At 34.4% G+C, this 72,089-nt stretch overlaps 2 protein-coding genes across 3 annotated transcripts; one reads left to right on the forward strand and one right to left on the reverse strand.

Moving 5' to 3' along the window:
- Positions 1 to 21,259: 21,259 nt before the first annotated feature.
- On the forward strand, positions 21,260 to 58,935 carry LOC141657067 (anaphase-promoting complex subunit 10-like). Of its 2 annotated transcripts, none has more exons than XM_074464181.1 (7): positions 21,260 to 21,392; positions 56,167 to 56,364; positions 56,484 to 56,544; positions 56,649 to 56,741; positions 57,486 to 57,556; positions 57,835 to 57,939; positions 58,472 to 58,935. In XM_074464181.1, exons 2-7 carry the CDS (start codon positions 56,189 to 56,191, stop codon positions 58,539 to 58,541), a joined length of 576 nt encoding a protein of 191 aa, XP_074320282.1. In that variant the 5' UTR covers positions 21,260 to 21,392; positions 56,167 to 56,188; the 3' UTR covers positions 58,542 to 58,935. The 2 variants fall into 2 exon arrangements, with proteins under 2 accessions (XP_074320282.1, XP_074320281.1); XM_074464180.1 differs by lacking the exon at positions 21,260 to 21,392 and adding an exon at positions 55,313 to 55,441.
- A 1,361-nt stretch (positions 58,936 to 60,296) lies between these two features.
- LOC141657068 (early nodulin-like protein 9) lies at positions 60,297 to 61,554 on the reverse strand. Its single transcript, XM_074464182.1, has 2 exons — positions 61,259 to 61,554; positions 60,297 to 60,876 (listed from the first exon to the last, which is right to left on the reverse strand). Exons 1-2 carry the CDS (start codon positions 61,434 to 61,436, stop codon positions 60,470 to 60,472), a joined length of 585 nt encoding a protein of 194 aa, XP_074320283.1. The 5' UTR covers positions 61,437 to 61,554; the 3' UTR covers positions 60,297 to 60,469.
- Between the last annotated feature and the right edge of the window lie 10,535 nt (positions 61,555 to 72,089).

A 72,089-nucleotide genomic window follows, 5' to 3' on the forward strand; every position in this document is an offset into this window, starting at 1 on the left:
TGATCGAGTAGATGATTCATCCGATCCATGAAGATCCGAAGCCAGGACTCACGGTCCAATGTGACACTTGGCATTGGGTCGTCCTCACGGCCAGCCATTATGTTATTAGCAGTTTAAATGTTCGTGTTCTACACTGAAAAAGGAAGAAAAACAAGACGAAATAAGCAACTCATCGAGGTGATTTAAGTCTATTTTAAAATTCATTTTAAACATGTAGACTCTCGCACTTGCATAATTGATCTCCCTCAAGAATGATACAAGTGATCCCAAGACTCAATTTACGTAAATTGATAAGCCAACTGTTTAGCTAATTCTTCCGTAAGAACTCTTGGTCGATAGATTTCCGTAAATCCTATCTATAGTCCACCACAGTCACAGGATCGTACGAGTGACCATAGTGTTGAGATAAAATAGGTCAATCGGTTCCAACTTACCCGACGTAGAAGGGGTCATATTATGCCTACCGACGAAGAAGGGACTCATTGGAGTTTGACCTATAAAGACCGTTCTCAATTTTTGTTTATACGAGGAAGATCCCATCAACTAAATTATAATTCATATTAAGTGAACGAATAACTAGCGTCTGCGTGAATGAATTAATTTGGGTGATGGCTTAAAAAACGTGTGACATACGAATGTCAAAGAAAACTAACTCGTGACCTCTATATGTGTCAGTTTTCATGCAATTATTAGGTGGTTTGGTTTTTAGGCGGAATATGATGCATACTATCGTTACGATAAAATAAATAATTGAATGCAATACGTAAATAAAATTTCCTAGTGTGGCCTATCCTAATAAAAAGAACAAAATACAACTTTGGAATCCACCGTTGGACCCAAGAAGCTTGTCTTGTTGTTCCATCTTGATCCAGTTAGCGGGAGTGAGCATCTGGTCTCCGTCTTTGGTCTTCTCAAAAATTACAATTAAAATTACAAAATATAAACCTAATTACATTCTAATAAAAACTGTAATTACGATTGAAAAATCCAAAACGGAGATACGAGATCTCAAAATACAACCAAGACCGTGTTCCATCATTACGGTAACACGTTCTACTAAGGCCACACTAAGTTACAACCGTTTGCAAAATAAATAAATACGTAATAAAAGGCATTCAAGGCATTCAACAAAACGATAAATAAATGCATCAACTAAAAACAAATTCATTCGTGACATAATTCCGTAATTATGTTAAATTTATCCAAACCACCTTTTAATGATTAAATTCATGTGATAAAACTGCTTCTATCAATTTAATTTTAATCTAATACAGTCCGTTACTTTAAATACGCTTTAAAATAACTTAATGGTACGTGTGTGAACCGTTTCACAATCATAGCGAGTGTACAATATCCTTAAAAAGTACATTTTAAGGCCAAAAGAAAATTTAAAGCAAAAGAATAAATTTTCAAAGTCACAAAACAAAATCCCTCGATCCAGGGACATAAGTGCTCGATCGAGGAACAAAAGGGCTCGATCGAATGAGGTTGCCATTCGATCGAGGGGTTTGCTGTCGGAGGTGCTCGATCGACTAAACATAAGGTCGATCGAGGACCTATATCAGCAAGACTGTTCGATCGAGTACGAGGGGGTCTCGATCGAGTAGTCGATTTAAAAATTGGTCGATCGAGTACAAAAGGACTCGATCGAGTCAAAACATGATTGAAAAAAACACTCGATCGATTGAAAAACTTGTTCGATCGAGAACAAAAGTTTCTGGAAAACTTAAAACCCTCGTGAAACATTTTGTCGAGACAAATTCAATTGCAATTTCGATCAAAAACGCATCAAAACAAATTTGACAATTGACAAAACATGACATATTGTTATAATCTCTGTATAAAACAACAATATGCATAAAAACATCTCGAAAACAAGATGATAAAACCGTGTAAAACATGTCACGGTTTAAACAAGAACAAAAACCGAATCAGCCGTGTATACATGGCACGGAATTCGAGACAAAACAACCGTTTCAAAATCGTTTTATGAAAAACACATAGAAAAATTTACGTGGCCTGGCTCTGATACCACTTGTAGGGTATTATCCGTATAAGACCCTCTAAATTTAGGACTATAACGTAAATTTAACATGCGATTATCGTCATAAAACATAAATACAATAGAGAAACGATAAGGAACAAGAATTAACCTCGGGTCCTTTATAGTGCGGCGTAAAAAACAGAAATCAACAGAGATTTCCTCCTAATTGTTGCACCCAAGATTTGTCCGAGATATGCCCTTGTGCTAGAAGTTGTTCTCTGATTGCCTTGCAATATTGAGAGAACTTGTTGTGAGGTTTTCGAGATGTGAGATCTAGGTTTCAGAGAGAAAATGTCTCCAAAACCCTAGTTTTCTGTAAAATGAAATTCGCTCTCTCAAAAGGAGAGGGAGTCTCTCCTTTTGTTCAGTTCGGCTGGACCGAGGGTTAGCATGGGGAAGTGGGCTTCCACTTCCTCTTAATTTTACCTCATGGACTGGCTCGAAAATAGCTAAATGTATATGACGCGGTTTTTATAAATCGTCATCGGTTATCGGCTATTAAAACATCAACTAATAAGACGGATTAGTTGAATTATTAATACATGTCCGACAAAGACAATATTGTATAATTATATTCAATATACATTAATTAAATATAAATCGCTTATATTTAATTTTACGAATTAACTGGTTAATTCGCCTTAGCCCATGATATTTAATCCGTATTAAATATAATATCTCAACATCACATTTTTGACTAATTACTAGTCAAATAACTCGGACTAACTGGTTAGTCAAATTTGGCATCTACATGACTGTATTTTCATACTGTCACATCTCTCGAACGTATCCTATAAGTGTGACTTTTAGGGACCAGTTGATCACCGCCATCTGTATGACAATAACGTCAAACTTATCTAACAAGCCAACCGTTATTGATAAACGTGGATCAACTGATAATAATACCAAAAGTATGCCCTTTGATCCTTTTAGAGGTTTATAAGTCCTTGCACTAACTGTTAAGGACACCAACCCCAACACAAGGTTCATGATGTCTTCCATGTATCTCAGTTGAGGAAGTACATTAGTGATCCGAGCCATGTTATTCAAGAAGAAATCCCAGAGTTGGAACCTAACTTGGCTTTGGAAGAAAGGCCGATCCGAATCCTCAAAAGGGCAAACAAGCAACTTAGAAACAAAGTGGTGCCCCTACTTCGTATCCTTTGGCGTTGTGGAAATGTCGAAGAAGAAACTTGGGAGCCTGAATCTTCTATGTTAGCTAAATATCCCGAACTTTTCTCGTGAGGTAATTCTCTTCCCTTTATCTAATTCTTGTGAGTTTTAGCTATCCTTTCGAGTGTTCCTCTCCTTCTCTTAAATACTCTCCGCGTTAGTAGTCCTTGCTTAGTTGTTTAAAAGTCGTAGTTAGAGTTTGGTCATAGCTAGTGGAGTTATTATCCTTATTATAGAGTTTCGAACTAAAGATTTTTGAAAATGTTTAATGTTTTCCACTGGTTTTAACGTCAATGAGTGGTAAAGCTCGTTATTGGAGACGTCCGATAATTGGTTTTCTCATTTGTTGGTGTAAAAATATATATTTTTATGTCTTTGATTTGGAATGTTGATGTTCTTGAACAGTAGGCGAGGATTTTCCGTTCCATTGAAAAGACACTTATACTTCATACGTCCATATTTTGAAGATTTTGTTTACTTGATTTTAAGGAGATAGACCTACATATATACAATGTTCCTTCTTCTAAGTTTCGGGGACGAAACTTCTTAAAAGGAGGGATGATTGTAACACCCCGTAAATTTGAAGACCTTTATTATATTTTAAAAGTAATATTTTAATCTATTTTAATTTAATATTAATTTATTTGAAATAAAATTTATGTGATAAAGTATAATCTTATTTTATTTTGAAGAAATGTAATTATTTTTGATAGTTTAGAAATGTTTAAAAGTGATTTAAACTATATTTAAACCTTTTCCTTTAATAAAATAGATTTCGGATAAAAGTCGTAAAATTGGGATTTTCCCATTTCTTACGGTCGTTGGGTAAACGAGTTTGGATATTGGGCATATGAGTACTTAATCTTTTAGTAAAATCGTGTTTAAGAACTTTAATTTTCTCGGAAATCGCGTTCGACGAATATTTCTAATTTCCGTCGAAACCAACAAAAACGTAAACAATTGAAACTCACCCAAACACCCTAACCCAAACCATGCACCCTCCATCCTCCATGGGTCTCCTCTTCATCATTCATTTCCTCAATTCTCATCCTCTCTCTTCCTTTCACCAAACACCAATTTCATCTCACAAACCCTCCTTACAATCCCTAAATCCACCATAAATCCTTCATTTCTCCACCAAATCCCATAAAAATTATATATTTGGAATCCTCTCTTCGATCCCCATCTACTAGTAAGTTTTATTTTCATTTCCCCCAATTTTGTTTTAAGACACAACTTTTAGGGTTTTCGAAATTAAGCATAATAATTGTGTTTTTATTGTTCTTATAGGTGAAGAATATGAAGATGAGTTAGGAGACTCATATATTGTTGAAGATGAAGAGTAATTTTGGGTTTTAGAAGCTTTCTCAAGTTATTACTTGTCTCTTTGCTAGCTTAAGGTAACTATTCTGAGTTACTCGACGATTTAATGTCACATTAGTGTTGTTTATGATGTGTTGGATGCTTATGTGATTAATAACATGTTAACTTTAATTTTCACATGAATGGTTGTTGTTAAAGTTTGTTAAATATGTTGTTTTTCACATGTTTAAGTGTTGAAACGGAATGAATATTGTTGAATGTTGCTTGAATATGTAAACTATTGATTTCCTCCCAAGTATACATGTGGAATTTCTTGTTAATTACATGTTCTTGTTCAATCGGATTGTAATTATAAGATAAGATTGACTTGAGGGTGAAGATTTAGTCCGTATGTGTCGTGGTAATCAGGCCGTTGACGCAGGCTCCGGTCACCACCGCAGGCTCCGGCCGACACCGCAGGCTCCGGCCACTATCGCAGGCTGCGGTTTAGGCCTGACCAGTTTTCGTAAAATGGCCATAACTTCTTCGTTACTTGTTTGTTTGAGGCTTATGACCTACCGTTAGAACCGTAAGAGGATAAGCTATCACCTCCAATTGGTTTCACCTTATTTAGATATTTAGAACTCAAGTTATGACCGTTTGAAGTTGACCCTTGTTATAGTCGAGTACTAAACTTGTTGTTATAGATTGGGTTTTGAGTTTCTTGTTGGGTATGCACCTTAACCTTGGTTCTAACACTTGTGTATGGTGTGTTGAGACTCTTTTATCATGGGAGTACTAATTTACCGTGATGTGGGCCAAAGTAGGCCAAGACTCTGAGCTGGGCCAGATTGACCGAACGGGTTTGGTCAAACTAGGTTTAAACCGGTCAGCCTCGATTTGACCGATGACCCGTCGCGGGACTCGGGTCGAGGGTTTGTCTTTGAGGTGAGATTGGTTGTTATTGGATGTTTTATGTTATGCCTTTATATTTGTAATTATCATTTCACATGTTGGTTGTTGGATGCTTTGGATGCCTTATGCTTGAGTCTTGTTGCCTATTTGCCATTTTAGCTTGTTCTCATGGATTATGGTACTATTGGTTACCTGGAATTTGGATTATTATTGATATTGGAGACATTGTTGGATTAACAGCTGAATATGCTCTTGCGTAGCCTTTCATATGCTAGGGTGTGTATGATCTTTTGTGTGTGCAAGTTTGGACTCTTTGCCCCTCTTATGGTTAATTGGGTGTCCTACTTGTCTGGTGTGGTGTGGGCTAAAGTATTCAAGCTGGGACTAGGTCCTAGGTGAGTATTTCGGCCTTCATCATAGATAGGCCATTATAGTCTTTGACGAGTGTATGTTCACAGCTTAATAGCCTTTGTGTCTTAGCTTGGTGGGTTTATATCCAAGTTAGGGCATGACCTCCCGACGTACTCGTAGAAGTATGTGGTCAGCTTAAGTACTAGCCAACCCTTTGGTGGACTCCTTAGGGGTACTCATGTGTGTGATCATGGGTCTTGGATGCGGTATTTTCCGCATGTCGCTAGGTCTGCGCAGGTTTAGGACTAGGGTGTTTACCTTACCTCGTGGTATAGACTCGAGTTACAGAGTGACTATTGACTGTCCTAAGAACTTATGCCTGTCTCTAGATATATTGTCCTTTCTTGTTTGATGATTCTATGAATCATAGAAGGTGAGATGCAAGCCGGCTATGGTTGATAGAGTTTGGATTCCCGGATGTTATGTGATTCACATGATAGTGTAGTATGAGTCGGTCTAGTATTCACATGCTAGGACTATGTGTTGTTATATTGTTGTTCACATGATAAGCACGATTGTTTAGCATCTATATGCTAAGGCTATGTGTTATTCATATTCATATTCTTATGTTTACATGTTATATTAACTATGACATTTCGTGGTTGGGAGAACTCGGAGTTACTCCCCACTGACTGTGGCTTTCGTATTTGTATAAAATGCGATTGACATGTAGGTGATGCATATATGGGGTACATGGACGAGCTAGCGAGCAAAGTAACCTTGGGACCTAGATTGGCTTTATCTTATTGTGACCCTTAAACACTTTTTATGACATGTACTTTTGAGGGACATATGTCTCCCTTTTTCATATTTGGGTTGTATAACTTTGTTTCGCGACTTTAGTGATGTTTTATTTATGAGATTTATTTTAAGACCTTGTATGTTTGACACCTTCCCGTTTGGATATTTTTATAACAGGTTCAGGTTTTCAAATTTACCGGTTTTTACCCAAATGAACCTATTACAAACATATCCATGCAATTTTTACCTAGAATTATGCGTTTACTTTTCCGCAATAAATGAGGGTGTCACAATATGGAAGTGACTTAATGACCCAAAAAAGTTGAACATAGTTATCAAAAGTATTCGGTTATTATAAGATGTAAGACCGCCTCACACACAAATATGCACAATTTTATCACACGTATTCGTATTAAGATAAAAACAAGTCAAATAACGCACCATTTATAGATAAGACAAGGTTTTAACAAATTTTGACTTTTGTCTCACCTATTTTATCTGACCTATTTTAACTTAAGACGGGTATGTTAAAAATCTACAATTAAGCAAATGCAATTTGGAATGGGACGTGCTAAATCTCACACAACTAATTACTCAATCCTGCGCACTTTTTCCGATATTTCCAAATTTACCCCCACATTTGTTACACACATTCACACAAATACAACCGTAAAGGAAAAATAAGGAAATTTTACCCTTCTCATCTCTAAACCACCAGCTGACCCTCTAGCCACCCTACCATCCGACCGGTGACAGAGAGCACGGAAGGTAGACGGCGGTGGAGAAAGGGAAAAGCGAATGGTCGTAACGGAGAAGGCAGGGAGAAGGAAATCGTCTGCGACAAAGAAGGGGAGGGGGGGGGAGGTCGACGACGTTAATGGCTGGGGAGATAAGGTGTTAGGTCGACGACGGCCTTAGGGGGTTTGTCAGCGGTGCCACAGTGGGCAGTGGATTATCGGGGCTGGTTATTGTGGGGGTGTTTGGTATTAATTAATTAATTATCATTTTTATTATTATTATTATTATAAACCGGTATTTTTATTAATAATTATCAAAATCAAAATTATTACTATTATTATTAAATGAATAAATTTTATGAAAATAATTGTGAGAAAATGAATTAAAAATCCAAAAAATTAAAAATTAGTTATTAAGTAATACTCCGTATTAGCAAAAAGAATCATGCCATTATTTACTTTTCAAAAGTTTCATCTATAGTGTACGGGTACTAATGAACTAACCTTATATTATCACTCCAAAATCTATATATGTAAGATTTACTTAGATTAATACTCTACGTTGCCACCCGTGCAGTGCACGGGTTCAAAAACTAGTTGAACTAAAAACGAGTACATGAACTCCCAATATGAATTTGTTTGTTGTAGCATAATATTCACCCGAAAAAAGAGGCAAAAAGCAAGGCAATCACTGATTTTTTAATTTAGAGTAAATTAAAAATTATTCCCTTTTAAAATTTTGTTTTCTAAAATTACTCCCTTATATATTATAACATTTTCCTAAAATTACACTCTTATGATGCACTTTTATCAAAAATTGATAAAGCACTTCAATTTAGATGACTTATTACGTCTGATTTTGAACTTATTCTCTATTGTTATACGTTTGAAAGTAAAAATTGGCTAAGACACAAACGAAATAAGTTCATAAAATGACGGAATAAGTAACTTAAGTTGGTGTTTTGAAGCATTTTTTGATAAAACTGCATTTTAACTTTTAAGGGACTAATTATAGGGAAAAAAATTATATAAGAGAGTGATTTTAAAAAACTGAATTTTAAAAGGGAGTAATTTTTAATTTACTCTTTAATTTACTACTCATTTTTGTTACAACTATCGACTTTAACTTCCTAAATTACCCTTTTTTAGTAATTAGTTTGAAATTCAAAACTTATGGGAGGAAAATAAAAATAACTATGTAATTTACAACAATAACCCTGATGACGCCCAATTTGAGTATAACACGATGGCGCCATCTCATTTTCCTTTGAATGAATGTGCACGTAGTTTACACTAGCTTAGGTATTTAATTTTCCGACATCTTCATTACAAGACTCAAGTTTCAACTCATCGATTATACTTAAATCAATGGAGGATCTGGGGGTAGGCCAAGGTAGGCACTTGCCTACCCCTGGAGAAAACAAACAGTCAAATATTTTTCATGTCTAATATGCTCACATAAGTGATGGTAGAGCAGTGGTAAATACAATGTTTTATGGACCATTGCATAACAACCTAGGTTCAAATTTAACACTCAATGACACTGGTTTTGTTTTACTGTCACTTAATTTGTTTCTTTATCTTTTGAATTTTAAAAGATTACATTTTCTATCCAAATTATTGCCTCAAAATCTCAAATGACTAAAATTAGCATACATAATAAAAAATAACTTTTAAATAGTATACTTTTAGCCAAATAGAAGTAATCTATATAAGTAAAAAAAGAACGACCAAAATGTTGCATGTTGTAGACGATAAGAAGTGGTAGCAAGGTCGTATTAATGAAGAAAAACTATACACGAAAAAAGATGTGCCTACCCTAACTGAAAATCCTGCGTCCGCCTCTGCCTTTTGGGTACTATTTTTTAGCTGAAGTATCTATGGCCCTAAAACAGGAAGAATCAAAGCGACGACATCTTTAGATGCTTTTTTTAAGTATATTCATGCTCACAATAGCAACCAATAAAGCATTCGACATTAGAAACACGCAAGTCTTTCATACATAACAATATATTTGCTAAATGCTTAGCTATTTACAAAGAAGTTAATTAACATCAAGGATAATTAACTTAGACAAAAGTTTGATAAGAAATATTAAGAAACAACAACAACAACAACAACAACAACAACAACAAATAACGGAAACCAAACTAGAAAGGCGGTTAATCGACTTGGCTGTTAGGGTTAACCAAACTAGAAAGGCGATGCATGAGTATTATCGTCTAGGGGCAACAAAAAAGGGGTCCTAATCAATGAGGGACAACAAGAAATAGGAGTCACATAATCTTGATTAGACGATTTTAATATAATACGGAGTATTTTTGTATCAATATGTAAGAATCAAAACGACAACATCTTTAGACGATTTTAACAAGAAGAAATATTAATTAACATTATCTTACATAAATATTGTTGCCTCATGATGTAATAGCTTTATTTAACATCCACCAATAACGGAAACCAAACTAGAAATGCAGTAAAGGCGGGAGCGAACTGATATCAAGATTAGGATCCCCAGTTAAACGCGTCAAGCTCGATTGCATTGTTGTTGAAGTCGCATTCTAATGTTAATGAATCTTCGGTTGGCAGCCAGTAGGCTTGTTCGGCGTCTAGTAAGAATTGATCAAGATCCTCGATGTGAAAATTATTAGCATCACCTTCTTGTGCTCCGTTATTTGACAGAGATAGCCCATGCTCGGCTTGTTCTAATAATGGCTCCATATCGTAAACTTGATGATCAACTAGGTCCGTTAATTGGAGTATACCATTATCAACTTCATAAGCTTGATTATCAGCGTTATCGACATTATCCTTGTCGTCAACATCAAGCATCCTTTCTAGCTCGTCTTCAGAATAGAGTATTATCCCTTCTTTCTCCTTTGTCGATGCTTCGTTACTTGGTTCCACTTGATAACCCTCGTCCACAGCTCGACTCACATAATCTTGATTATTAGGGTTAATGATGATGCCAGAATTATTGAACCCTGACGGTTGTTCATATTCAACACGACCTCGTTTACTCGACCTGTCTTCGTAATCTATTGGCATATTAGCAGCATAAGTCTGATCCTTCGTAGAATTCGGTTTCTTGGTGATATGGCATAACACAACCATCTGATTATCCTCCTTCTCATCCTTCTCATCATCGTTCCTTAGACGATAATATTCATGCATCATCCACTCATCATCATTATTATTATTACTCTTTCCATCCGGCTTAAACTTCAAGTACTTCTCGAAACCCACAACCCTATTGCCATTGCACACATCGGTTGTCTTGGACTTCTCCGACCATGTTCCGATACCTTTAATGCATCGACTAATCCTCTTTCCGTTGGGAGTTAACTTATTAAGTTGACAGAAAAAGAACCCTTCATTGACGTCATTGACGCCTCTCCTTTCTTTAGTGGAATCCAAGATTTTAAAGGGATGATTAGAGTAAACATCAAAGTCAAGAAACTGAGGGTAACATTCCGGCAACTCTTGGCCGCTATGCTTAACACGAAGAAAGTAGTCGACCAGTTGTAATTTTGTAGGGTGGAAACGAACACCGAGAGGTACACTAAAAACAGCCATGATTTATATTATTATTAGTGAATTGAATGGTATAACGAAAGAAGCTTACGAGCGAAAGAAAGTTGATGAAGTATTTATTGTATGAGGTTAAAGGGTGTATATATATAGGGAGTAGAATAAATATGAAGTTAAATGGTTAAAACTTAAAATATATGGAAATATATTTCCTAAATGGTTATATGTAAATATGTATGAATTAAGTTAAATAAATGGTTAAAATATTTGGAATTCAAATCATGCTAGGAGAGGTTAACGTCGTAAAATAATATTGGCCATATACTACTAGATAATACGGACTAAGTACTAACGGAGTACCTGTTAAGTTCGTTATTACCTAGTAGGGTATTAAATTGTTGCTTGTAGCTCAAGCTAATGGTTTATTTTAGGTTTTTTATATTAGTTGGTTTAAGTCCTAATAGGAAAATAATATAGGTTTAATGTTCTTGAATTTAGCACATGCATGATTGATGATCCATGCAAGAGCGAGAACCTAATTACGAAGCTTAGACATCTTTTGTTGTTGTCCGTTAAATTTAAAGAAGCTCATCAAGATAATGTTCGCTCGTTAATGGTACTCCGTATTAAATTTAAGGCAATCAACGACACCTAAATCGGGCCATGTTAAAGTTTTTAAAGAATTACGACAAGCATAACGCAAATTAATATCGAGCATATTCCTAATAATTCATTTTGTATTTATGTTTAATATACTTTATACATATATGAAATGACTCTTGCAAGAATTACAAAACTTTACCCCATCTAATATAAAATTTAGAATATTTATATAATTTAATTTACCAATTACTCTTAAAAAAAATCACTATAAGTACTTCAACAAAAATTTACCGATTTTAAAATAAACCATGCATGTATAACAAATTTCTGGATGTATAAAATTATACACCTTTTGTAAAGTTGTAATTGGTATTTTAGTGTGTCTAACAACCCGTATATAGAAAGACATGTCAAACATGATGGGTTCAGATGAAAATATGGATGGAGTTAATTATACACATCAGGTTCCGAATACAATTATATTTACAATTTTTAAGTTAAAATTTGTTCATGTTTTATTGATTCCGTTAGTGAGGGGTCGATATTTTCTTTGCACAAAAATGATTCAATGGCCATAAATTTGCAAAACTCCTTGAAAGCGAATAATATGTAATATTAAATCAATACATATATATAAAGTAGAATCAATCAATCAATCAATACATATATATAAAGCATAAACTTTTCGAGCGATATTAGAGAGTCCAACTTTTTTAGAAATCCTAACAAGAGCAGATTTCGAAAAAAAAAATGATAAATAAAATAAAAAAATTCAATAAATTGAAATCTTAACAATAGTAGATTTCGAAAAAAAATTAATAAATAAAATTATCCTAAGAAAAGTAGATTTCTTAATATTGAAAACAGATTTATTAAAACTATCCTAATATAAGTAGATCAAATATATCTTAATAAAATTATCCTAACATAAGTAGATTAAAATGATCAAATAAATATTCGTAATAGTTCAAGTTATCATTTTTTTTTTGCCCCACTTATGGTATCATACATTTGTAGTTGGTATTCTAGCATTAAAATAAATTTAAGGAGCTGGTGGATAAATAATGAATTTATTTGATTAAAGTGTTATGTTAATATGATGTAATGTAATCTTACGTAGTTACACGGAGTATAAACTACGATTCCATCAAAATATAGTCACCAAATAATCATTGAAGTGTGTATATAAATCGTAAATATCTCCATATACATTCAAGTGATCAATGCATATAAAACAATACACCGATCTATATATGTTACTATTTTTGTTTCATCAATTTACTCTCTATAAGAATGTAGAGATAATTAGGTGGAGAAACGAAAGAATTAAATTAGAATTTGGCAGCTTGGACAACTCAAGGCTTTTTTGTAACAATGGAGCAACTCATAGTATTATTCATATGATGAATTACTGGTCATTTCTAAACTCACGCATTAGCCTAGATTTCGAATAAGATTAAGTTTGAAAGATTTTAATAATTTATACTACAAATTATTAAAGGCCTCAAGAGTAGGGGTGGGCATAATCCGGTCCGGACCGGAAAAATGGACCGGTCCAGACCGGAATCGAGTGGACCGGGACCAGAATTAAATCCAGGACCGGTATTTTCTGGTCCGGACCGGTTTGGACCGGAATGCCCGGAATTATTGTTATTTTCATTTTTTTTCTTAAAATTGTATTTTTTTTCCGGTTCAATCCGGTACAACCGGTCCAATGGACCGGAATTTGAAAAAGTGGATAATTTCGGTCCAACCGGTCCGGTCCGGTCCATGAATTTTTCCGGTCCGGTCCGATTTTGAACTGGTGCCCAGCCCTACTCAAGACTGTACATATGTTATGGTCATTAATTAATTAAATCAAAAGAACGCACATTATGTTTTAGTTTATCCAAATCTTGCTTGTGCACTACGTAGTATTTACTCAACTGTGTATCTTTGTGTTTTAGTATTGGTTTTACATACTAGGTAGAATTCTATTTACTCATATTTTTAATTAAATTTATATTTACTTAGATTTCTATGTATATAGGGGTAAAATTTGAGATAGATGATCAAAGATTATGCATCCTTGGAAAGATTTTAAAGTATATTGATTTTTTTTAATTTTTGATGTATTCGAAAGCTTTTAAAGTATATTGATTTTTTGAATTTTTGATGTATGTATATATTTTACTAATTAATCGAAAGGTAATTGATTTTTTGGTAAAATGACATACTAAGTACTTCATATTTTTTTGGTACAAATGAGGGGTGAAGCCCCGAAAACTAACTACTAACTATAACACGAGGAAAAGCGACACCAAAAACATCCTCCCGAAGGATCGAACATAGCTCAGGAAGAGGAGCGTCTAAGTGCGTAATGAAGGAACCCGAATTGACCCCAAAGTTTGCTAAGAAATCAGCGGCTCTATTAGTTTCCCTATAAGTGTGTTCCATTTGTCCACCTCGTCTCTATAAGTACTTCATATTTAATATTATAAATAGAAGGATTAAAAAATTGGTAGCTTTCTCATATGTTACTCTTATTTTGGTAAATAATTTATCTACCAAATACTTACAAAAAACTAAGATAAATTGAAATTTTGGTCAAATAAGCTGTTCCGGGTGTGATTACGGAGCAGTGTTGTTACCAGGTCCGTAATCACACCGCTGCCCGCCGACCAAATCACTGTCATGGGACATGTGGTCGATGCAGCGAAACTGAAGCTATTCCTGGACCTGATGGGTAGTACGCCGCTAACCCCCGTCGTAACGACGGTTACAGCAGCGCACCCACAGGTGAACAGGGCCTAGAAGATGACTCCGAATAACCTAAACCACTCATAATCTGGTATAAACTCTCTTATCTCTCTACAATATACTTTGCCAAGTATCACACAACTTAATCCCTTTAAGTTTACTGACTTGAGCGTCGGAGTGAGTACGCCTAGTGCCAAGCCGAGCCCTCAGTTTGTTCATTATTTCAGGAGAGGCCGAAAGGAAGAGTCAAGCAAAGTCATCGTTCAACAAAGCTTACGTGGTAACAACACTGCTCCGTAATCACACCCGGAACATAAGCTTAAGCTTATTTCTTGGGAACAAGGCCATATGAGATTTTTCATGATCTTCGAACCATCCTCATATCAAATTGATTTGTTTTTGATGTTTTATTCTGGGCATGTTTACTTGCTTTTGAGCCTATTGTTAGGAATTGATCTAAAGTTCTTTTTTTAAAAAAAAAATTATAAATTGATTAATAGAATAAATAGTTATTGGTTCAGAATAAATATTAGCAATTAGACATTGTAAATTTGTAACGCAAAGTATGTATATAGCCCATCATCACGAGGAACAGAATAATAAGTAATTGGTTCAAAATAAATGTTAGCTAAGAATAAAAATGGTTAGCTCTACAATAAGAAAAAGAAAATTTGATCAAAAAGGAAATCTATAACAAGTGTCCAATTATATCGCATATATCTTGGATGAAGCGGATATAAATAAAGTTTTAGGTTCAAACTGAATTTTAAATCATGTCAACCACGGGATTTAGACATGGGTACAAATAATATCAGAATTATTTAAGAAAACTATAGAATAAACGAGTATATAACATTTAAATGGAACGAAACTATTTTAAGATTACCACAAGTTGAAGCGGTTATGGTTTTGAAATCTTTACCCGCGACAACTAGGGGCATGTAATTTTTCTATTCAATACGGGTATGAGAAGGTCTACATCCGTCATGTCCCCTCCCCCGTATGACATCCTTGCTTTTAGGAGTCGTTTTTTTTGTTCTGCGAGACTTGACAGAGTATTTTAGTCGGGTTATATTTTGGGAGCAAAATTCATTACTTTTAGGAATTGACTAAATGTACTTCATCCTCTTCGCAATGATCGTTTGTATTGCTTTTACACAGTCATCAATGGGGTAGTTTGACCATGATTTTAGACATATTAATGGTCAAAGTTATTAAAGTTTGACTCCTAAAAAACAAGTTGGAAGATGTTTAAGAAGGGAAGAGAGTATCCATGATGATTTTTTATAATATAACTCATAATGATTTGTTTAAGAAGCAAGGTGAGTCTTAGACCAAGTGCGGTATGCCGATTATGTTGTTGAGAATTGAGGGACATTAACTCTGTAAGAGGATTATGTAAGGGGATCTGTCTTATTATAAATCGCCTTGGAAAATTCGTAGTAGAAGGGAAGATAATTACAGGTTTCAAAGTCGGCAAAATGTACTTAACCCGAGGATAGTAATGACTTCCTCTGATGCAAAGATTCCTTTCATTCTTAAGCGAAGACAATATACATTGAACCTGTTCTACACCATGACAATAAACAAGAGTCATGGACTCTTGTTTATGTTACGAAACAAGTATTTAGTAATGGTCAGCTTTACGTAAAAGCATCAAAAACATTGTCATCCGAGGGATTTAGGTTCTCATTGATGATAGAGACCAAAGGTATTAAGGCCACACTAAGAACATTGTTTACAAAGAAATTTTCACAAATTTACAAAATTAGGTGTCGTATTAAATATTTTGCATGAAACTCCAAAGGATAAGTAGTCTTAAGTATACATAGTCAAAGACTATTTCGGTAAAAAATTGATGGCGCGTGAAACAATAAGAACGATAACTCTAAAATCCAACTATATCTATGAATGTTATACAAGTGATATAGTTAATACCAAATGCTACAACGTTTTCGTTGCGTTTTTGTTATTGGAAGTGATGATTAATCGATCCTCATCTAAATCAACCCCCGAAATTTTGTTTGCTCCCATTTTCAGCACGATTTGACTTTTTGTTAAATTTAAAAAATTTCTGTTGTTAGACCATGGTAACTTAAACCAACGCTTTCAGCGTTGCCATAAAATACTAACTTGATAACCCAATGATTTTAGTGATGCCATAAACTACTAAATGATGTTGCCAAACATGATACTACTAAGCGCCCCTGGCCCCTGCATTCTATTTAATAGAATCACAAATATTTTTGATTGTTGTTTAGAGACTACTAATTCTGTTGAAATTCATTTTGGATTTGATTTTGCGAAAGGTATATAGGGAGCTAATACTCTTAATTGTAAAAATAGTCAAGGTAAAATTAAAAATTATGTTGTAAGAAATTTAACATTTTCTCTGAACATACTAAATATATATAATCTTGACACCTATTGTTTTACATAACATTCATATCATTTTTTAATTAAAAACCAGTTGTGCCGGTAACAATGAGAAAACTAACAACATACTATAACTATGTCACTTGATATTATACTATTGAATGACAAAGCTTTTATGTTAAAAAGACTAATAATTCATCGGTGATCAACTAAACCAACCACGAATTTTTTTTTCATCAATGATTCAACATAGTTGAACTTTTTTTTATCAACTTTAGTATATATTTTAACATATAATCCTATTGGGAACCCCGTGCATCGCACGGGCTTTCCAACTAGTACATATATATAAAGTAGAAACTTTTCGAGCGATATTAGAGAGTCCAATTTTTTTAGAAATCCTATAATTTAAAGAAAAATTTAATAAATTATCCTAACAAGAGTAGATTTCTAAAAAAAATTAATAAAGTTATCCTAATAAGAGTAGATTTCTTAAAAACAAAATAATTTTTTTTATATTAAATTACACATATATATAGAGTTTAGTGAGTATAAATTTATAAGTAATTGTAAGTTTAACTTCGATCTCATTTTATCTTAAGTTGAAAATGAACTAAAATGTTATTAAACGTATCCTGACAATAGTAGATTTCTAAAAAAAATATAATAAAATTATTCTAATAAAAGTAGATTTCTTTAGAATAAAATGAATTTTATTTAATTTTATCCTAATATAAGTAGATTAAATTTATTAAATTACACGCATATATATAAAGTTTAGTGAGTATTAATTCATAAGCAATCGTAACTTTAACTTTTCATTCTATCTTAAATTCAAAATAAACTAAAATGTTATAGATATTTCATAACAGATGAGAGACAGTTTAGTAATTTATATTCCATGAATATTTGTGATATTGACATAGTGTTTTCCGAGTAAATTTCTATTACAGGAGAGAATAATATATGGGGAGGATTTGTATAATTAATAATATTGACAATACCTTTAAATTTTGAGTTTCTAAAACGTTTGTTTGACTAATACTACCACTTCACTAAATTTATGTAAGTTAATGGCTAATTCATGATCTTGAATTAGGTTATTGATATTCAATGACAATTATCTAGGTATGACAATCTGATTAAGATTTTTATAATCAACATCAAACCATGTTAGAAGCATACATGTTAAATGTACGAAGTTGAAGTTCTTAGTGTTTAAGACATAGGTCGATACAACAGGCCATGCCAATCATCAATACCAATAATCAAATGTTAATATTACTATTATAGAATATACTATTAAGATAAACTCAAATACAATAACAACAATATTTTTAAGATAACGTCTGCTTATACCCACCCATCATTTATAAAATATAGAATATTACCAGAATTCATGCTATGTTATTTATGAGTGAATTTTTATCACACCATTTTTAAAACATTGTGATTTAATTGAATAATATTTCATCCATCCCACTTTTAATTTGGTGTCCTACTTGCTGTTTTGGGAAGGTTTAAGAGATAAATGTAAAACCACTACTCTAACCCTTTATTTGAGAAAAAGGGTCATTTTGATGGAGCGACTGATAGTTAAAAGATTAGGGGTAATAGTGGTAGTCTACCATTTTAGCATACCAAATTTAGAAAGGGAATAATTAATTTGGAATAAATTTTACAAAAATGAGTACAATAAAAATGAAATGGAGGAAGTAGCAAGAAAGACGTATTGAGATGACAATGAAACAACCCATGCGATTGCACAAGAAAGAAGACCAACCTGAATGACATGTAATTCGCTCCAAAGGGGTACATGGAGTACACTTGAAAGTTCATCCTTCTAACCACTGCTCTAAATTATCACAGGCAACCTAACCAATACCCACCAAAAGAGAAGTAGCGTAGAAGAAGGCGGCTACAATGATCTTGTGCCACAAAGAATTAGGAGGGCCTTAATAAATTCAATTGAAAGGTGTCAAAGGGCGAGTTTCAAGAGCGTTGGCAAGAGACCATGAAGAACAATGAAAATGAGTAATAAATCCACTGCGGGTCAAAGGGGTTTAACACCAAGTTAATCAAAACTACCAAATGAATAAGGAGAAAATATGAAAGTAAATTAAGACGAGTTGGAGTGATTGAAGTTTTGAAAGAGTCTAAGCTGAAAGTCAAATTAAAGGAGTAGAAAGTAAATGGAAGCTGACAAGAACCCTACAGAATATGAAACGAGGGACACATGCCGCAAGAAGGTGAAATAGATAAACCCCCGGAGGAGAAGGTAACATTATGTGGGAGTACAACCCGCCAAAAAAGTCATAAGAAAAGAGATATATGGTGCTGGTACGAGTAGACCAGAACCATTTAAGGTTGCCAAGAAAAGAAGCGTAAGGTGAGTAGACCTGGCAAACGGGCCAGGTTCGAGTTTTTCGGGTTTGGCAGAATTCGGGCTGAACTAGATAGGCCGAGTCGGGTAATTTTGTGTTCAAGTTATTTTCGGGTATGTTGTTTTCAAGTTAATTATTAGAGAGAATGTCAGTTTGCGATAATAAACTGCGCGAACCAATTTAGGTCTTGGTCATATTTGGGTTCTCAATTCGGGTTTGGGTCATGTTTTTTTTGGACCAGGCCATTCAGGCTGATTTAGTTTTGCTAGGTCTATAGTGAGGGTAAGAGGACTTTAGAATAAGAGAGGCCTAATGAGAAACTTTTGAAGGAGCACAAGCTAAGTTAAACTCATTGTCATAAACGTTCTATGAGCCATTGACTATTATAGAGGACATCAAACACTCGTTTAAGGTGGGGATGAGAGGTCCAAAAATAAGGGATCCAAGAAGTCCAAGGGTGTACTGTGTACCACATATATATTAGTCATTATCATACTTTAGTTACAAAGATGCAAAGAGAGACGTGCACTGTATGCATATTGTATGTACAACATTCAATGTAAATTAATTAAAACACAAATGAATTATCATTTTTGTTTAGTTTTATCAATAAAACTCTCAAAACTACTATTTGAAGGAAAAAAATTGTGTTATCGAAATGTCAATTAGTTTACCTTATAAAATCATATGTTCAATCACTAATGATCGCTACACTCCCCTTTACACAAAAAAGACTAAAATGTCCATATAGATTATACATTTAGCCAATTATTTAGAATCTATGCAACTTACGGACAACATACTCGACACTAAAGTATTTATTTAACTATACTTTGGAAAGTACTAATAACACATATATCAATGAGTTGCACAATCTTAGGTACAAGTTAATTAATCCTATGATCAATCTTTTTTTTTAATAAAATAAGACGAGATCTAATTGAATTTAGGAGTAGTACCTATTAGCTATCCTAATCTCTAAGAAATAAAACATTTATTTAATTATTCTTTCAGATATAAACATATATCTATATACTAGACCTGAGACTTTAATGACTCATATCTCCATACCCGCGCACGAGGATAGTGATGATTTCCCGGATACAAAATCTCTTTCATGCTTAAGAGGAGACAATATCAATTACGGTCATGCTACGTCATGATGTTAAATAAGATTCAGGGGCACTCACTTAATCATGTTGAAGTTTATCTGCCGAAACCAGATTTTAGTCATGTCTAGCTTTATGTAACAACGTAGAATAATATCACCGAGGGATTAAAGTTCTACACTGATAATAGGGAACAAATGTACCTGGGACACATGAAAAATATCGTTTACAAAGAAGTTTTTACACATATACCAAATTAGGTGTCTTATTATATATTTTATATGAATTTCATAGGGAACAACCAGTCTTAATTGTCGATAGTCAAAAACAAATTCTATTATTTAGAGATCTAACAAATTCTCCAACTAGGATACATATATAATTGAGATACCTGTTATTTTGCGTATTGCCTTTGAAATTTTACATCATCGCATGCTTACAAACTCGAATATATTGGTAAATGTTGTAGGTTAATCTAATTTGCGAATCTCATAAATGTCAGCCTCGGTTATCATGAGTTCATTTTGACGAATTAAACCACATTATCGATAATAACGCTTTATATTAACTTATTAACTAAAAACATATGGTGTGTATAACAATAAGAATAGGTAACTACATAATACAAATGTATCTTTGGATGTTATACAACTGATATAATTAATACCAAAGGAAGTGGATTTTATGTTAAAGGGACTGATGATTCATCAATAATCAACTAAATCAATCTCAAAGTTTTGCGTGTTCCAATTTTCAACATAATTGAACTTTTTTTTAATCAATTTATCTAACTTCTACATAATACCAAACTATGGTCATGTAAATCAACCTATACGTACAATCTGTTGTTCAAAAAATTATTAGGATGTTCAACATGTATATTGTAAAAAATGATCCTAATTGGATCCCCGTGTATCGCACGGGCTTTCCAACTAGTTAATAATATAAGGGAAAGTATAACTGAATGAGGTGAATATTATTGATAAACTGATTGCAATATATAGGATGCTAACTTGCGGAATAGTCCAAGAATATTCCTCGGTATAATATCCTAACTATACTCTAATAATAATATCTCTAATATAATATTCTCTAATAGTCATCAAGTCCGACCTTATTTTCAATAAAATGTTCGATTCTCATATCCGTCTCACCATCCGTTAAAATTCTACCAACATCCGCTCTAAACAAGACGGGTACGGTGCGATATCCACTTAAATAGAGTCCTTTAATTGAAAATATCACTCACTCTTCTGGGTTTAGAGTGTTCCAAAATCAAATTACGTCTTCCTCTCTAATATTCAAACCGTTTACTCCCCGCCAATCTGTAAGCTTTCTAACTCTCTTGTTCTTCTGTTATCTGATTTAATCAATTAATCATCAAACTCTAATCTAATCTAATTAATTAATTTGAGTCGTTCTAAACTACTATTGGGTTAATCATTATGATTTTATAATTTCTGATTATGCTGATTGTCCTATAATTTCATCTATTTTTGAGTTAATTTCTGCTTTGTTGATTAGTAGACTTGATTAAATTCCTACCCTTTTCCCTAATTGATGTAATTCTTCATACTTTTACACAATTTTGAATTGGAAATCACCCAATTCTTGGTTTTTTTGAAATTGGGGTTTTGAGGTGTTTCAGTTCAATTCTTTACTGTCTGTAATGTTACTAATGTAATCCGATGAGTTTTTTCAACTAAAAAATTGAAGATTTTAGTTGAAAGTTCCGATTTTTTATTTTATTTTAGTTTATTATTATATTTCCCACACTGAAAACTTTCATACCCATAATTTCAAATCCCGGCTCTGCCACGGTTGACTAATGTTTTGATGAATCAAACGCGACAAATTTTAATTTTTAAGGTTTTATGTATATATGGGGAAATCAATGGTCAAAGCTTTGTGGGTCATGAGGCCATCTCGCTTAGTTATCTTATGTTTGCGAAATTTGGGAAATGAGTTAATTTATGTGCCTCTGTGGATAGGAGACTGGTGAGAGCCACTAAGATGGCAACGGAATCATGTGATGGGGAGGAGGGAAAGCTAATTGGAGGTGGTAAGCATTTGAGTGTGGATAGTGATCTAAGAGAGATGACAAAGAATGCTGCTTGGAGTGTTAGTTCTTGCAAGCCTGGCAATGGCGTTCAATGCCTCCGCGATGACAATTTTGAGACCTATTGGCGATAAACTACTCCCCTGTCTCTAATCTTGACTCTTCTTTGCTGGCTTTCTTATCAGTTTTTACTCGTGTTAACTGTTAAGCATAGTCGTATATCCTAATTTATTCCCTTGTGTGTAACTAGATCTGATGGAGCACAACCTCATGTTATTAACATTCAGTTCCAGAAGAAAGTGAAACTGCAAGTAAATGTGCTAATTCACTATTTATTTTTCGTATTTGTTTGGTTTGTACTGATTGCGAATTGCGACTCACCGCTCTCTGAACTCTGATACTATTTTGATTTCAGCTGATTGTTCTCTATGTCGATTACAAGCTTGATGAGAGCTACACTCCGAGTAAGATTTCTATAAGAGCTGGTGATGGATTCCATAACCTGAACGTAACTTTTCAATGCGTAAAGCTGTCACCTGTTTCATCTCAATTTTGAGGTGAATAAAGTATAAATATTTGTATAATTCTAGTCACTAAAAATTAGAAAGATGCCTCCAAAACGACATTAGGTAAGATGCCTCCAAAACGACATTTGTATATGTGGACCGGTTTTATCAGTGGCACTGATGTATATGGGGATGTCTAATAAATTTTGTTAACTGACAACTCTGAAGATAAGAGCAAGGCCCGCAATTTGAACATTTACAGTCGAATTGGTTCTCTCTGTTGGTTAGCAACAGAAAAAGAAAATTATATTGCCTTTTTCTTTCTACATCGTTTTATTGCCTTGATAGAAGAAGTTACATTCATTTTCGGCATGCATGACTGGTTTGCATTTTTAACTGTTCTTAGATCTATGAACATCTGAACACCTTGAACCAACTTCTGATGAGTGTTATTCATTTTGACAGGGAAGTTTTTGTCAATACGTTTATGCTTCAAATTATTGTTTTGTCTAATCACCTCAACGGTAGGGATACTCATGTGCGCCAGATCAAAGTCTATGGACCCCGACCGTAAGTTCAGATCTGCCTTTTAATTTTCTAATTAAGTTCTTCTTTGTTTGATGATTTTTCCATTCCTGACAAACACTACATAAATCTCTAATCATAAACTTCGGAAGGAAACATTGACCGAACTGGAAATGATTCTTATATGTCATGTAATTTTCATTAGATATGATTAGGAAACAACATCAACATGCTTTGAAATTTGAATACATGGATAAAACCGTATAAAATCAGATCCCTCACCGGCTCACCTCGCCATAGTCGGGAAACTGGGAGAAATTAGGTAGTGTTGAATACTTTGTACTTATTTCCTGAGTAAAATTATAATATTGGGCCTGAATTCGAGCAGGAACCCTATTCCATGTCAACCTTTCCAGTTCACCTCCTATGAGTTCGTGACATATTCAACTGTAAGATAAAGATGCCGGACATTGCTGGCTGTTGTATTGTGTTTTATTACTTGCATTTTTCCAGAAGGAAGCTGGTGTTTCTGCTGTTGCACAAAAGGTTGCTAAATACGATTCTGAGGAAGATTATGCTCTCGTTGTTGATGTTGTTCCACGTTCTTCGGATAGTTGGATTTTGGATACGGGATGTGTTTTATCATATGTGTCCTTTTAGGGAAATGGTTTACTTCTTATGAAACTTCACATGGGGTTAATGTTGCCATGGGTGACGGGTCTATTTGTGAGGTGCTTGGAGTTGGTACTATTCGAGTTAAGACATGTGATGGTGTTGTTAGTCTTCCTAGAAGGTGTTAGGCATGTTCCACGTTTGAAAAGAAATCTTGTATCACTTGGGATGTTAGTTGATCAGGGCTACAGTTTTCAAGGTGATGGTGGATCGTTGTGCGTTGGTAAGAGTTCTTCTGTTACTTGGAGGGGTGTTAAGGAAGGAAATATTTATGTCCTTCAAGGCATTGGGCTGACTGTTGGAGCATCAAGTAATCGTTCTTCGGTCTCTCTCGAGTCTAAGATGGGGGATATGCAACTTGGATATGTGAACGATACTTTGAAGCACATTCAGTTTGGGTCACTTGGTGATATTCTGGATAATTCGGGTTTGGATAGCTTTAGTGGGAATGGTAGTGGTGATAGTAAGGTGGAGTTTATTCCGGTACAGGTCAAGCTACAGGGTTCTCAAGACAAGCTATCTACTTTTGTCTCTGCGCCTCAATGAGGCGGTCTGCGCCCCAAGAGGTGAGGCGGTTTGGGGCTCCAGGTGGAGCTGTTTGTGGCTCTTGAAAGAGAGTCGTTTGGGATCTCGTAAGGGGTCATTTGAAACTTCGACGGGAGTTTATTCTTTGGAGCTTTAGGGTTGGACTATCTTGTCTAACAATTTGTACCTTTGATGGAGTTAATTTGTGCTCGCTTAGAATATTGTTTTTTGTTTTGGTTTCAACTTGAGTTTTGTTGCCTTGGTGTAGGCATTTTTGTGGTGGTCATGACACCTAGTATACTCAAGTGAGACATTTGTTTGTTCATGGCGTTTGCGTCTTCTTTTGGGACAGTTTGGTACGACTGTACATTTAGCCATGTAGTTTGGAGGATATTTTGTTTTTGGAATCTAGTGTGTTTTGTTTTGGTACACCGTTCCATCATAGTGACATTGGGTATCTCATATATTTGTGCTGGCGTTTGGTAGCTTTTGCTCTCTTCGGAGTTTGCTACGTCTGGCCTTCCTATTGGTATGAAGATATGTTGGGTACTTAGTACAATTGGTAGTTTTCAGCTTACTACATTGGGTACTTCGTATGTTGGTCACATTTGTTGCACACTTGGTTCATTTGTCCGTTTTGAGAGTTGTTTTCAAGTCAAAATGAAGACTATTGGGACGTATAGTGACTTGAGGATCGATTCTATTGAAGCTCATTTGGGTTTGATTCGTTTTTGGGTAATTCAAGTCAAGGTGGAGATTTGTTAGGAATTTGTGCCTTGAATTTGTGTCGAAGACGAATAAGCTAAGGGAAGATGAAGCCGTGACACGGGCGAGTCGTTGTTGTGTAACGTGAAGTTTGTTTCGTCGGGTAATTGTGCTAGTGCAAGTCACGCTTTGTGGTTTTGTATCTTGGAAATTTAGTGGGTGTAGGTCCCACTAGGAATTTCCTAGTTTTTTTTGTTATACGGGAGTTTTAGGGGATTTGCATTAGTTAGGAATTTAATTTCCTATTAGTTTATTCTTTATTAGTCTAGATACTAGTTTGAATGCCCGTGCGTTGCAACGGGGTAATTAACTTATTTATAATGCAAAAAAAAAAAAGTTATCAAGGGTTTAATGTTTAGATTCTATGTCTAATGATTTGTTTACATATCATTAAAATTTCTCTTTAAAAAAAAATAAAAAATTAATATATACGTGGGTTAACTCTTATTTATCTTATACTAATATTTTGATGTGGGACAATTCTACTATTTATAAGTAATATATTCACCAAACTTGGAATTTTTTCTGATGTGGGACAATTCTACTATTTATACATAATATATATTCATCAAACATGCATTGTATTTCAATGTGGGACAAATAACATACTCAGAATTACACCATCTTTTTTGCACTTAGTTCGACATCCAACCAAATCCCGAATACCGAATACAGACAATTGTTACTCATTATAAATTTAATAATATGATCAATTACTCTCCATTAATATTAAAAAAAAATTAATATAATTGAGATACAGAAATTTCTCGTGGTACCCCTAATTTTGTCAGATTTTCCATGTTATCCCTACTTTTAAGAATCTGCCTATGGTACCCTTGAGGTTCCATTTTTTTGCTCATGGTACCCCCTAATGTAAAGGCTGTTAAATAGACGTTAAATTGATGGTGTGGCAATAAAATAACAATTAAAAAATAATACCCTCTTTATTGTTTTGTTGGTACGATATCTCTCTCTTTTAAATGGAAATTTAATTAACTATATTATTATAATATTGGAAATTTTGCATGGTAACCTTGACCTTTGATAGCTTACACATGCTATCATGAACGTTTTTTTTTATCATAATTAAAAGATGTGCAAATGATAGAAACCTATACACTAATGATAGATTTTTTTTTTTAACACAATTCTAATTATATTATTTAAACGTAGTATATTTACCACACCTACATTATTTTTCAATATGAGACATATAAAATCTATAGGTAGAAAATATAATGATATAAACTTTTAAAAGCTCTCTAAGACAATACTTAAGAGACTCAAAAGATTTTGGGTTGATGCCTAAGTTCTAAGGATGCCTCCTATTTATAATCATAGAATCACCCACCTTATGGTATATTTCGATGTGGGAAAATTCTATTTTTTATATGTACTATATTTATCACACCTATATTATTTTTCAACGTGGACATATAACATACTATGAAATAAACCATCTTTAATATGTGCAAATTATATGAAATCTAATATACTCTAATGATAGCATTTCTTACCATGAATCTAATACTATTATTTTCATAATTTTTTTACCGACATTATTTTGCCAAATGAAATGTAAAAGATTTTATATAAAAATTAGAAACATCACTTGAATATAAAATAAGAAATACAGAGTATATATTATAATAACTAAAAGATTTTCCAAAGATTAACTTAGGTTAAAAATCGTTATTGTAGAGACAGTAATACAAACTCTTTTAAGAGCTCTCTCTGACAATACTTAAGAGAATCAAAAGAGGTTGGGTTATGACTTCTATTTATAATCATAAGATCACCCTCCCTTATGGTAATCTTCCGGTGTGGGACAATTCTAATATTTATCCATAGTATATTCACCACACTTACATTACTTTTCAATGTAGGACACATAACATACTAAGTACACCATTTTTTTTGCACCTACTTTGACATCAACCCATTTAATAATGAGAAAACACAATATAATACAATCTACACTCTAATGATAACATTTTTTTGTCACAATCTAATTATATAATTTTCATACATACTTTTTTGTCAAATGAAATATAAAGTTTTTATATCAAAATTATAAACATCACTTTAATATAATATAGAAAATGTATATATATGGGACAATTCTATTATTTATACATAATATATTCATCACACCTACATTATTTTTCAATATGAGACATATAACATACTAAAAAGTGCATATCTTTTATATCAAAAAATTTTGGGTTAATACCTAAGTTTCAAGGATGCCTCTTATTTATATTTATAGAATCACCGTACCGTATACTATTATTTCAATGTGAGATACATAATTTAATTATTTAGACGTAGTATGTTCATCATGCCTACATTATCTTTCAATGTGAAAGATATAACATACCAAGAAATACATGTCTCTTCTTAAAAACCACTATTGTATACATATTATTTTTCTTTGAAGGTAAAACTACCTAGTCTCGATCATTAGATAGGGATCTCTACATCATATATATACCGACTCATTAACACTCTAATACTGCATTTAGAAGACAACCATTAGTAAAATCTTTAGTTTTGTACTATGTCAGGAGACTACCATTAGTAAAACCTTTAGTTTTGTATTTTTTGATTTTCTTGTTCATGTTCTTAACTCTTTCACGGGTAGTTCCCAACGATTTCCACAGTATTTTTTATATCATATCGTAGATAATGATAGAAAATCTTAAGAGCTCTTTAAAACAATGTTGATGAGACTCAAAAAATTTTGGGTGGATACATAAGTTCCAAATATGCCTCCTATTTATAATCATAGAATCACATCACCTAATACTAATCTTTCGATGTGGGACAATTCTACTATTTATATGTAGTATATTCACCACACCTACTTATTTTCCAATGTGGGACAAAACATATTAAAAAGTACACAATTTTACGTATTAAGAAATACATCATCTTTAATATGTGCAAATAATATGAAATTTATACTCTAATGATAGCATTTTTTTACCACAAAGCTAATTATATTATTTTCATAATTTTTTTAACGATATTTTTTTTGCCAAATGAAATGTAAAAGTTTGATATAAAAATTGGAAATATTTCTTGAATATAATTTAGGAAATATACATATTATAATAATTAAAAGATTTTTCACTTTATTTTTTACATCAAAAATTATACTTTCCTAAATTGATTTTTGATGATGTGGACGCTCTCAGATCGCTCGAAAAAACTCTCTTTTATATATATATATATATAGATTTTATCTTGGGTAGAATAAATATATAAATACCCAAGTTTTATTCTAGGTTAATTAAGAGAGAGATTTGAGAGCACAATAAAGAGAGTCGATTTGTGAGGTTCCTTCTGAAGAAGAAAACTCGGTTTGTTCCGGGCTCTATTATTGGTGTTCATCTGTCTTTGAAAATCGGAGGAGTTTGTTCAGATCTTGGTAGCCCTCAAGATTATTTGTCCTTCGTATTATTGGGGTAGTCTCTTTTGTTCCTTTGAGACTACTATATTTGTTGGTAGAATAGGGTATACTTTTGGCTCATATTGAGCGCGTGTGTACCGGTCTACTGTTGTACTATTTTCTCCACTATAGTGAAATTTGATCTCCTCGCAGGGTGGACGTAGCCAGTTATTTTACTGGTGAACCACGTAAATCTTTGTGTCAGCTTTATTTACATTCGTTATTTATTGTTCTTATCGCCTTATCAATTAACTTTTTGGATAACGGGACGCCTCCGTTACAACACATCCCAAGTTACCACCATTTGCATCCCTCATTTCAATCTTTTCATTCTCACGTTCCATAAACTTACATCACCCCCTTACCCATATTCACTTACTTTTACATTACCCAACACACAATCATATCACTAACCACATCTCACAAAACATGCTTCATGCCTCAATAAGCTCATTAACCTCCCTTTTCTTTTTCCACTATCCATCACAACCACATATAACTCATGTCCTCCCCACCAAACTCATACTCATCATAATGTGCCACTCCTTATGTCATAAGATTGAGTAACTTATGCATCAAAACCAAAATCTATGTAAAAAAATGCATAAAGAAGCAAAAAAAAATACCCTTCAATTAAACATAATATGCGACGAAGTCTAAAGATAAGCATATGACCCAAAACAGGAGTCACTAGATCGAGTACAACCTACTTGATCGAGTAGGTGAAGGTCAGAAGCACGTACAACAAATTACCAGGGCTACTCGATCTTGTAAGGGGTACTCGATCGAGTAACAAGAGATGCACTCGATCGAGTAAGGGCCACTCCATCGAGTACCCTACGCATTTCTCATCACTGTCCAATTTTTGTAAAACGGTCATATCTCACTCGTTTCTTGGTCATTTTAGGCGTGTGACCTATATTTAGAATCGTAAAAGAACAAACTATCACCTCCAATTAGAATCACATCAAAATCATATATACATCTCAAGTTATAACAGTTTGAAGACAGCCTCTATAATCGGTCAACATAACTACTTGATTCTTTCTACCAAACAACTTACACAACAACAAAGTAAACAAAGCCAACTCGATACTCGTAAAACCAGTATTCCTAACCACATGTTACTATCTATAAAAGCCAGAAAACAACATCCATCATGCACATATATTATTCAACTTATCAATCATGTACTACCCACATGCTTTATTCTATAACTTTACGTACAACAATAACATAATATAAAACATAAAATCCCATATTCATATGTTACTAACATAGCAAAAGTAGAAAATTCACTTTCATCACATAAACATGTTCTCCACATGAATTTCATATTCTCATGCAATTCCTTACTTCATCTTTTCAAACCAATTCATAGATCATATTCATACACGTATTCATACAATTTATTCATCCAATCACATGCATATAAACAATAGTAACTAGTAGCGATCTCAACTACAATCCATATTATCATAAACAATTACCTTCATCTTTTCCACCACACCTTCATTCAACCACATAACACCCATCCATCCAACATATTCATACAACACATCATTCATTATGTATGCAATAGGACATTAACAAGCACATAGCGATCCCATGACACCACATAGTGATCGGTTTAAAGTTGTAGGGCGAGTTCGCGACTTTAGGACGTCTCCCAAGTCTTTGCATTAGCTCCAAACAACTCCTACCCGGGTTCATTTTAACTTGACTCTCTATATTCATTGGGCTCATTAGTTACAGGTTCCAAAATCGTCGCTCTAATACCACTTTGTAACACCCCCATCTACCAAAGTGCGTTACCAAGGCTTACCTTAGCAAATGGAAGTGCTACCATCTCGGTTACCCAAAGCAATGGATATCAAATAGACCATAAAAGAACGTACTAATAGTTTAAGTGAATACATCAAAACCCAAAAACTGCAAAGTATGATACAACCGTTCCAAAATCAAAACTAACTAATGTAAATATAATGTTCGACATAACAGCGGAAGACTTCTAATATACTCGTGGTGACACATGCCCAGCTATCCCTTGCGCATCTAAATCATATATGCTCAATAACTGCTCACCACCCCCGAATAGATCACCAAAGTTTTTAAAACATTTAAACGGGGTCAGTTACTGATTACAAAATATAAGATAAAACAATATCAACTGTATACACAATCACCCAACTCCGTCATATCACCAATCACCTGACTAGCCTGAAGGTCTAGTCTTGCCAAACTACGGTCGCAACCAGTAATCCTCACCACCAGTGGGGGACCGCAACTGTTCCCACCTAAGCTCCGCTCATCTCATCCGAGCGATAACCAATGTTCCTTAATGTGCACATCCCCTCTGTGGTGGGTTCCAAAGAGGGCGAATCAAGGGCGTGAAGTCACTCCCGCAAGTGACTCTACTCAGCCGAGGACGCACCTCGCGAACCACAGACAAACAATCACAACCAACTACAGAATCATAATCACTAATTCCATTACGACATAAACAAATGTTATTATTCAACAACCACCAACAATCAATTTACCAACACATATGTAACCAATAACTGAGTAAGAAATCCTACCTGGAATAAGCAATCGCAAGACCGTCACAAGCAGCTAATCAAAAATGCTCTTCTACGAAATCTCCTCCTATAATCACACATACAATCATGCAATTACTACTAAGCCAATCAAACACCAAAAACCCCCAAATCTACCCAATTAGGGTTTAACCAAAATTGACAAAACAACATAAAAATTATACTGAGATCTTACCCACAACGTTACGGACTCAATGCCGTAAAGAACACTGAATTCTGACGACTCAATCCTTGGGATTTGATAGCAATGCGAAGAAGAAGAAGTAACGTAACTTGTTTTTGTCTCTTATGAATTTAGATCAGGGTGAAAGTGAAAAGAAACTGACGACTTATGTTTTAATATCATTCTCGTATTCCTAACAAAACCGACAAAATAACCCGTAAGACCGACTTACTCGATCGAGTAAGTGACTTACTCGATCGAGTGCCACACGTACTCGATCGAGTACCCGTCAGGCAGACTATTGTTTTGAAACCAAACTTACTTACTTGACAGAGTAAGCCCTACTCGATAGAGTACCCAATAGCACAGAGAACTGTATTGTTACAGAGCTTCCTAGGGTATGGGGGTGTTTGGCTAAAGTGGGTTTACCTGACTTTAGAAAACCTACCGTTGGACCAAATACCTATGATTGTCTGTTTATAGGCTATGCTCAAAATAGCTCTGCTTATAGATTCATGTCTGTGAGCGATCGTTCTATATCTGAAGCTAGAGATGCTGAATTTTTTTAGCATGTTTTTCCAATAAAGAAGAATGTTGCTTTATCTCCATGTTTACCTACATCTAATGACATCTCTTCGCATGCTAGTAGTAGTAGCACTTTTATTGATTATGTTCTGGAACCTAGAAGGACTAAGAGACCTAGATGTCCAAAGAACTTTAGAACTGATTTTGTTTCAACATTACTGTCTGAACATGGATACGCTGTTTGTGTTAGTGATGAGTTTGTCTCAGGTTTTTTAATAGAAGATGATCCAAAAACGTATAATGAGACAATGAAATCCATAAATGCTAATTTTTGAAAGATGCTATTAAAAGTGAACTTGACTCTATTGTGTCTAATCAGACTTGGGAGTTGACTGATTTACCTAAAGGTAGTAAACCACGAGTAAATGGATTTTCAAAAAGAAAATGAGCCTTGACGCAACAATAGAAAGGTTCAAAGCTAGACTTGTGGTTAGAGGTTTTACACAAAAGAAAGATATTGATTATTTTGATACTTATTCACCTGTGACCAAAATTTCGACAATTACAATCTTGTCGCCTTAGTTGCTATTCATAACCTTTTTATACATCAGATGGATGTAAAAACTGCCTTTTTGAATGGTGAGCTAAGAGAATAGATTTATATGTTGCAACCTGAAGGGTTTGTGGTAAAGGGTCAAGAGAATAAGGTGTGTAAGCTGAACAAATCATTATATGGTCTAAAACAAGCACCTAAACAGTGGTATGAGAAATTCAACAACACCTTGGCAACTAACGGGTATATGGTTAACAATTTTGATTCATGTATGTATTCCAAAGTGGTAGAATCTGATTGTGTTATCATATGCTTATATGTTGATGACATGATAATACTTGGTAATAATTTGGAGGTAATAATTAGAATGAAAAAATTTTTGTCATCACATTTTGAGATGAAGGGCTTGGGAGAAGCCGATGTTATTCTAGGAGTTAAGGTTATTCGTAACTCCAATGAAATTGCTTTGAGTCAATCTCATTATGTGGAAAAGGTGTTGAAAAAGTTAATTCACTATAAAGAAAAGGTTCCATAGCGACGGAAAACGCCGTCGCAAATATGTCAATCCCGTCGCAAATATAGAACTTGCGACGGAATTGCGGCGGAAATATTCCGTCGCTTTATTTCGTCGCAAAATTTAGTTTTGCGACGGGAATTCCGTTGCAAAGGAAGTTCTGCGACGGATCAAAGCGTCGCAGAAACCCGTCGCAAAAGAGGGACTTGCGACGGAATGTCCGTCGCAGTTCACTGTTCATGGGAGGCCACGTAGGCACGTTGGTAAACCAGAAAGTCAATATCTGCGACGGAATTTCCGTCGCAGATCACTGTTCATCAGGGACACGTGTTCAATATCTGCGACGGAAAATCCGTCGCAAATCACTGTTCATCAGGGACACGTGTCCCAAAAGTCAACCAGAAAGTCAACACTTGCGACGGAAAATCCGTCGCAAAGTCCGTCATGAGGCGAGAATGAACCAGGGGTTACTGACCCTTTTCGGCTCCCCCATTGCTTTGAAAGCAATTACATATACTCCCGGTTTCCTACAAACATACAGAAAATCCAGCAATTGACAAATCCACAACTCGTTCAAGACGAGATTTCCAAACAACGTCTTCGCATTAACTTAAAATAAAAGGTTTACAACCGTTTAGTACAATAATTGTTCAACAAAGAAAGCTAAATAAGTCCATAAACTACGGGGTAGGAGATCAACTAACAACTACTCCCTCCCAGTCGTTATAATGTTCCCCTTTGATATGGGCACGATACTTAAGGAAAAGTATTAAAATATTAGTAAAAGAGTTGTGTGGGGTTGGTGGTAGGAGAGAGGGATGAATTATTAGTAGTTAAATAAAGAATTGTGGGGCCAAAACATAAAGGAAATTAATAAAATAGGAGTAAAAGAGTTGTGTGGGGTTTGGTGATAGGAGAGAGAAATAAATAAAATAAGAGTAAAAGTTTCTAAAAATAGAAAGGGGAACATTACTTGAATAATCCGTTTTGGGAAAGAGGGAACATTATAGTGACTGGGAGGGAGTACTAATCAATACACGTGAGTAGGAGTAGGCCTAGCATTGTCGCCACCATCATCATCAAAGTCATTTCTAGCTTGAGATACACCTCCGGGGTTACAAGTTTGAGTGGTAAAACCTTGTTGGCTCAAGAACTCCTCTATTGCCGCAAGCCTTTGAGATTGTTCGGCCTCGACTTGCTTTAGTCGCGCATTCTCTTTTGCGACTCTACCAACAAAACCTGGAGTATGAGGAGTAGCAAAAGAGGTTACCAGTCGAGCGGCGGTGGTGCTCCCAAATTTGTGGTGCTGCATTTCCCGCGCCAAGTACTCTACCTTTCTTATCAAACCCTCCATGTTCTTCAATATAAATTTCATTATCATCAATGTTCTCGACCCCTTGACTCTGAAGCTCAGTTTTCTTTGAGATGATTTTACCCTATATCAATAAAAAACGAAAGATTAGATACCATCTACTAAATAATCATGATTGAAAAAATGAGTTAAAAATTAAATAATTATAGTAACTTACGAAGAGTTGACCAGTTTTTTTGGATAACCATCCTTTTGTGCTATGCTTCCTTGTCTTCTCCAACACCTGCAAAGCGAACGGAATATCTCCTTTCCCATCTTTATCAATCTACAATTTTGATACTTGTTAAATATAATTACTAACTTTAAATAAAGTTAAAGAAAAAAAAGGTAATAAATTAAAAAAGGAAGTGAAGAAATTACCATTGAGTCCATATATTGCAAAGTGTTTTTTCGACCCATTACGTGAGTAGCCAACGCCTTCCCTTTCTCGTCACTTCCCGACCTACGGTTGGCCGAATTCTGCTCCGATCTTCCCGTGAAACTAGGATCTTCAAGTCGTCTATTCCTCAATTGACGGTGCAACTCAACACTAATCTAATCCGGCTTTTCATGCTCTTCCTTATGATAAGCTCGATAAATCATTTGCCGTAAACGGGTCTTCATGGCATCTTCCCAAGCCTTCTTAACCCTTGCCTTGTCACGGGGATCGTAACTAACACGCCACTGTTCAATAAACAATAAAGTTAGAAAATAAACTTTATTGTAAATAAATATAAAATAAATGAATAAAATACCTAATATTAAATTAAATGACAATTGCTAATACCTCAAACCAATTCCACCAATCCTTCTTTATAGTAGATGACGCCGATTTCCAATTAGGAGCATGTTCTTTGTAGTTGCATCCAACAGTATTCGATATCAAGTTCACAACTTTTTCATCACTGAACCTGAAAAAAAAAATGAGAATATAATAAATAAATATATATATATATATATATATATATAAATCGTTATAAAAATAATAAATTACGAAAAAATAACATACTTACCAAACGCCTTCTTGCTCAAGGGAATCGAGAGGAATTTTGTCAACTGCTGGTATTTCTTCATTCTCGTTTTCGTGTCCTTGGTTTCCTGCATTACTATTACTACCTTGTCTTCGTCTCCTCGACGCCATAGAAACCAACTAAATTCTTCAACATTGTTAGAAATCGAATAATAGCAACCAAATAAGAAATTGGCAAAGTAAGAAATCAAATAATCAAATAATAGCAACAAAATAAGAAATTGGCAAAGTAAGAAATCAAATAATCAAATAATAGCAACCAAATAAGAAATTGGCAAAGTAAGAAATCAAATAATCATATAATAACAACAAAGTAAGAAATTAAATAGTACTCCCTCCCTCTCGGTCAAGTAATCAAATAATAGCAACAAAGTAAAAAAATAAGATTGAATGAAAAGTAAGATTGAATGAAAACAAACTAGATTTCATTAAATTAAGCCATACGACATCTACAACTAATAGTACCAACAAAGTAATAAGATTGAAAGAAAGGGTACAAAACATCTACAACTAATATAAATCCTAGTCATCATCATCATCATCATCACTTAAATTAGTGTTTTCGTTGCTTTCAAAAAGCGATTCTAAAAAATCCTCATCATCATCTTCTTCTAAATACTTTTTCAAAGCCTCCTCTCCTAACTCTTCCTCATCTTCCTCCTCTTGCATATCATCATTCTGTACTTGCATTTATTCTTGTTCCTCCTCCACATTTTCATTCTCATCTTCTATTTCAATTATTGCCAATGTTGTATCACCATTATTAATATCTTCTTGAAAGATAGATTCATCAGTAGGAGCATCCACTTGTGATCTTGCCTTTATTTTAAATACTGCTGACCACTGATCTTTATCTCTTTTGATATTTGGATAAGGAGCATAGCAAACTTGTTCCACTTGATATGCTAACACAAATGGGTCATATTTTGGAAATTTTTTGCTCCGATTAACATCCACAAGTTTATATTCCTTATGTACTTGCATTCCTCTTTCTGAGTTATCTATCCAATTACATTTGAATAAAATAACGTTGTAAGGGTTTTTCTCGCCATTATAAGACAACTCAACAACTTCATTTAGGGTTCCATAGTAGTCAGCTCCTTCAGTCGAACTCACACACACTCCATTGTTAATTGTAGACTTTTCCAAATCTTTCCCATCTATGAAAGCTCGAAATTTGTATCCATTGATGGAATAACGCTTCCATGTTCTTACTTTTTTTGAAGGTCCATTTGCTAAGGCAACTACAACTGGATCTTTTAAATTATTTACCTAGAATTAATGATAAAGAACCAATTATTTACCAAATAATAATATAATTTAAATAAGCATTATAGAATATATATTATTTACTTACTTGACCTCTAAGCCAGTCAGGGAATTTTGTTTCAAATTTGTTCCAAATATCCTCGGCCATAGAAACCTCAGGATATTCTCTTTTGATGTAATCCTCAAACAACCTATTCAAAAATGCCGAATTAAGTTTTGAATTAATTTTTGCATGTTTTACTTGAAACAACGTTTAAAATTAAAAAAAAATTCACCTACCTTTCCATACGTTTCAACTCATCAGAATCACAATTAGATAAAACATAGAGGTGTGCACGTTCATATTCGTTATCTTCCAAAAATCTTTCACGATATTGTCCAGAAGTAGTGCCCTCATGATCTTGAAATAGCTCGGGCAAGGTAGAATACTTCGCCTTTTTCTGACCTATGTCAAGGTCTTTTGCCTGTGTCTATATGATCTTCAAAGTAAAAAGAACAAAAATTTGCTATTTCTTCAAGCAAATATGCGTTGCATAATGACCCTTGAACACGAGCTTTATTTCCAATTTTTTTTTCAAATGATTCAAGAACCTACAAAAAAATTGGTTAAGAATGAATGAAATTAAGTAATAACCTTAAAAGGCTTCGTAAAAGATATTGATATTACCTCTCAAAAGGATACATCCACCTATATTGCACAGGACCACCCACTTTCACTTCATATGGCAAATGAATTGGCAGATGTTCCATTGAGTTAAAAAATGAAGGTGGAAGTATTTTTTCCAATTTGCAGATTATCTCGACAATATTTTTCTCGAGACTTGTTATTTTTTCAATTTGTACTGATGAAGTGCACAAGTCTCTGAAAAATTGACTAATCTCAGTTATGGTATTCCACTCATTTTTAGGGAGAAGGTGCCTTAAAGCAACCGCGAAGAAACGCTCCATAAACACATGACAGTCATGGCTTTTCAAGCCATGTAGCTTCAACTCATTCATATCGACACATCTTCTCAAATCTGAAGCATAGCCGTCTGAAAACTTTAAATTACATATCCAATCACACAACACTTTCTTCTGCTCTTTTTCAAAACGATCAATCCACCTTTCGCGACCTTGAACAAAGTTGTAAGATGTCTTTTTGTGCATTTGGGTTCAAGGTTGTCTTGTCTTTTCTATCCATCACCGTGTGAATTAGTTGTTCGAAAATTTTTTTCTCAATATGCATGACATCAAGGTTATGTCGAATTAGTAGTGTGCTCCAATATGGAAGCTCCCAAAAAATACTTTGTTTCCACCACCCAATTCGTTTCGCTTTAACCGTTCTCAATTCATGGTCAGATGCATCCACGATTTTTGGTGAATCTTTCACACATTCCCACACTTGTTCGCCCGATAACCTCTTTCCAAAGAACATCGTTCTCTATTCTTCCTTTTCGAAAGTGGACTTTATCCTTGCGAAAAGTATGATCAGTGTCTAAATATTGTCTATGACAATCAAACCAACTCCATTTTCTGCTATGCTGAAGCCAAGTCGATTTAGTCTCTTTTTTCGTACAACATGGACATGCATTCTCACCAGCAGTTGACCAACCAGATAACATGCCATAAGCAGGAAAGTCGTTGATCGTCCATAGGAGTGCGGCTCTTAAGTCGAAGTTTTGTTTCCTAGACACGTCATATGTAAACAATCCCGTGTCCCACAATTGCTTCAACTCGTGAATTAGAGGCTGTAAATAGACGTCAAGGTTTTGTTTGGGACTCTTTGGTCCAGGAGTAATTAATGTTAAGAACATAAATTGTCTTTTCATGCATAGCCAGGGTGGTAAATTGTAAGGTGTAAGCATCACCGGCCAGCATGAATAACAGTTCCCGAATGGCCCAAAAGCCGAGAAACCATCGGTGCAAAGTCCAAGTCTAACATTCCGAGGCTCAGATGCAAAAGAAGGATGAAGATGATCAAAATGTTTCCACGCCTCACTGTCACTTGGATGAGACATTGTCCCACTAACTCGGGTGTTTTCATAATGCCAACGCATTTGTTCCGCGAGGTTTTTTTTGGCATAAATTCGTTGCAAACGTGGCCCTATTGGGAAATAATTTAAGAAATTTTCGGGGACATTTTTGCCATTTGCATTCTTTGCACTTTTGTACCTAGCTCTACCACATTTTCTACACTTGTCAAGAAGAGCGTCGTCCATCCAAAAAAGCATACATCCATTAAAACATGCATCTATCTTTTCATGAGGAAGTTGAAGAGCTTTGAGAACATTTTTGGTTTCATAGAAGTTACGCATCAAAATATGATCTTGAGGAAGAAGGTCTCCCATAAGTGACGTGAAACCATCTACACATTTATGGGCTAAGTTGTGTTCACATTTCAGAGCGACAAGCCTTGCAGCCGACTGTAGCAATGAGAGTCGACATCCCTCGTAGACAGGCTGCTCGGCACGTTTTAACATTTGAAAAAAGGCTAATACATTGGGATTTGGAGATTCATCAACCACCTCGGCATTAAGAGCTTCTTCCCTAATTTGATCAATTCTATCGCGCAACGCATCTTCTACCATATCCCTATAAGGATTGTCAGAGGGCATTGCCATTTCCTCTTCCTCAACAGGGAATTTCTCTCCGTGACACACCCAATCATAATAGTTGTCACAAAAACCCTTTAGACCAAGGTGTTTTCGTACTTCTTGTTCAACTAAAAACTTTTTATTTTTGCACTTACTGCATGGACACCTAATTTCTTTATTTCTAATGAATTCGTCTTGTTGCTTAACATAATCAATGAATTTATTAACCCCTATTACGAATTCCTTCCTTAATTTTTTATTGGAATCCAACCTTTCATACATCCAGTTTCGTTCTAATCTCTTCATTGCAAATCTACATATATATTAGTAAATAAAAATTATTAATAAAAATGGTAAGAGCATTCATAAACTTATCTTTGAATAATTCATACAACAACAACAACAACAACAACAACAACAACAACAACAACAACAACAACAACAACAACAACAACAACAACAACAACAACAACAACCACCACAACCACAACCTGCAAAAAAATACTTTCAGTATTGGGGTCCTTATCTCTCCAACCTAAACCCATCTTTGAATCTTTCATACCATTAGTAAATACCCAATTTTTTTTCTTGATTGTAATGAGACAAAAATTCGGCAGCACTTCCTTACAGTTCTCCAAATACATTATTTAGAATGAATTCTCACTCTACATATGTATTCGGAGAACATTAAAGGAAATGTCAACCAAATTTTGTCTCATAACAATCAAGAAAAAATTGAGTATTTACCACCTAAATGGCATAAAAGATTCAAAGACAATCTAAAACGGGGACTATTCAAGAATTACACCTAATGTGTAATCCCCGAACAGTACTAGGTCAAAAATATATTAACAATCACAACACAAGCATAAGATGAATTAATATTTGTAAAAAAAATATACATGACACAAATGTACACAACTTATCAAAACAAACTTAATAATTACTAATAAATCTTATAAAACTAAGCAAAAGTAGAGTAAGCATCCTTAAATTGGTTTAAACATCATAAATTGTCTTTCAATTAAACTAAATCATTTTAATAATCCTAAACTTAATTAAACTAAGCATTATAAAATTGATTTAAACATCCTAAATTGGCTTTTAACTAAATTAAACTACCCTAATAATCCTAAACATTCTAAATTTGATATTAATTAAACTAATTTATTTTACCAATCCTAAACTTAATTAAACTAAGTATTATAAAATTGATTTAAACATCCTAAATTGGCTTTTAACTAAATTTCACTATCCTAATAATACTAAACATCCTAAATTGGCTTACAACTAAACTAAACAATCCTAATAATACTAAACATCCTAAATTGGCTTTCAACTAAACTAAACAATCCTAATAATACTAAGCATCCTAAACTAATCATAATTAATTAAAACAATAACCATAAACCCTAACTAATCAAAATAGTAAAATAAATTAAACAAACCTTAAATTAATTAAGAGATGGAGACAAGGGAGAAGAGCGACGGCGGCGGGAGCAGGCGGCGGCGGCGGGAGTAGGCGACGGCGGCGGGAGCAGGCAACGGCAGAAAAAAAAAAGGGAAAGGGGAAAGGAAAAAAGGGAAAGGGGAAAGGAGAAGAAAGGGGAAAAGGGAAAGGAGAAAGGAGAAATAGGAGGAGTGATTTGGGGAGTAGGGTAGTGGTAGGAGTGGTGGTGGTGGGAGTGGTGGTGGTGAGATTGAGGGAGACGGAGTTTTGGGTGTTTTGGGGTTAATAATTGAAGAGTGATAATGAAGGGGGAGGAAGACGCTGTTGCCCGTATAAAGAAAGCCTACGACGGACTTTCCGTCGCAAACATAAAATAATAATAAATCCTGCGACGGAATTTCCGTCGCAGACTTAAAATAATATTATTTTTCCAGCGTGTTACGAGGTGTACAGCTGGACACTTAAAAATGTCTGCGACGGATATTCCGTCGCACAAAAAATATTATTTTAATATAGCGACGGAATTTCCATCGCAGAATTTATTATTATTTTATTCTCGCGACGGAAATTCCGTCGCAGACCTTCCCGCCATGTCAGAAAATTTGGCGGTCTGGGAAAATAGGCTGCAACGGAAAGTCCGTCGCAAGTCCGTCGCACAGTATGAGGTCCGTCGCAGGTTTAAATTTGCTACGGATTAATATTCCGTCGCAATGCGTCCGTCGCATCGAAACGCTTTTTTTGTAGTGATTGCTTTGATGAAGTACCTTCTAGGACACCCTACGATGCTAGTATACATTTATGTAAAAACTTGGGTAAGAGTGTATCCCAAAAAGAGTATAATAAAATCCTAGGTAGTGTGATGTTTTTTTATGATCTGTACTCGACCAGATATTACATATGCAGTTAGTAGACTGAGTCGTTATACACAACCCCAGTAGTGAACATTGGGATGCACTTCGTCGTTTACTAAAGTACCTAAAAGGAACAGTTGACCTTTGTTTGCATTATAGTAAATTTCCTGCTGTGTTAGAATGATTTTTTTATGCAAATTAGGTTTCAGGTAACGAAGAAATCTGTTCTACTAGTGGTTATGTCTTCACCATGGGTGGAGGTGCTACATCGTGGAAGCCCTAAAAAAAGACTTGTATTGCACGCTCTACCATGGAGTCGGAGTTCATAGCTCTTGAGTTGGCAGGATACGAGGCTGATTGGTTGAAAAACTTATTAGCAGATGTACCAGTGTGGGGGAGGACAGCAAACACCGGTCTCCTTACACTGTGACTCACAAGCTGCAATCCGTGTTGCTAAGAATAGTGTCTATAATGCGAAGAAACGACACATTCGAATTAGGCATGCTGCAGTTAAACAACTCCTAGATAATGGAGTAATCGCTTTGGACTATGTGAAATCTGAAAGCAATCTAGCTGATCCCCTTACTGAGGGGTTGAGTAAGAGACTATTCGCTGAAACGTCGAGGGGAATGGGACATAAGTCCTTAAGTCAAGAGTGACTAGGTTTAAAGTCCATATTCCTATGGCGTTATATGATTCATAGCCTTAAATGGTGGTGCTTTTGAGACGCACTTGATGAATTATACACCAGGTTGGACTTAGGTTCTTAATGGCTCGCGTGAGAAGTGATATTGAGAAGCACATGAGCCACCTACGTAGGTGTAATAATCATAAGACTATGAGAAATCTTGTGAATTTACTTATTAGTGCCAAGGTAAATGCATGGCTTTATAGAGCGCATTGCACTTTGAAATCACGGAACTATCACATTTTTTGAAGGTATGATATGTGTTGGGTGGTTGGGGGGGGGGGGGGGGGGTGGGGGTATCGACCGAATGACAGGTAGGAATTCAAATCGCAAGATATTCTATCGCTGTAAGTAAGTTATTTCTTCATTCACTAAAGTGTCAATTCAAATCGAAAGATATTGATACCTAAGTATCCAATCCTTTCTTTACCCAGGAATTCTCTTCTCTGTCTCTGGCGCCCCTAATGGGGGATTGTTGGAAATAGAGGCTCTTTGAGTCTAAGTTTTTTTCCAATTGTCCCACATTGGTGACGAAATGATAGTTCTATGTGTTTATATAACACCTCATTCCATACACTATCACTAGTGGGTCAATGGAGCCTTTTGTGGAGGGCTTGCGAGGTGATTAATTTAGCTTGCATACGCGCGCGCCATGCCCGAGCCTGGCCCGGCCCGGATTCGGGATTTGGATTTCGGAATCGCCTGCGGCGGGGTTTGACTATCTTTTTGGGCCAGAGTCGAGTTGAGTAAATATGAACTGTCTAAGTTCATTGTGTGTAACAGCTAGTCAAACCGACTGTTGAGTGGGAGAGAGTCATGCTCCCGGATTTTTACCTGTATGCTGCTTAATAGGAGCACATTTTCTGCTTCTGTTTCGATACTGATTTTCCTATAAAAGGAGCCTCAGTTCAGCATACAACAACACACAATCACAAAAATTTTCTCTATGTATGTTCTCTCTTTTCTTTTGTAAAATTTCTGGGTAATGAAAAGCAGTCGTTCCATAGCTCTCAATCTCGAGTGGGCGTTTCTGGGTGATGTAGTGTAAATCCTTGGCAACTACCGGTAAATTGCTGATCGCCACCACGGTCGTACCGAAATAGTTTTCAAGGCAGTGACTCTCATACCACGTCACTACGAATCGGGTTATCTCTGATCTTTTTCATTGTTACTGCAATTTTCGTCTTACAGATAGTAGGTAAAGTGTCGCGCTACATTACCTTCAACAATCCCAATATAATCGCCAGTTTACTCACACATGCTAAATCCAACAAAAAATTTCCGACTTTGCCCCTCTCATTTCATACACACACAAAATTAAACCTGACTCAAACCCTACCTTCGATCACCCCCTCCCCCACCCCAGCCAACTGTGGTCAGGCGACGACCGCCATACCCGTGTAGTCGATAATTATCCGAACAACAAATCAAGCTAAAATTTGCAAACGTTGGAAACACATACAAAATCAAAATATAATACTTCATTATTAAAATCAGAAAACCTAATTTAGTGCACAAAACAATCGAAGAAAATTGAGAGAAAGTGAATAAATAAGAGAATAGAGAAGAAACCTTGAGAAAAAAGTGTTGGATTTACGGCAGTGGAGAGTGCTAGTGTTATAGCACTTAGTCGGAGGCCGTTGACGAGCTAAGACGAAGTTATCAAAATCACGCGGTTGCCGATACAGAGTGATATGAAATTATGAAAGTCAATTTTGATTATTTACTTTCCTTATATGGAACTCCTATAATCAACCAAAACTGCCCTTATTTGGTGATTATGATACTCAAGTTGTGAATTTTGATACTGAAGTTGTGGGCTATACTTTAAATTGGTAATTGGGTTACTTGGGTCGGTTATATCGGGTTTGGGTTGTGTTGGGTCAGTGACGGATAAGGTTATGAGCATATATTTTATCTTAGGATTTTTTTATATAGTACCCCCTGTGTTTTTTTAATTTTCTACATGGTACCCCTACAATTTTTTAAACCTCTGTGATACCTCTAACTTTAATTAAAAATCATTAGGAGTGACATTACCTCTAATTACCGTCAAATTCTGTTAAGTATTGTTGTTAAGTGTTTTTTGTTGGCTTGACTGGCAATGACTGGACATTAGTTGGCTTGACTTGGTAATGACTTGGCAATGACTAGGAAATGACTTTTCAATGACTTGGATTTATCTACTTAAGCTAGTAAAATCTGCCTCTTTGTTTTTAATCCACAGTAAGATCAAAAACCACTTCAAAAACCACCCAACTTCATTCCTTCTGTTTCTCTCTCTTTCTCCTTCATCCATCTCTTGAAACCTTCACATCCTTCATCAAGCGTGCTCTCCATCTATTTAATTTTGCCTTTCTACCTAAGATTGAAGCAGGTATGTTGATAATCTTCCTTTTCTTAGCCTTTTAATATGCCCTATTTTTCTGTCGTTTTGTTTGATGTTAAACTTTTGAATGAACTTTAATTTGATAATAGTTGTGTTATTTAATTGATGAATTATGTCACATAATCAGAAAAGAGTGGAACCCAGTTTCTCCTATATCTCTTGGCTTTGTGCTTGTGAAAACCTTCTTTGCATAGTGCTGGGAGTTGTGGTTGTCCTTTGTTGTGTGTTGGGATAACTCACAAGGCTTTAATCATTGGCTTTGTGCTTTGATAAGGTCACCCCAATCTTAAACAATTGATGTGTGGTTTGGCTAAGATATATCCTTGTTCTTTTCGTTTCTTATTAAACCAGAAAATTAAAACACAAAAACAAGTATTTTCAAAGTCTTATTGCAATCTTAATTCAATTAGAATCCTACAAATTATCGAGCCTTTTAGTTTTAGAGGCCATATTGTCTAACCTGAAAAATCATTCGTGTGATTTACGGACATTTTGGTTCCAGGACCTTAGATTCCCGAAAAATGTGTATTATATACTTCAATTTGAGTCGTTTGAGAGACCGTTCCGGGTCTTGTTTCTTTTTGTCCTTGTTTCTACCAGTTGTTCAGAGTCGCTTTAGCAGTTACATTATTCATCTTCAGCTCCAAATAAATAGTTTTTAACGAGTTTCCGATTTTCGTTTTTCACTTAATTATCGCACACCGACAACCTGGAATGTCATCCGTTATTCTTCAAAATTTGTGAGGTCGCTTTATTTGACCCTAGAAACCGTATGTATGATTTACGGACATTTTTGTTCCGGGATGCTGGAATGCCAAAACCGTGTATTATATGCTTCAATATACAGTTCAATTTTCGCCATTTAGGAGGTCGTATCGGGTCATGTTTCTGATTTTTCTAGCACGTTTCCGGGGTCGTCTAAAGAGTTACCCTATTCAATTTCAGCCCAAATAACAAGTATTAAACCATTTTTTATCGAGTATCCGATTTTCGCCGGAGACTGGTTTATCGTACATCGGTAGGCGGTTGATCTTAATTTCCTTATTATTTAAAATATAATTTCGGGATATATTTACCCAAAGATTAAAGATTGAAAATATGGAATTGAAATATCCGGAACATTCCAGAATATTCCGACTCGGCATTTTAAACGGTTATTAGAAAATGAAGACGGTTTTTTGACCCGGACTCCAAATGTACTCTAAATACTGTCAAAACGACCGTAACGGCGCGTAGATGACGACCAAGGGGTAGACACAAGTATTTGAGCTATCACTTGACGATAAACTTACGAATTGTCATAAATCGTTCCGTGTACCAAACATACGGCCCAATCATCCCCGGGTGGCTTGCGGGAGGTGCAGAAATGAGGTATCTACAACTGGCAACCTCAAATGTCCACTGTTCATTCACAATATGTGAGGTCGCTTAGTCTGACCCGAGTAACAGTCCTTGTGATTTACAGACATTTTTGTTCTGAGACTCTCGAATCCCGAAAACCGTGTATTATACACTTCAATGACACTTCAATGTGAGCCGTTCGCGAGGTCGTGCTTCTTTTTCTCTCCGTTTTTCAACCACGTGTCCATGGTCATTTCATAAGTTACCCTGATTGATTTCAGCCCCGAATAAAAGTTTTAAAACACTTTTAACGAGTCTCCAATTTCTGCCTAAGACTGGTTTATCGTGCATCGGTAGGCCTTAATTGTCCTCTATTGCTCCTTAAATTTTAAATTTGCGAGGTCGGTTTCTCTAACCGGAGAAATCAACCTTGTGATATACAGACATTTTTTTTTCGGGACCTTAGAATTCCGAAAAACGTGTATTATTCATTTCAATTTGAGCCGTTCGAGAGTCCATTCCGGGTCGTATTTCTTTTTCTCTTAGTTTTCTACCACATGTTCGAGGTCGTTTTAGGAGTTTCAATATATATTTTCAGCTCCAAATATATAGTATTAAACAATTTTTAACGAGTATACGATGTCCGTCTCTCACTTAATTATCACACACCGGCAACCAGAAACATCACTCGTTATTCCTCAAAATTTGTGAGGCTGCTTTATCATACCCTAGAAATCGTCTGTGCGATTTATGGGCATTTTTGTTCCAGAGCCCTTGAATGCCGAAAATCGTGTATTCTACGCTTCAATATCAAATAACGTTATTTTCTAAAACAAAATTATCAAAATAATTTCAATAAAATCTACAATCTTATTCGGGTTGAAATGTCGAACCTTCTATTTTATACCTTTTCATACAAAATATCATCAAGAGTCACTTAACAATTACTCCATTGTACATAACAGCTTTCTAAAATATCTACACATTATAATTCTTTTTCTAAATTACTCCCTTAAGATGCACTTTTATAAAAAAAATTGCTTCAAAACTCCAAATTAATTGACGTATTCTGTCTGTTTTTGAACTTATTATCCATTGTTATACCTTTTAAAGTATAAATTGGCTAAGTAACAAACGTAATAAGTTCATAAACAGGCAAAATAAGTGACTTAAGTTTGAGTTTGAATCAATTTTTGATTAAAATGTATCTTATTGGAGTAATTTAAAAACAATTTATCAACTTCAATTTGATTATAATGCTACCCACATATTGTAGATGTGTATTTAAAAATAATTTAAAAAAGAGAGTTATTTTAGAAAACTAATACATAAAAGAAAGTAATTTCTAATTTACAATATTATTATCGATTCAATCTCTCAACAAGTTCAAAATATTTTACATTCTTGGACGATAATGTTGTGTACTACTATTACGAGATTGTCAAGTATTGTTTTGATATTTCGTGTTTTCTTGCTCATTTTCCTTCGAGGATGGCGATAGGGCGTCATTCGGTGGTACCGAATTTCGGCGCCCATAATTAAAGAAAAATAAAAAATAAAAAATAAAATGTTTGTTTTCATTTTTCGCAAATGTCTTAAGGGTATGTACGTAATTATATCTATTTTACTTCTATTCAGTTAAAAATTAAACTATAGCTAAACTAAAACTTTACTATATTATCTTCATCAATGATTAAGTTTAACATTGTATTGCATTCTTCATCTACCTCGTTTCATATATTGTGTTCTTCATCTACAAGCAACAAACATTTATTTATACTATTAATAGTTACAAGTTGATTGATTCTCCATTTTACATTACATCTATCTTTTATTCCGTCTGTTGATTGAGCCTTCATACATAATTTGGAAAATGAAGAAGAATGAGTTTGATGCCAAATTGAAATCGATTCCGTTCAATCTATCATAATTCAATAATTTTAAAACCCCTTCCAAAATGTTACTTCCTTCATTCTAATCAATTCTATACATTTATTAAATATATATGAGTTATAGTGTAATCAAATGTATAGAATTTATTGGAATGGAGGAAGTATTATAAAATAAGTTGCGACATTAATTTGTTAAATGTCTTCTTATCCAAGAATCAAATATCATTCCCCAAAGTTCTTTATCTAGTGGAGTACAATTTCAGTATGAATTTGTTTGTTAAATATGCATTATTGAACTAAAAACGAGTACATGAACTCCGAGCATGAATTTGTTTGTTGTAGCATAATATTCACCCGAAAAAAGAGGCAAAAAGCAAGGCAATCACTGATTTTTTAATTTAGATTAAATTAAAAATTATTCCCTTTTAAAATTCTGTTTTCTAAAATTACTCCCTTATATATTATAACATTTTCCTAAAATTACACTCTTATGCTTGTGCTACTTACAAGTATCCTGATCATAAGAAAGCTAATCACCAGTCAAATAAGTCAGATTTTGATGCAAAATTATGTGACCATTGTGAGAAGAAAGGACATACAAGGGAGACCCGTTTTGGTCTGAATAAGTGTCCCCATTGCAATAAGTATGGACATAATCCAGATCATTGTTTTGTTATCAAGGGTTTTCCTGGAGACAAAAATAAAGGGAAGGCTAAGGTTGGTTCTCAAAAGGCTGCAGCAACTACTAGTGGGGCTCATCAAAAGTCTGCTAATGCTGCAGATACAGTTTGTTTTGCTTCTCCTCTTGATGATGGTATTTTGGATGCTGCTGCACAGCATACTCAGACGCCTGAGACCTCTTCCTCTGTGTCTCCTGATGTTTTTGATGGTATAATTTCTACTGTTCTTGATCAGGTCCTTCAAAGGATTTCTGATCAACAACAATCTGGACTTTCCTCTTCTCAGTTTGCAGGTATCATTCCTTTCTCCTCTTCTGTTAATGCTGCAACTAAATCTTTGTTTTTAAATGATTGGATTGTTGATACAGGCGCCTCTGATCACATGACTTATAACATTAATCTTTTGTCTGATATTCATAGTTTTGATGTACCAATTAAAGTTGGTTTGCCTGATGGTTCTGTTAAGTTGGTTACTAAGTCTGGTACTGTTAGGTTAACAGATCAGTTGAGTTTGTACAATGTGTTTTATCTTCCTGATTTTAAGCAAAATCTCATGTCTGTTAGCAAGTTAATTGATCATAACTCATTGTCTGTTGTTTTCAATGCACATGACTGTTCTTTTCAGAACCATTCAAATAAAAAATTGTTTGCTAAAGGGAGGAGAGTTGGTGATCTATATAGATTTCATGCTAAGGGCAGATCATTTCTACATAATCAAATTGTTACTCTTGTTCAACAAAAGTTAGCTTCAATAAATTCTGCTAGTTCATCTGTAACTAATAAAATATTCCAGTTGTTTCATAGTAGATTGGGTCACATGTCTGTAAATAGATTTCAATTTGTACATGATATTAAGAATGTAATAAAAACTGATTTTTCCTGTGAAACTTGTGTTATGGCTAAACACCACATATTACCATTCCAGCTTTGTTCTAAAAGAGCTAGTTCTTGCTTTGATCTTATTCATATTGATGTTTGGGGACCTTACAAGGTCCCATCTATGTCTGGTGCTCAATATTTCCTTACTATACTTGATGACTATTCAAGAAACACTTGGATAATGTTGTTTCAAAATAAAGATCAAGTTCCTGGTTTACTTAGAGATTTTTTGGCATATGTCCAAACACAGTTTGATAAGACTATTAAGGTAGTCAGGTCTGATAATGGTACTGAGTTCTTGCAAAAATTTTGCTCTGCTATGTTTAAATCTAAGGGGGTAGTGCATCAAACAAGCATAGTAGATACTTCCCAGCAAAATGGTAGAGTAGAGAGGAAACATAGGCACCTCCTTGAGACTGCCAGGGCTTTAAAAATTCAAGCAAACTTGCCCATTAGGTTTTGGGGGGATTGTTTATTGACTGCCACTTACCTTATTAACCTGATGCCATCTGCTGTTATTAATAATCACACTCCATTTGAGCTACTATTTGGACAAAAGCCTTCTTATGAACATTTGAGAGTGTTTGGTTGTGTGAGTTATTCAACTATGCCTCCTACATTCTCTGATAAATTTGGGAATAGGGCTAGGAAATGCATATTTTTAGGATATCCACATAATCAAAAAGGATATAAACTTTATGATGTTCAGTTGCACAAAACCTTTGTTAGTAGAGATGTTTTATTTAAGGAACACAAATTTTTCTTTAAAGAACAAGATTCAGAAGATATGGATATCACTACTAGTGGCCTGGTTAATCCAGCTGCTTCTACATATATTGTTACTCCTAAGGGTCATCCTTTACTAGTACAAAAGGGAGTGTTGTTATTCCTGCCAGTATTCCTGAGAGATCCTCTGAAGAGCTCTCAGTGACTGCTGATTCTGGTTCCACTGGAGCACCTGTGACTTCACTGGAGGTTACTAATAGGAGATCTGTACGTCCAACACAATTGAGCTCAAGACTCAAGGGTTTTGTTTGTGGCAAGAAGATTCATGGCAGATCAGTTGCTTTACATGCAGCTGTGTTAGATCAATTATTTGAATTTGATAGTGAGTATGTAGCCTCCCTATCTGTTGTACTCAAAGAGCAAGAGCCCTACAGATACAATGAGGCCAAGAAGGATGCCATGTGGGTTGAAGCCATGGCTGCTGAATTACATGCATTAGAAAGCAATCAAACTTGGGACTTGGTTCCATTGCCTGAAGGAAAGAAGCAGATCTCTTTGTGGGTATTGTGTATACTTAGGGGACTCTTTGATATCCTGGAAGACAAAGAAGCAGCCAACAATCAGCAAGAGTTCAGCTGAATCTGAGTATAGCTGTCTATCATTCACAACTTCTGAACTTGTGTGGGTTGACAGGTTATTGCTTGATCTAAGGATAGAGGTCCCTAAACCAATCCCTCTATATTGTGACAACAAAGCTGCTCTTCACATCTCTAAAAATCCAGTGTTTCATGAGCGCACGAAACACTTAAGTATAGACTGTCACTATGTGAGGGAAAAACAAGATGAAGGTTTTCTTTCTACTAAGCACATCAGGACTGGAGTTCAGATTGCTGATATAATGACGAAATTAAAGCTCTTGGTGGTGATCAGCATACCTTTTTCTTTCACAAGCTCGGCCTGTCCTTGAATAAAAGCCTAGCTTGAGGGGGTATATTAGGTATAGCTTAGTTAGTTAGTTATAATCAATTAACTAACCACTCTAACTAACTATAGTCACCTAAATACTAGTGGTTAAGGTTGGTTAGAAATCAGTTAGCTCTTCCTATAAATACCAAGGAAGCTTATTGTAAATTATATACTTTTGTAATAACAAACAATTGTTACATATTCAATAATAACAGATTTATATTCATACAATATCAAGATTTTACAACTTTTATCAAAAATTGATAAAGCACTCCAATTTAGATGACTTATTACGTCTGATTTTGAACTTATTCTCTATTGTTATACGTTTGAAAGTACAAATTGGCTAAGACACAAACGAAATAAGTTCATAAAATGACGGAATAAGTAACTTAAGTTGGTGTTTTGAAGCATTTTTTGATAAAACTGCATTTTAACTTTTAAGGGACTAATTATAGGGAAAAAAATTATATAAGAGAGTGATTTTAAAAAACTGAATTTTAAAAGGGAGTAATTTTTAATTTACTCTTTAATTTACTACTCATTTTTGTTACAACTATCGACTTTAACTTCCTAAATTACCCTTTTTTAGTAATTAGTTTGAAATTCAAAACTTATGGGAGGAAAATAAAAATAACTATGTAATTTACAACAATAACCCTGATGACGCCCAATTTGAGTATAACACGATGGCGCCATCTCATTTTCCTTTGAATGAATGTGCACGTAGTTTACACTAGCTTAGGTATTTAATTTTCCGACATCTTCATTACAAGACTCAAGTTTCAACTCATCGATTATACTTAAATCAATGGAGGATCTGGGGGTAGGCCAAGGTAGGCACTTGCCTACCCCTGGAGAAAACAAACAGTCAAATATTTTTCATGTCTAATATGCTCACATAAGTGATGGTAGAGCAGTGGTAAATACAATGTTTTATGGACCATTGCATAACAACCTAGGTTCAAATTTAACACTCAATGACACTGGTTTTGTTTTACTGTCACTTAATTTGTTTCTTTATCTTTTGAATTTTAAAAGATTACATTTTCTATCCAAATTATTGCCTCAAAATCTCAAATGACTAAAATTAGCATACATAATAAAAAATAACTTTTAAATAGTATACTTTTAGCCAAATAGAAGTAATCTATATAAGTAAAAAAAGAACGACCAAAATGTTGCATGTTGTAGACGATAAGAAGTGGTAGCAAGGTCGTATTAATGAAGAAAAACTATACACGAAAAAGATGTGCCTACCCTAATGAAAATCTGCGTCCGCCTCTGCCTTTTGGGTACTATTTTTTAGCTGAAGTATCTATGGCCCTAAAACAGGAAGAATCAAAGCGACGACATCTTTAGATGCTTTTTTTAAGTATATTCATGCTCACAATAGCAACCAATAAAGCATTCGACATTAGAAACACGCAAGTCTTTCATACATAACAATATATTTGCTAAATGCTTAGCTATTTACAAAGAAGTTAATTAACATCAAGGATAATTAACTTAGACAAAAGTTTGATAAGAAATATTAAGAAACAACAACAACAACAACAACAACAACAACAAATAACGGAAACCAAACTAGAAAGGCGGTTAATCGACTTGGCTATTAGGGTTAACCAAACTAGAAAGGCGATGCATGAGTATTATCGTCTAGGGGCAACAAAAAAGGGGTCCTAATCAATGAGGGACAACAAGAAATAGGAGTCACATAATCTTGATTAGACGATTTTAATATAATACGGAGTATTTTTGTATCAATATGTAAGAATCAAAACGACAACATCTTTAGACGATTTTAACAAGAAGAAATATTAATTAACATTATCTTACATAAATATTGTTGCCTCATGATGTAATAGCTTTATTTAACATCCACCAATAACGGAAACCAAACTAGAAATGCAGTAAAGGCGGGAGCGAACTGATATCAAGATTAGGATCCCCAGTTAAACGCGTCAAGCTCGATTGCATTGTTGTTGAAGTCGCATTCTAATGTTAATGAATCTTCGGTTGGCAGCCAGTAGGCTTGTTCGGCGTCTAGTAAGAATTGATCAAGATCCTCGATGTGAAAATTATTAGCATCACCTTCTTGTGCTCCGTTATTTGACAGAGATAGCCCATGCTCGGCTTCTTCTAATAATGGCTCCATATCGTAAACTTGATGATCAACTAGGTCCGTTAATTGGAGTATACCATTATCAACTTCATAAGCTTGATTATCAGCGTTATCGACATTATCCTTGTCGTCAACATCAAGCATCCTTTCTAGCTCGTCTTCAGAATAGAGTATTATCCCTTCTTTCTCCTTTGTCGATGCTTCGTTACTTGGTTCCACTTGATAACCCTCGTCCACAGCTCGACTCACATAATCTTGATTATTAGGGTTAATGATGATGCCAGAATTATTGAACCCTGACGGTTGTTCATATTCAACACGACCTCGTTTACTCGACCTGTCTTCGTAATCTATTGGCATATTAGCAGCATAAGTCTGATCCTTCGTAGAATTCGGTTTCTTGGTGATATGGCATAACACAACCATCTGATTATCCTCCTTCTCATCATCGTTCCGTAGACGATAATATTCATGCATCATCCACTCATCCTCATTATTATTATTATTATTATTATTACTATTTCCATCCGGCTTAAACTTCAAGTACTTCTCGATCCCCACAACCCTATTGTTGCCATTGCACACATCGGTTGCCTTGGACTTCTCCGACCATGTTCCGATACCTTTAATGCAACGACTAATCCTCTTTCCGTTGGGAGTTAACTTATTAAGTTGACAGAAAAAGAATCCTTCATTGACGTCATTGACGCCTCTCCTTTCTTTAGTGGAATCCAAGATATTAAAGGGATGATTAGAGTAAACATCAAAGTCAAGAAACTGAGGGTAACATTCCGGCAACTCTTGGCCGCTATGCTTAACACGAAGAAAGTAGTCGACCAGTTGTAATTTAGTAGGGTGGAAACGAACACCGATAGGTACACTAAAAACAGCCATGATTTATATTATTATTAGTGAATTGAATGGTATAACGAAAGAAGCTTACGAGCGAAAGAAAGTTGATGAAGTATTTACTAATAGTATGAGGTTAAAGGGTGTGTGTATATATAAGGAGTAGAATAAATATGAAGTTAAATGGTTAAAACTTAAAATATATGGAAATATATTTCCTAAATGGTTATATGTAAATATGTATGAATTAAGTTAAATAAATGGTTAAAATATTTGGAATTCAAATCATGCTAGGAGAGGTTAACGACGTAAAATAATATTGGCCATATACTACTAGATAATACGGACTAAGTACTAACGGAGTACCTGTTAAGTTCGTTATTACCTAGTAGGGTATTAAATTGTTGCTTGTAGCTCAAGCTAATGGTCTATTTTAGGTTTTTTATATTAGTTGGTTTAAATCCTAATAGGAAAATAATTCAGGTTTAATGTTCTTGAATTTAGCATATGCATGATCCATGCAAGAGCGAGAACCTAATTACGAAGCTTAGACATCTTTTGTTGTTGTCCGTTAAATTTAAAGAAGCTCATCAAGATAATGTTCGCTCGTTAATGGTACTCCGTATTAAATTTAAGGCAATCAACGACACCTAAATCGGGCCATGTTAAAGTTTTTAAAGAATTACGACAAGCATAACGCAAATTAATATTGAGCATATTCTTAATAATTCATTTTGTATTTATGCTTAATATACTTTATACATATATGAAATGACTCTTGCAACATTTACAAAACTTTACACCATCTAATATAAAGTTTAGAATAGTTATATAATTTAATTTACCAGTTACTCTTTTAAAAAATCACTATACGTACTTCATTAAAAATTTACCGATTTTAAAATAAACCATGCATGTATAACAAATTTCTGGATGTATAATAAATTATACACCTTTTGTAAAGTTGTAATTGGTATTTTAGTGTGTCTAACAACCCGTATACAGAAAGACATGTCAAGCATGATGGGTTCATATGAAAATATGGATGGAGTTAATTATACAGATTAGGTTTCGAATACAGTTATATTTACAAATTTTAAGTTAAAATTTATTCATGTTTTATTGAATCCGTTAGTGAGGAGTCGATATTTTCTTTGCACAAAAATGATTTAATGGCCATAAATTTGCAAAACTCCTTAAAGCGAATAATATGTAAAATTCTCTAATAGTCATCAAGTCCGACCTTATTTTCAATAAAATGTTCGATTCTCATATCCGTCTTACCATCCGTTAAAATTCTACCAACATCCGCTCTAAACAAGACGGGTACGGTGCGATATCCACTTTAATAGAGTCCTTCAATTGAAAATATCACTCACTCTTCTGGGTTCTGTTCCAAAATAAAATTACATCTTCTTCTCTAATATTCAAACCGTTTACTCCCCGCCAATCTGTAAGCTTTCTAACTCTCTTGTTCTTCTGTTATCTGATTTAATCAATTAATCATCAAACTCTAATCTAATCTAATTAATTAATTTGAGTTGTTCTAAGCAACTACTGGGTTAATCATTATGATTTTATTATTTCTGATTATGCTGATTGTCCTATAATTTCATCTATTTTTGAGTTAATTGCTGCTTTGTTGATTAGTAGACTTGATTAAATTCCTACCCTTTTCCCTAATTGATGTAATTCTTCCTACTTTTACACAATTTTGAATTGGAAATCACCCAATTCTTGGTTTTTTTGAAATTGGGGTTTTGAGGTGTTTTGGTTCAAATCTTTACTGTCTTTAATGTTACTAATGTAATCCGATGAGTTTTTTTACGCTGATCCCATTTGTATCGAATATTTTGATTTCGGTGGTCAAGTGGCGGAGCTAGCAGGGTTGAACAACGAAAAAATTGAAGATTTTAGTTGAAAGTTCCGATTTTTTATTTTATTTTAGTTTCATTATATTTCCCACACTGAAAACTTTCATACCCGTAATTTCAAATCCCGGCTCTGCCACGGTTGACTAATGTTTTGATGAATCAAACGCCACAAATTTTAATTTTTAAGGTTTTATGTATATATGGGGAAATCAATGGTCAAAGCTTCGTAGGTCATTAGGCCATCTCGCTAAGTGAACTTATGTTTACGAAATTTGAGATTGATTTCTATGCCCTCGGTTGCTAGGTGACTGGTGAGAGCCACTAAGATGGCAACAGAATCGTCTGATGGGGAGGAAGGAAAGCTAATTGGAGGTAGTAAGCATTTGAGTGTGGATAGTGATCTAAGAGAGATGACAAAGAATGCTGCTTGGAGTGTTAGTTCTTGCAAGCCTGGCAATGGCGTTCAATGCCTCCGCGATGACAATTTTGAGACTTATTGGCAGTAAACTACTCCCTGTCTCTAATCTTGACTCTTCTTTGCTGGCTTTCTTATCAGTTTTTACTCGTGTTAACTGTTAAGCATAGTCGTATATCCTAATTTCTTGCCTTGTGTGTAACTAGATCTGATGGAGCACAACCTCATGTTATTAACATTCAGTTCCAGAAGAAAGTGAAACTGCAAGTAATTGTGCTAATTCACTATTTATTTTTCGTATTTGTTTGGTTTGTACTGATTGCGAATTGCGACTCACCGCTCTCTGAACTCTGATACTATTTTGATTTCAGCTGATTGTTCTCTATGTCGATTACAAGCTCGATGAGAGCTACACTCCGAGTAAGATTTCTATAAGAGCTGGTGATGGATTCCATAACCTGAAGGTAAATTTTCAATGCGTAAAGCTGTCACCTGTTTCATCTCAATTTTGAGGTGAATAAAGTATAAATTTTTGTATAATTCTAGTCACTAAGAATTTGATAGATGCCTCCAAAACGACATTAGGTAAGTGTCTCATAGCCAAACCCCTGTTATGTGTTAGTGTCAGGGCATCACATATATGCAACTTATCCACTGTTTTGGAAAAAAAAAAAGGGAAAATCATTGGTTGTTTCCCATGACTTGTAAATTAATCATGGTGAGAATTGCCCGACCGATTGCTACCTTCCAGTTATAATGACGAACATTTTAGTGAATCTTTTTGCTTGATTGTATAAGATGGCCTTATGATGAGACCATAAGAGCTTTCTAGAGATGTGAGGTTCTTCAATGTTAAATTAGAGGCGAACCATTTCACCATACATGGTTTCATAGTGAGACACTGAGACCCTCTTGCTCAAGACTTCCACAATTTTAAGTTATATTACATCCCTGTACGCAGTAGTCGGTGTGTGTGTGGACACATGTCCAGAATAACAATGACAGCACATAAGCTCCTCAGCTGTTTAGTATATCCGAATTACACTTTTGAGTAAAGTAACACATCATATCGCATTTAAGAATAAAACTTTCCTAGGTAAACAAAGCAACCACCACTATGGATTGTGATACTGGTGTCAACCATATGCTCCAATTTCTGTGTATGAAATTACTGATGTTACATACCGCTTTTCTGTTTAAATTTACAGGAAATAAAGGCAGTTGAACTGGTCAAGCCGACTGGCTGGATACATATATCATTGTCTGGAAATGATCCACGGTGAGAAAATATGACAAATATTGTGGCTCTGTACTTGCTTATTTGGTTACATTTGCAATTAATTTCAAGGTTGTTAAGTTGTCTTCTTTGTGATATATAACCTTACGTATTTTGAATCAAAGAAACAAGAAAGGCACCTGGGCTAAAAGTATATGTCTTGATAGAAGTTACATTCATTTTCGGCATGAATGACTGGTTTGCATTTTTAACTGTTCTTAGATCGATGAACATCTGAACACCTTGAACCAACTTCTGATGAGTGTTATTCATTTTGACAGGGAAGTTTTTGTCAATACGTTTATGCTTCAAATTGCTGTTTTGTCTAATCACCTCAACGGTAGGGATACTCATGTGCGCCAGATCAAAGTCTATGGACCCCGACCGTAAGTTCAGATCTGCCTTTTAATTTTCTAATTAAGTTCTTCTTTGTTTGATGATTTTTCCATTCCTGACAAATACTACATAAATCTCTAATCATAAACTTCGGAAGGAAACATTGACCGAACTGGAAATGATTCTTATATGTCATGTAATTTTCATTAGATATGATTAGGAAACAACATCAACATGCTTTGAATACATGGATAAAACCGTATAAAATCAGATCCCTCACCGGCTCACCTCGCCATAGTCGGGCTGTGTTACTCCGACTCTCCGACACGGTGTCGTGTCTGACACGTGTCGGAGTGTCGGACACGGCTATTTTGGGTGAATTTTCCTATTTTGTGGTCTAAATTGAAGTGTCGAAGTGTCGTGTCGTGTCGGACACCGACACGTGTCTGACACGCGACACGGCAGTTAAGTGAAGTGTCGGAGTATCATAGTAGTCGGGAAACTGGGAGAAATTAGGTAGTGTTGAATACTTTGTACTTATTTCCTGAGTAAAATTATAATATTGGGCCTGAATTCGAGCAGGAACCCAATTCCATGTCAACCTTTCCAGTTCACCTCCTCTGAGTTCGTGACATATTCAACTGTGAGATAAAGATGCCAGACATTGCTGGCTGCTGTATCATGTTTTGTTACTTGCATTTTTCCGGAAGGGTTGTATCGTGTTCATGATCCTATATCCACCATCAAGGGGAGTTCAGGGACCTTAATGTAGAAACAGTAAGCGCCAAATTACTCTCTAGTGTGCAGATGTAAGCTAGCTTTGTTACGAGTTATTGATAGGGTACTCATAAGTCATAACCTAGGTTCGTAACTTTTTAGCATCAAAATTGGCGTTGTAGCTCCCTGTAATCCATGATCCGAAACTTATAGGAAGAATGCTAACGTTTTTCATCCAACAAACCGTAATGGTGTTGTGTATTTTCAATTCCATGAGGAAATTGGACTGTTTAATTTAATCAAATATATTCTGCGTATCTATCATTTGCTTACCTGATAATGAACCCTCAACGAACTTATTAATCAAATAATTTGTAAAAGAAAAGTCTATATACAACAATTAACAAAGGAAGAATTATGTCCAATTTTACATGCATGAATTTAACTTTTACATTCCATGCTCATGTTGTAAGGTAAACCATTGCACGTACATTAATCGAACAAAATCATCGAATTTATCATAAAGATGTGAATTTAAGCCCTAAACCTGCCGCAATCATAAAATTCAATTGGTCCTCTGTAATCCTAAACTCAAATTTGAACTAAACCAGATGATGTGAAACCAACGGGAAAAAAAATACTCATATTCTTAGGTAAAGAAACAGATATGAATTAGAAGGCATCAAAATACAAACGAAAAAAATTCACGATTTCATCCGTTGTTTTGTTGCTCATAAAATGGGTGGCGGCGGAGCAGGTGGAGGTGCAGGTCCCCGAGCTTTCATTTTTTCAATCAGCATTTTTGAAATTTGGATACATACATCACCACAAGTAACTCGACATTTGTTGTTAGTAGCTGCAATTACATGCGTACATATTGCCATACACTTATCGAGGCATGGTGGCTCAATCACCGGACACTGGAGCCGGACTGGACTCGATGATAACGTTTCGCCATTAACCTTTGATGTGTTGAATATTATTAAACTCAGCAAAAACAAGATTGAAAGGATTGTTTCTCTTTGAAATTTCATTTTCACCTTTATTTTTCCCGTTTCTTTAACATAAAAGCAGAACGACCTGATATTCCCGCCTGAGGCGCACCTTAGGCGGGATTTTGAGTTTTTTTTTATTGAAAACGCCCTACAATAATCACACCATGAACATTATTTTTGAGATTGGGATTATATACAAATATACAATGCATAATCAAGAAGGATTTGTAATAACAAAAAAATAACTATAACACCAAACAAATTTAGTACATACTAATTAATGAGGGGCTATTTCTTCAACAACCTCAAATAATATGCAAACCTATAAAAATAGGTAAAATTTGTGATCATCTAGTTGTAAATGCTATCTACTCCGTATTAGGTAATTAGATAATACCTCCAATAGCTAGTGGTTTTAATAGATTCTGCAATTTGTATTTCCAGTGATTATTGTGTGAGACGGTCTTAAACTATAAGACGGTCCATTTATATAAAATAACTCTTTCATTGCTAACAATAAAGGTTGTTGTAAATCGTACAACGATCTTATTTGAAACTTTGTGAAAGTTAAATGGATCGATTAATGATCACAATGCATAATATCGATAAATTCAGACAATTTAATTAACATAATAAATTAATAATCCATTGTAATTGTTTTCCTTTACAAATAACCCTTAACATTGTAATTCAAATGACAAAGCAAACTTTGACTCATCTTATTCATCCAATGGATCAAACAATCACAAAATACCAACCTTAACATTCAAAATCACAAACACACAAATTAAAATAAATAACATCACAACAAAATAAATACAAATTAATCATAATAATTCATAAACACATAATTCTGATAGAATTATGATCAGAAAGCAAGGAGTAGTGTAGCACCCACAAGAGCACCAACTGAACCAAAGCTCAGGACAATAGAGGTAGCACCATTACGCGGTTGGTCAGCTTCAGCAGAGGGAGCAGGAGAGACCACAGTGGTGTTGGATTGCTGCTGATCAACGACGGGTGAAGGAGTTGGTGCGACTGGTGAAGGCGGCGAGGCTGTTTTGGTAGTTCGGTCAGCTAAGACTACTACTACTAGCTTCTCATTTTTGTTGCAGTTGTCTTTGTTGCCACTTATGAAGTAGTATGGACCTGATGCATTGAACTTGAACTCGGTGTGACCGTCTGTGAACTTTGCAATGGGTGAGTTTGTGTTGCAGTTGCTGAAGTCTTCTTTGGTTACTTGAAGGACTGAGTCACTTGTTTGGTACACAAACACTAGTATCCAAAAAGAAGAATTAATCATTAAAACTTGAATTAGTCATTATAAGACAATCTGGTTTAGTCTGGATTCGAGTTGAGTAGAAGTAGAAATTGTCGCTAAAACATCCAGAATCTATATTTTTGTATAATACTAGCTTTAAAATTTCAATTGGACGATAAAAATCAAAATTTTCTGGTCGTGTCAGCTAGTCACATAAGATACGGTCATAGACCAATCTCATGCAAAGACTATTAAAATATAAGATGACACGCTCACTTTGACTCAACAGATTGTTTACATTTAATTTAAATATTTCTCACTAAATAATAAAAGTGTAACTAATCTGTTGAATCGGAGAAAGTATAAATCGTGCAAAAGTTAAGGAAGAAAACTTACATAAAGAATCACCAATTTGAAACCTCATTTTTTCAGCCCATTGATTAAAAACAGCACTATTATCAGAAGGAACAGACCAACCCTTAGAACCACCTACAGTAAATGTAGCTGCATCACCTCTTTGCATCAACAACACTAGACCAAATAAGCCAACAATGATACTACCACACTTAGCCATTTTACGTTAATCAAAAGCAAACAAATACGCTACGTGATTCTTCTTTGTCTCGACTCAAACAACGAGTTTTCAGGGTAAAAACAGAGGATTTAAGGATTTAAGGAAGAATTTGAATGATGTTTGTGGGAATGGTAGAAGGGTTTATGTAGGGGAAATAGAAGGTGAACTTTACAAGCTGTGGCAGTGAAGCTTTTGTTTCTTTTACTTATTCTTATGCTTTTGTAGGTTTCGTAGGATTAAGAACAAAGTATAAGAGGGAACTTTTTATTGTTTTTAGAAGAAATTAAGATTAAGATTTTTGATTTTAAGTTGTTTATGTTGGTGGTTTTGTATATGCTTTGCTTTGATTAACATCAAGAATATTCATATCTTGTTGTTTAGGTTTAGATTGGTTATGTGAATTCTCTCTTTGGAACTTCATGTTAGAAAGTTCTCATTTTTTAACTATTAACTTGATCTTCCACATTCATTATTTAATCGGGTTGGGTTTAGGCTGTGTAAGTTCAGACCGGGTCACTTCGGGTTTGCAAAAATTCGAGTCAGTTCGGATTTGCAAGAATTCGGGTTGGGTCGATCATTTCAAGTTCGAGTCATTTTCGGATCTGTTATTTTCAAGTTATTTAAGGATAATGGTCAGCTTGTAACAATAAACGTTCGGGTCGGGTCATATAGAGTTCGGGCACTCGATATGAATGCCAGTCTGAGTTGAGTTATTCGAGTGTAGTCATTCAGATCGGGTCCATCCATTTTATCAGCTACTTGTCCCTATGCAAATTGATTTCAACATAGAATTTGTCACTTCACAAATTAGAATTTGTCACTTCACAAATTGTGAGACCATAGTTCGGAATAGTTCCCTTGCTATTAGATCATTTCAATTCTTGGGCCTTGGACCACGCTACTTATCATAAATGAGGCGATAATGGGCCTTTATGACACAACTCTCGTGGTGGACTTGAATGTTAAACTTAGTCCAAAATTGATATCTCCTCCGTTTTAATTATTTGTTTACCTAAAAATGCTTTAATTAAAATATTTCTCACAAATAATATAAAAGGTAAACAAATAAATTTAACACATCAAATTTATCATCTGTGCCCATAAATTGTATTCTTCATATGTCCAACAAGGACTTTTTCGAATTTGAGGTATTTACAGAAATGATTCAGAAGCGGGCATACTCACTAACCCGCTTTGCTTCAATCATCCCCTCTACAACACGTCATTTCCAAGATTGAACTTGTTCTATAATCGTGCATCTTACGGGGGCGTGTAAAGGATAATTCCTATCTATTATAGAACATTGTCGTTGTTCATGTGAAAATCAGTTTCTGTTAACAATTAACCAGCTAACCAACATTGTATATGCTCCCTTCGAGCCACAACTACTTTCCAAAATACAGCATAGAGTACAAAGGAGTATAAATATAAACAATCAAATAGTGAAAAATAAAAGGTAATTCGGAGTCGACCGTACAATATACATATAAGCCAAAATGCCCAATCATATAGCAACATGTTAAAAGACTAACGTCACTCGATATGAAAAGTTGTCAAGTTTGGAATATGGACTGAGTACTCTCAAGTCCAGGGGAGATAGTCAAATTCGTAATGAAGTTACCTCTACGGCTCTACCTATACTAATGTAGTGAATTGTAAAAGGTGTGGAATTCATTCATTATCAATAATATCTTTAGCTTACATATAATTCTAAAAGCAAAGTTATTTACTCATTCCTTAAGCAAGTTACTACGTTTTAAAATTTGACTTCATACAATTGAGTTTATTGGTGAAGTTGCTGTATAAACTAACGACTTACTGATAACGAAGATTAAAAAGAAAACTATACATGATATATAGGCCCTGTTTGGCAAACAGGATAAGCAAATTCATGATAGCGGATAACGTTAGCAAAATACGGTGAACAGATTTCAATAGCAAGTTTGACTATCAAACAAATCAGCAGAATTAGAAAAATGTAGTGTTTGGTAAATAGTAGATTTTAAGATAATTAAAATGATTTCATGAATAAAGTGAATATATACTAATGCAATATGTTGTTGTTAGCAGCATATTCAAAAAATAGTATATTTTGACCAATATGCTATCAGAATACGCCGTTTACCAAACACATGAAAATAGTAGATTGCTTGGTCAAATTACTAATTAGGCCAGAATCTACTAATTTCGCTTAATATATTGTTTACTAAACAGGGACATAGTTTGAGATTCGTCCTGAATTTCTAGGACATCAATTAATTTAAGTTGGAGCACTTAAATTAGAATGTGTTTTAGGAAATAGGGTAGCCTAATGGATTAGCAAGATTATGTTCTAAATGCAAAATGAAAACCACGAAATTGAAAAGATATTGTATTATATACAAAGTAATATGAAATTTTCTTCTGAACAAATGGAAGAGTAAATCTTCTATAAAACTGTTTTACAATATCAAATTTGTAAAATCATATAACACAAGACCTTAATATCCTTATTATTAAAAGTTGTAATTGACGGAAGTTATTTTAGTGGATTTTTTAGGTAAAATCGTGCTTATGTAAGAATTGTCGTACCTCAACAAAATTATTCATCATTCGACCGAAAAAAAAAAACACAAGGTTATTCACCATCAAATATAAATTTGTTTCTTAATAAGAATACAAAACTATATAGTCTTGATAAAATCTCTACTAGATTAAAATTGAACTTTAGCTAGGTGTTTGTGCTTTTTTTTTTCTTTTCTTTTTTATGTTAATCGGACCAAGTAATTTGGGGCACTTTATATTATGAGTCCGGTTTTGATAACCTGACTATAGATAACCGTGGTAGGAGATGTACCACTTATTGCTTTAGGAAACCTACTCTCCTGCACGCTAGGGTGAAGTCTAGTGGTTAAAACTTGAGTATTTTCAGGAGACTCAAGTTCAAGCGCCCCAAGAGCAAAATCTTGTGGAGCATTCTTGATCTGAGTTCATGCCTTATAGAATTTGAGTCTGTCACTCTCGGGTAACTTACTTATACCCGAGGGTTTACCCAGTGCGCACCGGAAAAAAAAAAAAAAAAAAAAAAAGATAAGCACTTCACTAAGAGAGTACCAATTATTTAGTGATAAGTGGATCTAATTAAATGTGAACAATCAAATTGTTCATCAAAAACATTTTTAAAATAGAAAGGTAAATAATTAATTGAAACGCTCAAAATAAAAAGGCTAAATAAATAAATGATCGGGAGGGAGAGAGAATAATCTTTAGGCTTATGTTGCTGGTATAGAATTAATTAATTTCATCATATCATATCTTGAGGACTCGCTATTTTGTTTTGGTGACAGCATCACAGAATGACAGAAATAAAGTCATCTTTTCACAAACCTTATACTAACTCGGTTCACTCGCCCGAGTGAACTCATATCCGAGTCAGGTAATAAAACCGGGTTGTTGGACCAGGTCAACAGTAGCAACTCGATCTGATGATTGTGATCCGGTTCTATTCAGGGGTATTTCTGGTATTTCGGATCTCAGTAATAGACTTGTGTACGGAATTTATTTTCTATTATTGGAGAGACATGAATGGAAAGTGGTGTTTATGATTGCATACAATTAGCCAAACCTTCCTACTTTCTTTAATTTTCAATCTACATAGAGGTTGAGCACAGCCACTATCTATTTTAAATACGAGTATAAAATAGGTCAAATACATATTGAATCGCATGTTAAGTTGTTTAGAAAATGTTAAATTTTTTGTCTTTACTATCATATGATAGTATTTGACCAGCTTTAAGATTTAGGCGACGAATTATACTCCGTCTTAAGACTTACTAGAGTTTGGGGGTTTGTGAGATAAAATTGATGAATTTCAAATATTTTTGAGCTTAGATGTGGTGGGCTTTGACCTAATTTTTCCATTTTATTTGTTTTTTCATATTAAAAAGGAAAAATATGTGTTTATCGACTTACAAGTAGGCAACTGGACATTAGAAGTGAACAAGTGGAAATGTGAGAAAAAAATTTAATGGATCATTATTTTCCCTATTTTTTGTCATTTCTTTGGTCTTTTTGTGAAGATGAATAGATAACAATTGATTGAGACGAAGAGATATTCCTTTTGTCTCATAGCGAGTTTTATCGGTCCCATCATTATTTTTCTTCATGCTATAATGAAGCTTGTGAATCTTGTTGGAAGATAGAGTATTTAGTAACCATCTTGAAAAATTTGAACAAGAATTGTCTGATCTAGATCTTATTATAATATTATGATGAATTCAATGGAAATAGAATTTAGAAGAACTAAATAAATCTTTGTTAGGTGGCTAAACCCGCCAGTTGGATGCGTTAGTTGCTATAAATGTTGATGCACAAATGAGACTATAAGAGGTAATCAAGTTTATTACTAGGCTAAATATATTCATATGTGGGCTTAATTCGTATTCTATGATCGAGAAAAATAACACAATATTTACCTTGTTATTGTCAAAAAAAACCATGTCAATCAAAAGTTTAAATTGATGGTTAGAATCTTATGATCGGTTTTATATTCTAACATGTGTCCCTCACACTTGAAGGTGGTGAGATTTGAACCTGTGATCTCTTGATCACACTGCCTCTGCTACCATGTCAAGAAAATCACGGTTGGAGTGTCAATATCGATTTTATATTCTAACAGAGTAACAGTATAAACACATTTTTATTCAATCGGGGGCGTCTCAAACCATGATCATATCTTGAATTCGTGCCGGAAGCTAATGTGAAGCGTGCAATGGAAGTTTAAGTTGAACATACGTAATGCATAACAAATAATCGTGAAAATCGCCAAATCGGCTTGTTAATCTAGATATTGATCAATCATGTACGCATGCTTGAGGATTTTGAAGATATATAAACACCTCTATATATACGTTGTACTCCGTATTTCAATTCGCACGAAACAAGATGTTGGATGAGTTTTACACTTGTATGGCTACAAATATTGACGTAATTATTCCTTTTTTATACTAAAAGAAAATTGAAATGAATATTAGTTTCGATTTCTAACACAATGCTACTTCGTAGTAATTTCTCAAGGTACTTAATTGCCAAATACTCCCTCTATTCATTTATTTTTAAGAAGCGGAAAGGAAAAAAAAAAAATGAATGGAGGGAGAATTACTAGAGTACAAAAATATTCATGACAGAACTACTGAAGAGTGACGATGTCGAGTCATCATGGGCTAAAAACGTATGTAGACAAGTAGACATGATATACTCCTAGTAGAAAGAAGTTCCTGGAATATGTTAAGTTTTAGTGGAGGAATATAATGAGTAGATCCAGCTTGCTTTTAACGTTTCAACACCGGAAAATTATCAAGTTGACTACTAATGTTATTTGTTAACCACAACACAAAATTTCATTGAAGACGGCTATATCCGTTACAAGCTTGTGACGGATACCGTTTTCTCTCACAAAATATCCATTGAGAGGTGAGTGAGAAGCACATGTCTGCCCACCTTGTCCCTCTCCTTTTTGTGAGAGTGTTTTTCAACTCAATGACGGGATTAGCAAAAAAGTAAAAGACGCTTTGTAACCACAAATACTTCTTTAAAACGTACATGTATTTGTCTTAAACTATAAAACGAAATAAATAGATGAACGAGATAAAAAGTTAAATGTTAGAAATGACAATTCTTGTCCTCTTTACATACATGGGTGCTTGGGGTGATATTTAACACACTATAAAGCTAAGATAAACATGACCGTTTTAAGGAAGACCAATAGTTTATTGAGTACTGCGTAATGAAACGCTAAGATTGTAAGAATGATATACGAAACGTCTGTTAAACCGTTTTTGAGTTATTTTGTTGGTTTTTTATATTGGATTATTTTGACTTTGTGATTTAAGGTTAGAAATTTTTAACACTTTGTTTATGTAAGATAAGAAATAGAATTCAATTTAATGTTATTTTTAGCATAATAGTTCTTTTGGAGTGAATGGAGCTGCACTGATGAATTGAGTTGAACTGAATTGAAATCTGTTGAGATAAATAGGGCTGAAATAAGTTGAGTTGGGCTGAATTAAACTGATTGACAGCTGAAATTGAGTTGGAAAAACTATGGCCTAAGCGAGTAAGCAAGTCGTTTTTGAGAAAAAAAGGTGTTCTTTTTATTGTCGTTTTGCATTTCCCCCATGTATTATGGGAGGAAAAAAATGAAGTACACTAACTAAGCACGAAATAACTATGCATTCACTTCCATTTGGTCAGTAAAACTTGGGAGAGACAGTATTTTAATAAGTTATTAAGAGATCAGTCTTTTATACTCTTTTATTTGTACTTTGTGATCCTATTGTTGTTGATCGTGACATAGTAATTTCGTATCTAGCAATTTACATAATAAATGTACCCATTTTATCTCTAAGCATGATTTGTACCTATTTTATTACCTTTAGTACCACTTTTTCTTAAGATTGTAAAATAGTCTCTCAATAAACGTATTGAGAGACCGTCTCTCAGGAGACCTTTGATTTGTGTAAAAGTTTACTTCGTATTTCCCAATTTTCCAAATTCTTACCTTAATCAATAATGGGTTTTTTTATCCTAAAATGATCATATTTTCTCCGTCATAAATGAGAATTTATAAAAAAAAACTTATATAAAATATAGTTTAACTTTTTCCAATATCTTTCTTAATTTATGTGCGATAATTCACTAAAACTTGAAAGAGATAGTCTTTCAATAAGTTATTGAGAGACCAGCCCTTTTATTTGTATTTCGTGACCCTTTTGTTGTTGATCGTGACATAGTAATTTCGTACTTATTTACATAATAAATATACTTATTTTATCTTTAATCATGATTTGTAGTTATTTTATTACCTTTAGTACTATTTTTTCTTACAATTGTCAAATAGTCTCTCAATAAAGTTATTGAAAATCCGTCTCTCAAAAGACCTTACTCGCAATAATATACTACTAGCATACAGATTATATATGAGTTTTTTTTTTTTTTTTGGTAATCAGCAGATTGATATTAGCAGAAGCAGATTGGTAAAGCAGATTAATAGGCGCTGTTTGGTAAACGGCATATTGGCCAGTTTTTAGCATATTCAAGGGTTTTAGCATGTTTGACCAATCAATATGCTAATTTTAGTGTTTGGTAAACAGCATATTGAAACAGCATATTTGGGGTCAATATGCTATTTTACAATATGCTGCTTACCCTAGCATATTGGTTAGCATATTGTAAAATAGGAAATTTTTCTTAATTTTACAAAGAAAACTAACAATCTACTAATCGTAATCTGCCATTTACCAAACACTCAAATTAATTCTGCTAATTATAATATGCTAGTCAAACCTTCTGATAAAATCTGCCATTTATAATCTGCTTTTGCAATCTGCTTATGCTGAAATTAATCCGCTGTTTACCAAACACTAAAATTTCAATTAGCAGATTTAGTAGAAGTGTTTGGTAATTAGCAGATTTTGTTTAATAGATTGTTGTATCTATGTGTAGATTGTTGACGGATTCATATTTCACAATCTACTAATGTGAATATGCTGGGTAGAGCAGCATATTGGAAAACAGTAGATTGAGCTCCAATCTACTCTTTCAATATGCCATTTGCCAAACACTCAAAATAGTAGATTGGTGAGTCAAACATGCTAAAAGTCTTGAATATGCTGAAAATCTCAATCCGCCGTTTACCAAACACCCCTGAGACAAAAAATGAACGGTCAATGTAGCTACAAATAACATACTCCGTAGACGGTATATAACCAACCAAACAAGCCTGCAAAGTTGGAGTATTCCGTAGTCCGTACGTATTAGTAGGGCTGGAAAAAACTGTGACTTAGATTTGAGAAATTTGACTATCTGTGTCATACCCCACTTAATAAAGAGAAAATTGATTGTACCGAAAAAGAAAATAAATAAAGGTTAAATTGACAATGTGATTGTAATTAGAGCTTAGAACTCGTATGACTTGTCACAAGAACACGAACTTGAACAAAAACGATACAAATTATGTGCAATATTACAATGTAACTCATATTTTTAATGGAGTAAATCAAAATGTTTCACTAAACTAGATGGAACTTATTTTTCTTGTAAAGTAACGGTTCTTTGATGCTTTTTCATTTTGGGTCAATACTCAAGACCGCATACATCCGACGACCTCCCCTTATCCCGTAATTTACGAGAACTATTAAAGTACTGATGAAGTAATGTTATTGTTATTGTTGTTATATATGATCACTTTAAATAAGATCAGTCATGATTATGATGAGAGCAATGTCGTAAAATTTCAAAGTCAATTAGGTTTATGACGACAAACTCAATTACATAAGAAAAAAAATGGTAAATCTAAAAAGTGAATGAGATTTATGATTTTTTTTTTTTTTAAATAGGAAGAATAGCAAGCTAGCTAAGCTACTATATAGGGAATAAGCTTTTAGATTTTTATGTGAATCATAGTAGACTTAGTAGTAAGGTGATATCAAAAGTTTGTCTTAATTTATGTCATTTACTGAAATCAGTAAATTACCATGTACATACGATATTTAAAAGATAAAAAAATGGAAGAATCTTATTGTATGTATAGCAACCTAACTTGGTAAAGTAATTTGTTAGGTGGTAGGTAGTATAAAACACACTCACACTAGCTTAGTCACCCCAACCATGGTAATGTAACTAATTTTCCTGGTAAAGTTATAAGAGATACTGTAGCATTGAACCTAATTTTTGAAGTGAGATTTTAAACTTGTCGATCGAAAATGGACAGAGTGTATTCCCTAGTAAAAAACTAATTTAACAACCGTCTCAATATAATATTAAAAGGTGGCTCAATCATTAAATCTCCCTAAATTCAACACTGATGATTATAGTTGTAACCCAGGTATATGCTCGAGATCGAATCTATAATCGATACAAACCATTTTTTCACTCTCGACCCAATACAATAATGTCTCAGATCAAATTGGTTAAGTAATTGGGTTTCATTAAAAAAATTATTCAGACGAATCGAAAATAATTTGATTACGTACCAAAATATTCCTTTAAATCCTTGTGTCCCATTAACAATAATTTGTTATCTCACTATCAATCCAAATAAAATCTACTTGATTTTAACTTACTAGGAGTAATACTAATAATGTTATTAGTGTGGTGATAATACATAAGATTATTGTAATAACGAATAAACTTGATATTATGTTACGGTAAAATCACCTTACACAAAACTACAATTTATTACTCAACAACAATTTATTACTCAACAATGATTCGACTCGATCCATGATTCATACCAATCCAAATCAAACCCAACCCAACTTTAGAAAATGGGGACAGAAAACGACCCGAATTTACTCAATTGCCACATAATGTCAACAAGTTGGGAGGCCAAGTACGAGTTATTTTCAAATCATATGTGATGCTTGATTCGGTCGGAGTACGTATATATTCGACACTAATATCCAAACTAGGGGTGAGCAAAAATATACGATACGGTTTTATAATACGGATACGATACGGTATACGGTTTGAGTTATACGGATTTCCGTATATACGATACGAAAATCCGTATATACGATACGGTTTTATAAAAACCGTACCGTATCCGGGTCAGGCAAAAACAAAACCGTATATACGGTTTCTGACACGGTTTGAAGTTTTTGTATAAAAAAACATTAAAAAATGCAAAGTTCCTCTTTTAACTCCACTCTTTTAATGTTTTTTACGACTTTTTTTAGTAATTTATCTCAATAAACAAAAATCAGCCCTTTATAAGAGGTGGTTATGTTAGAGATAATTATTAGCTCTTTAAAAATTACAATGTTTAATTGGACATTTGTCACCAAACCGTATCCGTATATACGGATTCCGTATACACGGTTTTTCCGGGTACCCGAAAACCGTATAAACGGTTAAATCGTATCGGATCCGTATAGTGATTTTTGCGATTTTAAAACTGTATACCCGATACGGTTTTCAAAACCGTATCGGGTACACGATTTTGCTCACCCCTAATCCAAACTACACAAATTTGCTCATTCATATGTGGCCTTTAATTCAGAGAACGGATTTTTCGTCCTATTTTATATTTCATCTTGTATCTAATTATCTCGTCTTATAAAACATCATTAGTTTAATAAAAATTATTATCATTTTTTTATATAGTAGATGATGTGTCGTAAGATAAAGTTAATGAGACAGAAGATGAGATATAAAAATGTGGAACAGAGGATCTCTACTCTTTAATTGACTGCTCATGACGATGTTACATAGTCAATTGGATATGGCGTATCAAGTTCTCCTATTAAAAAAGTCAATGAAAAAACACGAGCCTTAAGTTTTCTAATATATTACTCCTTTTATTCAAATAAATATCATATTTTTATTTAATTTACTTATATGTGATTCGTTTGAATGAAAAAATTTCATATTTGTATTTAATATTTAATATATGTGAGGTTTATAAATGTATGAAATTCTTTTAAGTGGAGGCACGCAGCGGACGAAATGATAGACAATTACCTAGTTATGGTCCTAAAGGTTTGCTTGGATTGAGGGTAAAAACAGGGGAATTAATATGGGAGTAATAGGTAAAATGTATTTTCATGTTTGGCATAAGAGTAATTATTCACCTCCTAAATCTATTACTCTCATGAAAGGGTAATACATTACCCA

The sequence above is a fragment of the Silene latifolia genome, chromosome 5 (assembly GCF_048544455.1).
Source record: "Silene latifolia isolate original U9 population chromosome 5, ASM4854445v1, whole genome shotgun sequence".
In the NCBI taxonomy this organism is placed as follows: domain Eukaryota; kingdom Viridiplantae; phylum Streptophyta; class Magnoliopsida; order Caryophyllales; family Caryophyllaceae; genus Silene; species Silene latifolia.

Coding starts and splice junctions, on each gene's coding strand:
- LOC141657068 (XM_074464182.1), bottom strand. CDS start 61,436: ATGGCTAAGTGTGGTAGTATCATTGTTGGCTTATTTGGTCTAGTGTTG. Junction 60,877..61,258: donor TCAAATTGGTGATTCTTTAT/GTAAGTTTTCTT, acceptor TTTGGATACTAG/TGTTTGTGTACCAAACAAGT.
- LOC141657067 (XM_074464181.1), top strand. CDS start 56,189: ATGGCAACAGAATCGTCTGATGGGGAGGAAGGAAAGCTAATTGGAGGT. Junction 56,365..56,483: donor AATTTTGAGACTTATTGGCA/GTAAACTACTCC, acceptor GTGTGTAACTAG/ATCTGATGGAGCACAACCTC. Junction 56,742..57,485: donor ATGGATTCCATAACCTGAAG/GTAAATTTTCAA, acceptor TTAAATTTACAG/GAAATAAAGGCAGTTGAACT.